Source organism: Neolamprologus brichardi, chromosome 11, assembly GCF_056152115.1.
Source record: "Neolamprologus brichardi isolate AB-2024 chromosome 11, ASM5615211v1, whole genome shotgun sequence".
Lineage (NCBI taxonomy): Eukaryota > Metazoa > Chordata > Actinopteri > Cichliformes > Cichlidae > Neolamprologus > Neolamprologus brichardi.
The window spans coordinates 5369731-5441819 of record NC_142114.1 but is presented as its reverse complement, the minus strand read 5'-3'; the positions used below and the strand labels follow the sequence as shown (position 1 = coordinate 5441819).

The following is a 72089-nucleotide window of genomic DNA, read 5'->3' as shown; positions in this document are numbered from 1 at the left end:
TAGGAGAACACATCTTGTGAGGCTTCAGTCCACGGTTCTGTAGATGGTAAAACATCAGCTTATAATCAGCACACTATGTGCAGCTGCTGCTGCACAAATTGTACAAAAATGAAACAAAAAAAAAACTTTTGACAGTATAACAACAGCAAACAACACACTTTCCTGCAAAAAAATGCATTTATCTTGAATAGAAAAAATATGAAATAATCTTACCAAACATGCCCTGAAATGCATGTTCCAGCAAAATGTTAAAGAGAAGCTGAATAACAAGACTGTCAGCAATTTATGTTCTTAGGAACTCCAATGCTTAGGATATGGCTAAGGATGTTTCCAAATTAGCAATCCTCCACAGTGTAGGCCACATTTTAAGACAGCAAGACACTCATAAAACATAGCCCTAATTGCTCTGTCACATCAGATGCTATGTCCCCAATGTATTTTATTGTCCCCTATTAACATACCCAGAAGTTTGCAGTAATGTATTTCTCACTGGACCCTAAACAGCCCACAATAACATGAACAAGAGACGCAATTAATTTAAACACACCTCCCCTACAGATTCAAGGTGAAAACTAAATAGCCTTTTAACAGAGGAGAGAAAAAGATAACCTCAAATTTATATGTATAAAAAAATGTCCATTAATGGCTGATAGATTGATTTGCATAAATTAGCATTCCCCTCCCATTAGCAAGCATTATTTTTCCAGTATTTCTTTACACCCATGGGTTTTAGCCAGGACACAGGCAATAAATCTGTGATAAAGGTGGCATCAATTTGTGAACACCTCATGTAAAAGGACAATAACTAAGTTGGAAAAACTGTTTTGTAGTTGTCCACTGTGTCATTTCAATTCTCCAGAATGTAAGCTGTGTCCAATTTATATTGTGTGCTTTACCTTATGAGTTTAGAAGTGTCTTATTATTGCAAAAAAAAGCAAATGAACAAAAAATGTAAGTGCTTTAAATAGCAAAAGAAAGAAAAGAGGTAGTCGTTTTTTGTTTCTTTCAAATAATAACACATACAGTAAACAAAGTTATATGAATTCTGTTTCCCTGGTTTTCCATCCTTGTCAGTTGCTTTTGTGCAGTGCAGTGAATCCCATTCATAGCTTCTGATTCATATCTAAAAGGGTAGTGACTGCCTGAAAATCCATTGAGTAAATACAAAAGGGTGGCGACAAATAGCAGTACCGGTCATCCATAAATATGTTGTCTCGTAGGTGAATGTCATAAATGTAACTGAAGGTTAAATCCTAAAAGTAGAAGCCAATTATATACATGGAAACATGAAAACAATATACATGGAAATTTAAAGACCCATTGTCATTTTAGGACAGAAACATGCATTAGAGGATCAACACAAGAAAAAAACATGGGGAAAGGGAGTAAAAATTAGATTTAGATATTATCATTGACAATGATAGGTAGGTAGTGACTTTATTTTAATAAAAAAAAAATCTAATTAAAGCTTGTAAAAAAAAAAAAACTAGAGAGATTTTTTTTCTAATTCTTTTTTCTCATCTCGTGGTCTAATTCTATGATGTAGTGAATTACAACAATAGCCAAGGGAAGGCTTTAAATCAGAACAGACAAATAAATAAAAAGTCTCCAGTGTCCAACTCATTGACCATGACATAATGGTGGTGTTCAAGCCAGACACTGTAGTGACTGCATAACTTTTAAATTTGTTGTCATTTCCTTAATAGCCTGATGGGGGCAGGCAAGATCTTTTGAAGCAAGCAGACTAGAAAGTAATCATTTCAGTATATTATGTTAGATGCAGGAAAAAGAGTTCTAATTTATTAATTTATCGCTTATTTATACTATCCTGCTCTAATTTAACAAGTAAACACATAAATAAAATCACCAAAACACACAACCTCATCAGTGAGTTACAAAAATTATTTTTTAACTGTTATGTCATATACAGTAATTTATGTTATATGTAGTTTTTCTTTTTTTAAACACAGAAAGGAAATTGTTCTGGACATGTAAATATGTATATGTATATACTGCATCAGTCATTGTTATGGACAATCCTTCCTCCCTTTGTTTATACAGTGAAGCAGTCATCAAATTCTATTTATCACCCAACACAGATATAGGCATTGTGATCAAATAAATATTTTGCAATTCATATTTTGAAATTATACAGTTTTGTTCTTTAGGCTGTTCAGCCAGCACATGTTCTTAAATGCTCTCACTAATTCCATGTTAGTGACGTCACTTTTATTCTCCCTCCTCAGAATAATAGTTCTTGCCACCTCTTCAACTATGCTTTTACCAGTTAGACAGTCATCAAAGAAGCAGAGACTTTCTTTTCCTTTTATTTTAATTATTGATCTGTCATGTCCATTTCACAAAATGAAAAGACTGTGGAAATGTCATATGATTTGTCCAATAGGCACCTGTGGTGGAATAATTGAGGTGATTACACTTCCTGTTGCATCTGTGTAGCTCTGTTAACCTTTTGTCAATGGGTGACTGTGTGTGTGTGTGTGTGTGTGTGTGTGTGTGTGTGGTCACACTGGTATCTAAAGGGCACCAGCCTAAGTTGCAGAGTACTGTTCTCTTCAGTGTTGTATAAAACAAGGGGAAAATCATACAATGATGTAATATCAAATGAGTTTAACATATATGATCATTTTTATTAAGAGATATGACTAAAAGTGTATTACATCATTCTTTAAACTAAAGTTGATATGATGTTAACTTGATTAATTTAGCATTTAATTACACAAACTGTAGTGATAAATTGGTGAAATATGGTTGAGACTGAATGTCATTACTGAAACTTTGTTGATATTTGATTGTCAACCAAGGAACCAGTTGAAATTGATTTCTGCTCAATGGTGTTGCATGTCGAATGAGAACTTTGGGGAACATTAAAGCGATTACATTTTATTCCTGTGATGGGTTGCTTTTGTACCATCAAGTGTATCTATCTGTATGTATCATTGGTTTAAATCATCTGGGAGCCATGCCTCTAACAAACATGGAGATTCCATCCAATCAACCAAGAAATATTTGACAAAGTAAATGTATAGTTCAACCTACTGAAGTAGTTCATAGTATTGATAATCCCTGCCTCATACATTTCTGTTCCATACTAATCAATGCCACGGTTCAATCAATGATTGAGTGATTAAGTCTAATCCTCTGGGGACAATAATTTTCTATCGCCCATAAAAAAGTTGCATATTTAGGTGTAGATCATGGTTACTATACTACTATAAAACCTGAATGTGACAGTGGGTTAAGAAAGTTCTCATCGGATGTTTATTTTGTAATACATTTCTAATTAACACATTCTATTTCTTTGCCTGCAACAACAACAACAACAAAAACGAAACAACCACGACATCTATAAAATACTTTTTACTACCTGATTGCAAACAGAGCATTGAAGAACATATTTGTTTTACATACATGCAGATCATAACAAATTCCAGAGGCCTGTACTACAAAGCATGATTCAGGTAACGTCAGAGTTTTCAATAGTGCTTTACTTCTTAACACAATGCACTGCCATGGTAACTTATGCTGCAGACATAACCTGCTCCAGAGCAGGTTAGAGTGGTGTGAAACATTTTTGGCTACTGTCCAGATTTCCTTTTCGTGTGTGTGTGTATGTCACACTTTCATGTTTCAGATCATCAAACAAATTTAATTTGACAAAGATATTATACAAAGATAACACTAATAAATGCAAAACGCAGTTTTCTAAATGAAGGTACTTATTATTAAGGGGAAAAAATTCAAACCTACATGGGCCTTACTGAATAAGATAAATTAACTGTGGTGTATCACATCTTTTGAAAAGCTGACTTTAATTTCCCTAGCCACACCCAGGCCTAATTACTGCCACACCTGTTCTCAATCACAAAATCATTTAGATAGAACCAGCCTGACAAAGATGAGTAGACCAAAAGATCCTTAAAAGCCAGACATCATGCCAAGATCCAAAGGAATTCAGGAACAATTGAGAAGCAAAGTAATTGAGATCTGTCAGCCTGGATAGATCTGGTTATACAGCCGTTTCTAATGCTGTGGGAGTACAGCATCAGAACCCCAGTGAGAACCATTATCCACGAATGGTGGAAACATGGAACAGTGGTGAACCTTCCCAGGAGTAACTGGCCGAACAAAATTTTCCCTAAGAGCACAGCAACAACTCATCCAAGTTCACAAAAGACCACAGAACAACATCCAAACAACTGCATGCCTGACTTGCCTCAGTTAAAGTCAGTGTTCATGACTCCACCATAAGAAAGAGACTGGGCAAAAATGGCCTGCATGATGGAGTTCCAAGACGAAAACCACTGCTGAGGAAAAGGAACAGAAAACGCTTGTTTCAGTTTTGCCAGAAAACACCTTGATGATCCCCAAGACTTTTGAGAAAATACTGTGTGTGTCACTGTGTATGGCAGTGTTTTTCCGACAGGTTCATGTCTCGTCTCCTGGGTGGAGTTGACCTAGTTTCCTCCCTGGAGCCACACCTGGATCTCATTATCGTGGCAGTACTTAAGGCCAGCGCTGACTACTACTCCTTACCAGATCGTCTGCTACCCAGTTCAAGTCCATGAATCATTACTCACCTGTGCCCGCGGCTTTTCATAACCTGGTCGCTGGTCTGCTCGCAAAACCTCCGCCACAGACTCCAGTCTCATTCTGACCTGCCTGCCTCTCTGCCAACACACTTGGACTTCTGAAATCGGATCCTATCCTTAACCCTCACCTGGACCGACAGTGTCTTGCCCTCCCTCTCGGGACATGCCTCCATCTGCAACCAAAGTTTCTGTCCTCCGGCTCTCAATCTGCTTAATCATGTCAGCATCATGAATTGCTTCCTGGAACCCTGTCGCATAATCATCTCCATGACCCCCAAGTGCTTGGAGTCTGTATTCACAGTCATAGATCCCTGCTCTAGTTCTTATTTATAATTTGCTCTGTTTAGCCATAGTTTCTACGTTTTCTAAATAGTATTGTCGCACTGTTGTATATAGCCCCCCACGCACTCCCCTGTAAATAACTCCCCGCACATCTCATTAGTGCCTGTGCTCTCTCGTCATTGTAAATAAATTATTTCACTTCACGCTCTGAATATCTGTGTTTGAATCTGCACTTTGGGTACACTCTGCCTGGCGGCCACACTGGCCCTGACAGTGTGGACTGACGAGACTTTTTGGAAGGGGTGTGTCCCATTACATTTGGCATAAAACTAACACAGCATTTCAAAAAAGGGAACATCATACCAACAGTAAAATATGATGGTGGCAGTGTGATGGTCTGGGACTGTTTTGTCACTTCAGGACCTGGAAGACTTGCTCTGCTAAATGGAACCATGAATTCTGCTCCCTACCAAAACATCCTGAAGGAGAATGTCCGGCCATCTGTTCATGACTTCAGGCTGAAGCTGTCACGTTCCTGGGTCTGTTGACCCAGCGTTTTGAGTTTTAGTTTATTTTGATGTTTATGGTTTATTTTTTAGTTCATTAGGTTATCTAAGCTCATTTGTTTATTTAGATTCCCCTTGTGTCTTCTACCCCTGTGTTTTAGTCTCCCTTTGCCCCTTATGTGTTCAAGCTGCATGTCTTATGTTGTCAAGTTTATATGTCGGCGTCTCATGTTTCCTGTTTTATTGTGACAGTCTGTGTCCTAGTTCAGAGTAGTCAGCTTTGCTTCCTTTGTCTCATTATGTCAGATTAGTGTCAGCTGTTTCTCCATGTGTTTTTACTTCCCCTAATCACCCTTGTGTGTATTTAGTCTGTGTGTTTCTGTTCATTCTTTGTCAGGTCGTCTGTTGTTCATGCCAAGGTTTTCATGTCATGTTTCCAAGGCTACGTACACGGGTATTTTTGAAAACGGAGATTTTCTGTTTTCATTTTAAAAAATAATCCCGTCCACACGTAAAGGCAGAAATGAAGGAAAATGCTGCTAGGAACATGCCAAAGCAACAGGTGGCAATATATTCCTAACCGTGCAGAAATGTTGGCCAATCAGAAGTCTAGAAGCCTCGGTGGGAAAAAGTAAACAAAGCAGAACCGAGTCGTATGTGTGGAGGGACAGTAACTGTGTGTGTATATGTAAGCATTTAAACACTGCAGAGAGTACAATTAACAGTAACAGTATTGTAGAAATTCATTTCACCGAAACAATAACGTGGCGCACAGTGTGACGTCAAAAAATTTGACGCTGCGTTTTCTCCGTTTTTCTCATCCACACGTAAATGCAAAAACTGAGTTTTCAAAAATATCCACCCTGGCCGGAGTTTTTAAAAATCTCTGTTTTCAGTGACCAAAAACGCTGTTTACATGTGGACGAAAGGTGCAAACGTATAGAGAAATCTGCGTTTTCAAAAATACCCGGGTACGTGTGGACATAGCCCAAGTTTCATGTCTAGGTTTTTCTTGTTGTTTATTTAGTTATCCCAGTTTAGGTTGATGTTAGTTTACTTCAGTTTGCCTTGCCCTTTCTTTGTACCTTGTTTTATTTATTTATTTATTTTTTTTTTTACCAGCCTTATTAAACGGCTCGCTTTTTGTTAGCATTCCAGTTCTGTTCCCTGTTCCTTGGAGTCTGCGTTTTGGGTCCTTTTTTTTTCTGTCACAGTCTGGGGGAGGCAGACTGTATGAATAGAAAAAAAAGGACCCAAAAAAGTAACAGTTAGTAACTGAGTTACAAGATTCTAAAAGTAATTAATTACTTGAAAAGTAACTATTGGGTTACTTTTAAAAAAATTGTTTAACCCTCTGGGGTCCAGGGTATAATTAGGCCTTGTTTGGTATCATCCTTTTCAGCACAACCTCACGTGTCTGAATTTACAGTTATGTTTTTATTTTGACATACTGTATTAACACATTTGATCTAAAAGTAGACAAAAAACATAAAATCAGGGTAGAAAAAGTTATATTTTTTACTGTAACAACCACAAATATTAATGAATCATATTTCATAACTTTTGCAAACAACACAGTTATTTACATCCATTTACCTTTTACCCCCTTTTTTAATAACCATTTCAAACTATTTACATAACAATCAGGTGTTCTGCATTCCATAAGATGCCACACAAATTATTTGTGCCACTGCAAAATTTTCTGTCCACTATAAAGGAGAACATCACAGCCTGATACCTGCAGGTCTGACAGCAGGAGGCGCATCACTCCTGTTTTCTACCTGGAGACAGCAGTTGCCTCATTGTTCTGACACACAACACAAAACTATCCACAACACTACACACTACCTACACAAGACAACACATTAACTACACACTCCAAACACACTAAACGTCACAAATCTCTCACATCTCAAAACTCGCTCTCTCTCTTTTTCTGCTGTCCTTCTCCCTCTCTCGCTATCTCGCCGTCACTCCTCAAACTTCCACCTCTTCCTAAACAACCAAATGTCATGTTGTCATATCATTTTTGATTGGTTGACATGGTACATTTTTCCACCAACAAAGGGCAGGTTTTTTTTTTTTTTTGTTGGTCATAAGCAGAGAGTGCTTGCTAGCGCTGTCCTTAGATGTTAGATGTGATGAAACTATTGAGGAAAAAATGCCGTGTATATATTGTTTATCATGACTCTGGTTTTATGTGGCCTATCAACATAATTTAAAAACTGGTATATATCACTTTGTTGCTTTGTCATCTTGAAGTGGTCATGTGATTGTCTTACCACGACTACTTTATTCTTCCTCAGTCAAACAGCAGCACTCTTGCGATAGTTTGGCCCTTAGCTCCAGGTGTTGTGCCAAAAAGTGATTGTCTGCTAGAAAGTGATTGCCGCCAGCGGGAGTGCGCACAGCTGCTTAAAGCTGTAGCGCACAGATTACTTACAGCTACTTCCGTGCAACCGATATGAGATGTGGTAAGCTGAAGACAGCTTCAACCGTCTGTTTGTTGAAAAATAGTAACGCGACCGCACCGCATTTTCTTGTTAGTAACGGTAACGGCATTGTAATGATAGAAGTAGTAATTAGTTCGATTACTCGTTACTGAAAAAAGTAACACCGTTAGTAACGCCGTTGTTCCCATCACTGCTAACGATGTACAACAAGTAAGTTTGACTTACTTGTTATTCTTTTATTCTTTTATTACATGAATATCGTGCCATGGTTTATTTATATCCATATTATGCGTTTAACCACTTCATATTTTTCTAATATAAAGGGGTTACATCAAAGTTTTACTTCCTAAAATGAATCGCTAGACATTAGCCATTTTTTTGTGACTGGTCAGATGCTGGCAGCACCACTCCCGTCACATGAAGATAATCCTAGCTAGATGGATATACCCTGTTTTAACTTCTCAAGTTGATAAACACCTTTGTGTGACTACCACAAATGTTAAGGTGGGTTAAGCCAGATACATACATAATTAACTTTCAAAAGTAAATAAATCTAACTAATCAATCATAGTGACCAAAAAAATGGCAGGTACTGAAAGTTACAATGAGATTGTATGAGCATATACTGGTTTCAAAAACTGTATGTATTAGACCCTGCCCTACAAGCAGTTTTTGTTAGGCTTGTGGTTCTGTTTCAAAGTCTTAAGTCTGTATTTAGTGGTGACTGGAACAGGATCATGGATGCAAATCTTGCTGACCGTTTGGTGACTATTTACAGGTTACATACACTTAGCATAACACTGGAAAGAAAGTCAAACGCAAACAGAGAGCTTAATAGTGCTCATAATATCATAGTAGTAGCAATTGCTAGCTATTGCTGCTACTATGATTTCTTCATAGGGGAACAATGAAATTAACATAATATATATGAAAAGCAGCAGAATTAGAATCTGTAATAAACGGGGTTTAAAAAAACACACAGATTTAAATACCCAGTAAGTTGGAGATGGGGTATATACAGACATTTACACATATATATGCTATGATTCCTATGAAGAGGATTTTATATGAATAATTTAATATTCATTGTGTTGCTTTTCATCTTTTTTCCATCTTTTCTTTCCGGAATATCTCTTTTTTTTAGCAAATTTCCAGGCAATATGTGTCAGCATAGCCGCTGGGACTAATTTAAGTTCAGCACCATTAGGTTCTATTCAGTTGGCAGTTGAACAATACTGAATAATACCGACATCAATATTCCCGACAACAATCTTGAGGAAACATTTACAGCCTGACTTTTCTGCCATATTGCCCTATTTAAATTTTAGAAAAGTAATTAAAGGTAATCTATTAAGCTACAATATTTTAATGAAGTAATAAAGCACTTCTATTTTTTAACAGGGTAGTTTATTTGTCTGTATTTCTAAAGTAATCCTTGCAAATCTGTTAGCTTTGGTACACTTTGGGGTTGGAATGCAGGAAAGTAAGTGGAAGTGCAAAGACATGGGAGAGCTAAAAGGGCAGGCAGGCTGAGGGCTACCAGGGAGTTAGGGAGTGAGAATTTTGCTTGAATTAAGAAACACAGCAGCTGTGTGTGCAAGTGTGCTTGTGCATGTACATGAACATCAGAATATGTAAGATCATCAAAAGCAGAGTGCATGCTCAAAGGTCCTCTTAATAATGTGTTTCTGTGTTCGTGTGTGTCATAGGATGTATGCATGTTTGTGTGTGCATGTGAAAGCAACCAAAGAATTTTGATTTTCCTATGACTGTGTCTTCCGGTGCTGAATCGGTCGGGGGTTCAAACTAGACTCATGCTGGGTCCCTCCAAGCACTCACCCTGCTCCTCAGCATTCATTTGTCTCTTTTCCTTTTTGTTCCTCTCTTTTGCTCCTGCCTGTCCAGTTTTTATTCTTCTCCTCTTTTGCAGTGTCCTCCTGTCTGTTTGCCTCTCCTTCTTTTCCTCTTTCACTGTATTTCTCTCTTTCCTCTCTGTCATACTCTTTTTCTTTTTTCCACCACATCCTTTCGTTTCATGTGTGGATGGTAGATGCTCATGAATTTATGGATTTCTGCATGGGGGGCTCTCTTCCGAGGGAGACCAAAATGATTTCACAGCCTGCTGTGTGGAATATGGTCTCGTGCAGGAACAGGGTGGGAGCTCAAAGCACCAGACAACTGTTTTGTTCTGGTCCATTCTCTACCACAGAGGGAGTGGCACACCTGAAATAGACCATAAAGTGGCTTTTCTTGTAGTGGTCATATGACCAAAATACCCACACCATTTTTTCTACTATGATTTTTCTGATGCTTGTTGTACTATTTCTCCTATTAAAAGTTTTGCAGTTGCTTGATTTTATTTTATTTTTTTGTTTGTTTCTTACGTACTTTTAATTAATGATTTATTGTATTATCAGCTTTGGCAGTTCAATAAACAAGAGATGCAATACAAGGCAGATAAATGTACTAAATAGTTGCTCCTGGCTAAATATTGTAGCTATTAAAAAAATAAAATACAAATCTGGGACTGGATTGTCTAATGTGACAAATATCATCATATGACCCGACTGTCCCCACTCACCCAGCTGGGCAGTCATTATCTGTACTTATGTTGTTACACTTATGGTATCAACTTTTTGTTTCATACTGGGTAGTGGTTCTGACACTCATTAGTCCTTGGCCACCTTCCTTCCACTTAGTGTACAGTCTCAAGGTGCTGGACTTGGGGTGAAACCCTCCATGCATGTTAAGGAGTTTTCTTGTCTTGATGTCAGTGGCTTCTATCTCATCCTTTGGCCAGCTTATTAACCCAGCAGGGTTTCTAACGATCAGCAGGACATAGTTGTTGATTGGTCAGATCTCTGTTCTTCCCATTCAGGTCTTGTCTTACTCTCTGAAGATATTTGCAGGGGTTGCAGCTTTTCTAGCAGCCTCCTCATGGTTCCCATTTGGCAGTGGGATTTCCACATACTTCTAGCTGTCCTCAATGTCTGCAATCTTGCCTTCTGGTAGTGCAGTACCATAAGTTCTGACTACCTATCCTCTTTGCTAGTATCTGAATCTGACAAAACTTCTCCAGTCATGACCGATGTCATTGCAATACATCTTAGAAGTGTGGATAAGTTAATCAATGTCGTGTGGCCCCTAGTGTTGTTCACTACATCCCCAAGGAATTCCAGATGAAGGCTCTTATTGTGTAGTTCTAGGCATTCCAGGATCCATGTGTAAGACACTGAGTCGTAAGCTTTCTTGTAGTCAATCCAAGCAGTGTGCAATGTGGTCTTATGGTCTCGAGTGATTGCTCTATCTACCAGTAGCCGATGTTTTGCTCCTCTGGTGTTTCTGCTAATTCCTTTCTGTGCCCTTTCTGTGTCATGTATTGAGTCAAGTCCCTGTTCATTTTACCCGCTATGATGCCTAAAGGGAGATTCCATGTTGCAATGAGGCAGGTTATTAGATGGTAGTTGGATGAGACTGGTCTTTTTGGGGGGGATACTTGGGGATCAGGACTGTCCAGGCTTCAATTAGGCATTCTGGGTGTCTCATCCATTACCAGCTAGTTAATTTGTGGTGCTAGACGCTCATGAAGTGCAATAAGTTTCTTTAGTCAGTAGGCATAGATATCCAGTTGGGCCTGATGCTGTCCGAATCTTCATGCTTGAGACCCTTTTTTGGATGTCTGCCACTGTGAAGGTTACTGGAGCCTGTTCACGGAGGTTGCTATGGTCTGTTCTTGATCTACTAGCCACTGTTGTTATGTCTTTGTCCTTTGTCCTTCTCCCATATGCTTTTCCCGTATTGCTTTATCTCCAGCCTTGCTGGGGCTGCTGCTCTTGTATTGTTCCCTGGTTTATTCTCCCATTTTCTATCTCTCTGGTATACCTCTTCAAGGCCAGGCCTCAGATGTGGACAGCTTATTGTACTTCTTGGGCATTTCTTCTTTTTGTTTATCACACCTGGAACTACTATAGCTGGCTAACTTCCCACCATTCTGTCCTGATCTTGTTTTGGCCTCTGGTCTCTTCATCCATAAAAATCTTTACAAGAAAATTTCCACAGTCATTAGTACTACATATACAGTTTCCTCTCCAAAATAATATACACGTTGTATAATTTATAATATTTGCTTATTTGATCTTATTGGCTCTTTCAGATTCAAAATTTGAATGTTTAAAATAACATTTGGTTTAAATATTCAATAGTAGACTGTGAAGAGTACAGTGTGTTTTTTTCTCAAATTCTCTTGCTGCAGAGTTGCATAATAGAGACACAGGGAAAACCTGCCATCAACACTGAACCACAGAATATATCATACAGGAGGGAGTCCCATATCCTCTGTATTTTTACTGATGTACCTTTTTTTTTATCTGTTGAGCTGAAGGTTTTCAATGAGATACAAACCTGCATTATAGAAACAACTGCAACATCTGCTTCCTTAATCATGATGTATTATGTGATTGCACTTCAGAATAGTAATTACAGCATGGAAGATCAAGAAACTTAATTTGTTCAATTCTTCAAGCAGAAATCAAGCTTCTCTCGGTGGTCCTCCAAGGATGCAGCAAAACTCTCAAGCATTCTGTATTGCTTTAAAATATCAATTTTTCTTTCTTTGTTTTTACTCGTTTAATATCATCCCTGCTGAGTCAAAACAGATACACACATCTACATTTGCAAGTATGTAATTTAACTGAGGAGATATAAAAGTGGAAGACATTAAAATTAGCAGTGGTCACAAAAATCAGTGTTTTGGGGCATTGAGAAAAAAATCTTGAATATTGGCCCCGCTCTTCTGGTAATCAATCTGCCTGCACACAATATGAGACTGGTGCTGATTGTGATAACAGCACTGTGTGTGTAGTTGCTGATGATTATGCTTGCCACTGTATGAGCTTATTAGTTCTATTAATATTTTGGTAGTGAAAAAGAAAAAAAATCTGCCTCTGACAGAGGAATTATTGCTTCTGTATAACATTTTTGGGGTTCTTCAAAATATCACCAGCTCCCTTGATGTTTTTACAGGGGGAGACACGTGCATTTGTTTTACATATTGTACTGGTGTAATGCTAAAGACATATCCTGGCAAGGTAGCACACAAGCCAGATGGGTGACAGCTGTGGCACAAATTATGACCTGCTTCAGAAAGACAAGAAGACAGTTTACACTTCATGTTCACTTCAGCAAAACAGAAACAGGCATTATCTGTGCACCCTTTCAAACAGGTTCAAGGACACGTAAAAGACAGACAACAAAAGTGAACGGCCTCATTGTAGTAAAGTTTTTTTTCTTTTTTGCTTTAAAATTGTGCTATAAATTTATTAATGGGCTAATACATCACTAAACAACAAAGTTTTTAATAATGAGGTCTAATTTAGCTGATGTAGGCCGTCTATGTCTTTGTACATATATTTAAACTACCATATTACTGTTATGAAACAGTTACTAGAAGAAATATGATTATTAATGAATTTGAAACTGTCTCCATGCCAGTAACAGAAAACTTTTGACCTTGAAGTTACAAATTTGTTGCTTAAAACAAATGCGATCACTATTAAACTATAAGGGTTATGTTCAAATAAAATCTGTGTTAGCATGCAACAGTATGTCAACAACAGACATCAACTTGATAACATTTTGCATCTCATATTGACTGATTCAATGTGCATGTTGTTTTATGATAACGTATATAGGAGGGGGAAAAATCCATTTGCAGTCCATCTGGGTCGGATCCAAGCTTTAAGATTTAAGCCACTTTATAGTATAGTTGAGTGCTCAACCTTTAGTGTAGAGGATTACTGACAGTGTAATCTCTTTTTAATATGCACTGTTCAACAATATAACTTTTTGGTTGCAACAATAAAAATCATTTCTACATGCTACATTCGGCAACATTTTGAACAAGCTGCATTAATGGAAGCAAATCAGAGAGACTGGATTAAAGTCAATTGAGTCTGAGTTAAAGTTTTCCGATGTACAGTATAATGCCAGAGAAATTCCTCAAGAAAACCTATTGTGATGTCTTTGCGAAGGGCTACAGTTTTTTCTCTCAATATTTTTCTACATGGCCGGCTTTTCATTTTCAAATAGCCCATCATGTTTTCAGTCCATGAATATTGAAGAAAGTCTACTATCTTTATTCTGACACAGGGGGTTCATGCATTCAAACATTCAAAAGCTACCCACACTAGTCAGTTCCTCCACTCTTCTATTATATCAAAGAACGTCAAAAAGTGGCTCAGAAAGGGAATGGATCAGTTACAGCTGAATAAATTCCTCCCAGATATACTTCTCTTATATAACATTTCACTCTTGTTTGATAGACACAAATCCCCGTAAAGGATAAATTATCCGTATATACCCTAAGGAGTCAGGGAAAGTTTTCTCTCTTCAACATAATCCCACATATCTATCTGTCAGACACAGAGGAAAGTTTTATTTGAATATTTGTGGTGGAAAATGAAAAAGCAAAAAGGCCAAAACTCTTCAAATGTAGCTATCCAGAAGTCCTTTTATATGTTCATTGTGTAATTCAAAATATTGCTTTAAACTGATTATTTTGACTTTCTACTTTGATTATTTTTAAGGCATTACATAAGGAGAGAAATACAGTGGTTACAATATAATCTTGGTTTTTCTTACCAACATAATCACACAATTTTTATGGTTTTCAGACCTTAAAGAAACACAAGTGTGACGCGGTGTGGTCTGCGCTGCGGCTGCAGGGGGAGGCGGAGGCACCTGAGCGGCATCCGGAATCACGCTACACATAAATACACTGAACTGGGTCCTGTTGTGGTTCTTGCTGTTGTTGTGCTTGGCTGTGAGCTGAAAAGCTCCAGCCGTCTCTGTGAAAACAGAAGCCGTAAATAAAAGTGTGTGCTGAAAATGCCATCATTCTGTTTGCTTCGGGGAAAGAAGTTTTTGTATTTAAATGAGGAGATGGAGTGGTAATTTACCACCTAGCTAGTAAAGCTGGTTTGCAAGCTGTATCCACACACTGTAGTGATACATAAATAGACTCAAATGGCTGTTAATTAGTGCTAACTAACAGATCAATAAATTACTGAAATTTTGCTCACCAAAACCGAAGCACAAATGTCTGTACAACACAGCAAACCATAGTTCTTGTCAGATAAATGGTACCAGATTTATAAAGATAGCCTTACTAGCCATGATTGAGGACAGCTGGTAATCAAAGGAGCCACACCCCTAACATTAGTATCCAGATGGTTGAATTATAAAAAACATTTACCCACCACACAGTCTTTATGAATGTGGAAATTATCCATGGAACTCAAAACTGTATTTGTATCATTCAGTGCAAATACACTTTGTACTAATAGTGCTTTTAATAATATAAACATGCTTTTACTGATATTTTACTGATAGAATAAAGTAGGGCATTTTAATATGGAAGTGTATGAGGACTGATTTGCTTTTGGAGCGAGCCTCGAGTGGCCTTTCGACGAACTGTAGTTTTTGACACTTCCACATTGGCTTCATTTTTTCATGCATCCCCTGACTGCAGAAAAGTTTCACAATGAATAATTTACATCTCCGATTTACTAAATGTATGAAAATTGTAGTGCTGTAATTTAGATGCAGTCCAGTATCTATTTAACAAGGTTATTCACAGTTCTGTCAGTACTAAGCTTACCTCTCAATATGTGAGATAAACCTTCTTCTGTGAAGGATCTAGAAATCTAATATTCAGGACTAGAAAAAATGAACACATAATAAACAAGCAACTCCACATAAAAACACACACACCAGATGGTTTGAGAGAGATTTGAGGATTTGCTCATAGACTTGGTATACCTCATCATGACCTTATTGGTAAATAGTCCTTTCCAGGACCCTGAGTAAACTCAATAAAACTAGCCTCAAAACCCACTGCACTCCCCAATGAGTGCTGAGACAGAATGAAGGGAGAAAGGAGAGAGAGAGAGCAAGAAAAAGACACAGAGAAATAAATGGAGAAGCAGATGGGGAGAACAAGGTATTGAGATTGAGAGAGATGAGGAGGGAGGGAATAAGACAGGAAAGAGAGAGATCAAAGACAAACAGTGAAGCAGCTGAGACAAGGAGAGCAACACTGAGCGAGAGAAAGGGGAACCCGGTGGTGGAAAAGTAATTCAGCGCTGCAGGGAGATGTTGTGTTCCGTTTCTGCTCTTGGCCTCACCAGCTGTAATGAGCCTCAGATTACAACTAGGCCCCGACCCTGACATGTGCAAAAGGCATTGCTGCTCAGGCTGGCAAAGCTGGAGACTGCACTTGGAGAATCAGCTCATCATTAAAACATATTGCCCTCAGCCAGAATAATTGAAAATAGGAATGTGTGCTGTTGTTCATGATGAGTGTTTCTAAGACAGAAGGGAAAGAGAAAGACAGAGACAGACAAAGAGATTGGAAGTCTATGAAAATTGAGAAATTCACAGGTGAAAACTAGCCACTGGTGCTGTATACTCAGTGAGACTCAAAGAAATTCAAGGAAAGATTAAATCGTGTCAGTATGTTACACAGAGGCATGATAACAAAAAAACCCCCAAAAAAAGCAGTAGCTTCCCAAACTCCAAAAAATGTAGGGTGTTGTAGTGAACTATAACTAGTCTTTATTAATGCGAAAATGTTTTGCAATTCATTAATAAGCACTTATTATTATATTATTATATAGTAATATTATTATAATTATGTTATAATTTCCCCTAGGGATCAATAAAGTATTCTGATTCTGATTCTGATAAGGAATCCAATTCAAACCCAAACCCCTACATCCCACAAATATAATAAAAACAGAGCTACAACAGCTTCCTTTCATACTGTTAATACCTCACCAGCTTCTTATGTACTGTATGTTTATAAGAGTAATCCTAAAAATGAAATATATCTGTGACCTTTGAAAATGCATGAAAAACAAAGTAAAATGTAGATATATTTTAGTGCTACAAAACAGTTGCAAAAACTCTGTAATATATATATGACTCATGTTAGCGGTGTGCAGTGTGTTAACCCTTGCAGAGCTGCAAGGTCTAATATAATCCCAGGCTGGGCTTTCAAAGAACGTGCCCATCAGCTAACAGATGTGCTGATGGACAATTTTTTATCACATCACTAACCTAGTCCTGAAATACTTCACTATTGCATGAGTGAATTCCATGCTGTGGCACTTTCTACCATAGTACAAGTGTTGCTGGTCATAGCATGTTTTAAAGAATCCATTCCTATGACAGCAGCCCCTCGTGGATACACAGAACTGCTTCACAGGCTATATCACTGAGTCTGTCTCCTGGAGACACAATGCTGTCTACAGGTAACAAACCAGCCTACTGTACATGAACTTCCTCCCACTCCTCTATAATAGAAGACTGGCTGGAAGCCCCTTACTTTTACATGTAGGCTATATAACGCACAAACACAGTGAACACAGATAAATGGGCCTACAGATGTCTTTACTTTCTGAAGAAGTAACAGAGAGTAAGAGAACATTTTTTTCCTGAACACCTTCTAGAGATGTGATTAGGGGAGCATTCGGCCATACTGCATACATCTTTAGAATTCACACTTTTTTTGGCCCTTCTCCAGGCTAGATGGTGTGCCAGCAGAATAGGAACTAAGTGATGGTGATTGTTCCAGACATACCGTGACTGCATCTCTTGATTGTTAGAATGCAAAAAGCAATACTGGCAAATGACGTTTAAAACAACATTTGTAAACACTGGTAAAACATTCTTGACCCTGTGTATTGCCTAAAAGAAGAAATAATAAATATAAACCCATTAGTTATGTGCGATAACATTTAGTCATCTCAACTATTGCTTATGTTTTGGGATGTATACCTGTAATTTAAGAAAATCCCCAAAAGATATTATGACAAATAGTGTTCTGTCACCATGTAACTGTGTTCTGTTTAAATAGATTTTCCCTGAGAAAGTTGCTCTTTAGTGCCTCCTTCTGGCATGACCTGGTGTAACGTGCGCAAATCTGTCTCTGTTCTATGATGTCATCAGAAAGTGCATGCTATTGTTTGGAGAAAAGACTTCTCCTGGGCTGTATCCCAATTCAGGCTCTGCAGCATTAAAGTACGCAGCCTTAACGGTCTACAAGAGCCGTGTACTCAAAGACCGCTAAGGCCGGAAGTGCGAGGCTTGTGAAACGGGACGGTCTAGCCTCCGTCGCGCTGCCCAGGTTGCCTAGCAACCATGATACTAACAGCTGGAAACGTTTCATACAGCATTGTTTGACATAAATGAAGGAGAAAAGCTTTTGTTCATTTGTTTGTTTGTTTGTTTCTACATGAGCTTTGATCATTCTCTGTAAGATTAAGGTCAGCTATTGAACGGCGTATATTTTAAAGTAAAGGCTTTAAAACCAAGTTAGTACAAACGTCACTAATGTCACATAACTTTGCCGACATGTGGCCAACAGTAATGTTCTAATGTTCTTCGTTATTAAACATTTGCACATAAATAAGTGACAAAATATTCAGTACTTTAGGCTACTCTTCGGGCGCCCCACTTTTTTGGCAAAATTATCCACACCCACCGCCACGCTATGCATTCTGGGATATGTTGGGCCACAAAGTCTACACCGCCACATCCTTAAAATTCAGGGAAATGAAGGACGCATTTGAGGGCCACATTTTGAGCAGCCTTCGAATTGGGACAGCCTTCGTCGCGACGCTGTGACGTAATCGGCCTTAAAATGCAGCCTTTAAGGCTGCAGACCCTGAATTGGGATACAGCCTTGAGCTCCTGTTCTCTGCTGCAGTAGCGGTTTTAGATACGGGCGACACGGGCAGTTGCCCGGGGCGGCATCGTGGTGGTGGGCGGCAGCAAAAAAAAAAAAAAATTCTCGTACTCATGCTGCCCCGACGTCAGCCAGCGCATATTGGGAATGGTACAGGCACCGATCGGTTTTCTATCGTACATTTGCTGGGGCGCCCTCCGTTTGCGAGGTGCGCCTGCTGCTTGCGACACAGGGAGTAGAGGGCGGGGCGGCGGGGGATTCTCTCGCTGGCTGGAGCAGCATCTAATAACCAACTCGCAAAATAAAATAAAATAAAAACAAAACAACAAACACGAAAACATCAGACATCATGATAGAGACTTATAATTTGCACCGATGTTTTTTCGAAATTCTATACACGAAAAGTGAGCGCGAGAGCCCTCGGTGCGCCTGCTTGCTGCTGAAGTCAAAGTAAACTTTATTGTCATCTCCGCTACATACAGTCCAGTAGAGAGACAAGACGACGAGGTTCCAGTTACAGCAGTGCAAGTAAACAAACAATAAATATAAGAAGAGTAAGAAAATAAATATACACTTTAGGACTCGGGGTAAAGGGATCAATAACAATTTAAAATTTATAATTTACAGTTTGATGATTTAAAGTCTCACACACAAGCCGTCGAAAGGGGATGGGGGGCCTGCTGCTTCCAAATAGAGCACATTTCATTCATAATGTTGTAAATCCAAGCCCATTATGTATTCATGATTTGAATCCTGGGTTGTGTGAAATCTCAGAAATAAACCCTAGACAAAGTGAATGTGTGAACTAAGGTGTAGGTGTGTTAGATCATGTTGTGGTGATCCTCGAGTTGGGGGATTTGTGTTCATACTGGAGTGCAAAATTAAAACCAATGGAAGATGGACAAGAAAAGTTCAAAGCCATCAGGTCCTCAGTTTAGAAAAAAGAGAAAAGAAGAGGAGGAGAAATGAGCAAAAGATACAGGTAAGCAGATGTGTCACTGGATAATGGCAGGTAATCCTGAAACAATCAGAATCAGAATACTTTATTAATCCCTAAGGAAATTATCTGGGTTACAGTTGCTCCAAAAAGAAATGGTAAAAATAGTAACAGTAACAGACTAAACTCCAAACAATACATTATGTTACAGATTTTAATATTAATTAGTCATTGTCAGTTGTTGATTTGTCCTGTTCTCATTGTATGACGAATTATGATGGCTGTTTGGTAGCCGTTTGCATACTATGCATACTCTCTCTCTCTTCATATGTGTGTGTGTGTGTACAACAGTTTTATGTTAATGTACAATCCTTAATATGTTTTGTGTGTGTGTGTGGTGGGGGGCGCCAGAGGGAGTGTTCGCCCAGGGCGCCAAACAGGCTAGGACCGCCACTGCTCTGCTGTAGTAACAATTGTCTCCCTTAAGATGGTCTGTAAGGGCATTGTCGGTATGTAATTCTGTTCCATCCTTACTAATGAACAAAATCTACTTGAAGAAATGCGATTGCAGTGTTTGCTTAATAGAAATGTTTGTAAAGAGAGGATTTGCTAACGCTTTTGGCTAAACAAGTCATTTGTACTGTTATTGTGTATTTGTCCTTGTCTTTGATTTCTAAGAGCATTTCATGTTGTTTTCTGAGTTTTACCCTACTTCAACTGGCCTAAGTAAAGGGAGTGAAGTCAAACCCTCTTGTCTGTGTGGTCATTTTGAAGGGGAGTTTAGTCTGAACGTCGACTCTAGCAAGGCGTTAGAAGCAGAGATGGGCAGTAACGCGTTACTTGTAACGCGTTACTGTAATCCGATTACTTTTTTCAAGTAACGAGTAAAGTAAGGGATTACTATTGCAAAAACGGTAATTAGATTACCGTTACTTTCCCGTAGGAACGCTGCGTTACTGCGTTACTAAAACCGTGATTTTCTTGCGAGAATGTCTCATGACAGTGACGTAAGGGAGTGTGATGTTCGTGACAACAGCTGTGTGCAGATCAACAATGGATCATATATCGAGTGCGGGAGAGAGTATGAGCATGCAGCGTTTAAAGCGTGGAAGTACTGACCTTATTTTGAGTTTGATTCCGTAAAAAGTGACAAAAACATTAGTGTCCGCTGTGCGTGGGAAGAAAACTTCTTTTTACAGCGAAAAAAACCCCCCCTAAACTTCCAAGCAAGCACCGAGTAGCTATGTCGTAATGAGAAACTCACAGAGAAACTGCGGTATCCTTCCACTGACCGCTGCGGCACACCTGCACCAGGATAAACCTCCGCCTACTCTACTCCTGCTTTACAGGTGAAAATAGAGCAAAAGGACCGCTAGTCTTTGACTTTATTTATTTTCTGCTGTGTTTTACTTGCATCTGAAAGAGTGAGTGTAAACACAATATATATATATATATATATATATATATATATATATATATATATATATATATATATATATATATATATATATATGTGCTGGAATGTGCAGAAAATAGGTTTAAATGTTAAACTAATTTCTTCCAGTCAGAGAATGGTACATATAATTACAATTTTGCTTCATGCATAAAGTTAAAAGATTAAAACTAATAAAACAAGTTTTAAAAAAATACTTTTCCATTTGATTACATTTTGTATGATGGATTATGTAGAAAAAGTAGAATTGGGCTGAAAGATCTATCGCTTTATCACCTATTCAGGTTGTAAATCATGTTTTTAAAAAGTAACTAAGTAACTAAGTAACTAAGTAATTAATTACTTTTGAAAATAAGTAATCAGTAAAGTAACGGGATTACTTTTTTGGGGAAGTAATCAGTAATTAATTACTGATTACTTTTTTCAAGTAACTTGACCAACACTGGTTAGAAGCAGTGGACATTACAAATAGAATGATGTGAGAACGTGTCAGCAGCTGCATGTTACCAGCCAGCTGGAATCTATGCTGTCATTTGGCCCTGTTATTTCACTGTGCAGTGAACCACCAATGCACTACCATCACACCACACTTCACCACCAGCAAGGATTTTTTTTTTATCAGATACACAGAAAGGTTTTTTTTTTCCAAAATGTGAAATGGAGCTAATGCACTAGGGAAATATAACACAATTTCAACAAGCACTGTAGCAAGACATTTGTAGAGCAGACAGAATACCAAAAACATAGCACTGTTTTCTGTGCTTGTAGAAATCACTTCATGCAAGTCAAATGATTTTCCATGTTCATACTTTTGTGCATGGTGGTGAGAGTTTGCTTGTTAAATGAAGGGCGAGTACATAATGTCCTCTCCTTTACCACCACCTTCTCCTCTACTACATACAGTGCTACCCTTCCTCATTTTATTCCTCCCACATGTTGTGTCATTTGAGTGAACTCACGGTGCACCGACTTGTTTTGATTGTAACCCTTTTGAAATTTCAAGAATGTAGGATTATGACTTAGTTTTGCATTCTGGGTGAAACTGTATCAGTGTGAATACGGACTAAATATTTTCTAATAAAAATTGCATCCTATGCAAATTCTCATTTTTCATTAAGTATACTTGATTTTCAGTCTTAATACTGACACCAAATACAAATTGTTCATCTTTTTTTTCCTGGTCCCTTTAGGGGTTGCCACAGCAAATAATTTCCATTTCACCCTGTTTCTGGCATCTTCTTCTGTCACACCAACCCTGTTCATGTCCTCCTTCACTACTGTACATCAATAAATTTTCTCAGTGGTCTTCCTCATTTCCTCATGTCTGACACCTCCATATTCTGCATTCTTTTTCCACTATCTTCAGTATACTCCATACAGCCTTGCCTCTGTTGGTTTGTTCTCAAGCCACTCAACTGGAGTTGTCCCACTGATAAACTCATTTCCTGGTGCCTCCTAATGAAAATATTAGCATCTTCAACTTTGCAATTTCCAGTTCCATCTCCCATCTTTTTTTGTCAGAGCCACCATCTCCAAACCATGTTCAGACCTTCCTCACACAGTACCACAGTTCTTTCTCTTTGCACCCAATCACATGCTTTCTCTAGATCCAAAAAGACACAGTATAATTCCATCTGACCTGCTATTTACTCCTCTATCAACACTCTCAAATCATCACATCTGTAGAGCTCTTTCTCTGCCTGAGGCTATACTGCTGCTTACTGCTCATCACCTTCCTCTTTAGAAGACAACAACTTTTTCCCATGTCTTCAAAGTATGACTTATCAACCCTCTGGAGTTACAACAGTGCTGTACATGACCTTCTTTAAATTTGATACCTGTATGTCATCCAATGGTCTCTCTCCTAGGCAATTCCATACCTCCATATGTACAGTATGTCATCCCACATAGCAAAATTGGTATGGCCCGGATCTGGCCCATACAATGTGCTTACACATGGCCCACATACCGCAAAGAATGAACGCCCTTTGGTGGCCCAGATCAGATTTGCCAGAGGTGGCCCAGTAAAAAAGCATTTTATAAGAATCAGTCCATTCACTGTCTGAACAGAGTTTTGTCATGTTACTTTTTGCACACGGCCAGTTGCAGACATACTGGTGGTCCTGTGCTGGCCCATGTGTAAATTACCTCTGGCAAACCTGATCTGGGCCATCAAAGGGCCGTCATTCTTTGCGGTATGTGTGCCATGTGTAAGTTGAGTGCAGCCATGGGCCAGTTGTAGACACACTGCTGGCCCTGTGATGGCTCAAAACAGTTTCAGCTCTGGCCCCAGATGTCAGCCTAATGTGTACCTTAATCAAGCCATGTAATAACAACATGTGCCAGAGCATAACAGTGCAAAAGTAACATGACGAAACTCTGTTCAGACAGTGAATGGACTGATTCTTATAAAATGCTTTTTTACTCTCCCGGAGAACTCAAAGTGCTCTGTACAACATGCCACATTCACCCAATCACACACTTTCTCTAAACTGAGTGCTTCCTAACTACATTCATGCACGTTTACACTTTTGACATGCAGACTGGAGGAGCCAGGGATCGAACCACTAATGTTGCAATCAGTAGGTTAGTGGTGACCCAAATGCCTTAGGTGTAAGGCATTTGGGTCTTTATAACTAAAATAGGAACATAGGAACATAAACAGTGCCATCATTGCCAGACCTGGCGCACATTTGGTTGACATACACTCTGCCATGACACCGGTCAGTCAGAAGTGCCAGCTTGATGCCAGATCCAGGCCAGACCTGTTTTCTATGGGCCTGGGCCACATACACCAAACTACAATCAAGCCAGATATGGCATGTCATCACATAGACAGTGCCATCTATGCCAGGCCTGACCCACATCTGGATGACATACGTCTTATCATGCCAGAAGTCATCCAGCAGTGCCGGCTTGATACCGGATCAGGGCCAGACCTGCTTGCTATGTGGGATGTGGACCAAGTGTTGTTCCACTCGTCATCCTTTGTTTAGCTGCCATCACTTTTTTTTTTTACTAATCCTTTGCATTCTCTTCTTTCTCTGTATCTTTCTCTATTTCTCTCTTTCTTTATTGATGTCACACCCAAAGTCCAACTAAAGTATGGGGCAGATGTTCACAGTACTTTTTTGATTTCCCTTCCAAAAGGGAGAACAAATCCTACTTCCCTGCAAACCGTTCTATACCATACATTTTCCATTTCAGTTCCTTGATTGCATTATATACAGTGAGTGATGTCATTCTCCACAAGTCACAATTCTTGCATATAAAAAAAACATCAAAAACACCCAAAACAGAAAATAGGGCTTCCTTATAATGGCTAAACCTCAGCCACTTTTTAAATTGGTGCCTTTTGGACTAGTTTTTAAAATGTAATTTGTTTTAAGATGTGAAAAAGCAAATCAATTCTATTTAACTACATGCAGTAAATCCACTGTATAGATTATGTAACTATAATAACTTTCTACCTCTGTAGTAATGACCTGCAATTATTAAATTGCACTGTAATCAATTGTTGTATCTGTTATTTCTGAAATCCTTTCTAGTGCATGTCCTATAACATGAAATGAATGTGCAATGCTATGTCAAATATGCCCCAAAAATATGCAATTAAAATATGATGAAAAATACCTTCCAGCTTTGGCCAGCTTTGCTGAATATGCTTTCATAACAAACTAGAGGTGGCCAGTTTATGCAAAACCTTTAATAATAGCTATTCTGGAGAAAACATATTGTTGATCATGTAACATGTCAAATGTATTTGTATATTATGAAGATGTTGGACAAGATGAACAAGACAGCATTCTGATGCCTCTTGAGGGGTGGTTGGGAAATTTGAACCACAGAAGGCAAGATATAGAATAAGCTTGTCTAACCAGGTAGGACAAACAAGCTCTTCATTAGAATGACAGATCATTCTATCTAGTACTTACGCAAGTGTTATTCAAGTGCTAGCACAGAGACAGTATTGTTTACAGAGCTGTATGATAACAATATTTCCATATAAACTCAAGTCGATTTTTCTTTTTATTATTATTTTTGTCTTTTTTCATTAGGTAAACATAAAATAACAGATGCACTGTCCTTTCCTTACTGTCTCTGTAATGTGCAAGTTCTTTGCAGTACTTTTTACCATGAACATAAATACAATATGCTGTGGTATGAGTCAGGATATATACTGGTAAATATTTGATCGAACATCTCTCATAGTTCACGAGTCAGAAAATCAAGGGAATTGTCTTTGTGATTTGATGCAATATCAATCTGGGAAAAAATGCTGTAGCCAGAAGACAAACACACACAGACTCACACACTTCCCTTCTGCCCTCATGCTTGTTAAGATCCTATCTGTCTTGTGAGAGAGGGTGAGAGCCCTTTAGATATACTCATTTCCATTCAAACACACACGTAAGCACACATAGACACAACATAGTTGTGTACTGCACATAATAACAAACACACACACATACGCTAACATTAGAATTCCAAAAGCACCTGTAGATTATAATGAGACACAGAGTTCTTTTTGACCTTGGAAGCACCAAAAGTGAAAGCGGTCACCCTCCAGGAAAAAGCTTGCTTGAAAAAATAAATAAAAACTAGTGTATGTTTGGGAATCTGTGTGTCCTAAACAATATGCTAGTCTTCATCCAGGTGTTCCACTGTGTGTGTTTGTCTGAGACCCAGGCCGTATACTACATCGACCGAACACCTGCTGCTGTGGTAACTAGGATGTCAGTGTGCACAGGAGAGCTTCATAAATATATATTAGAATCAGAGCTGATATTAAACGAGGGAATAACCCAGGGAATGATCTTGCTAGGCCAGTCTGATCTGGCTTCATCCATTTTCTCAGCTACCTGTCTGTCGGTTTCCCATCCCCTGAAGCCTACAGTATGTCTATATTGAAAAGCAATGCTGACCAGGAAATTAGTGCCTTAGTGCCAAATGTACAAATCTTTTTAGGGAAGGAATTTCATATACAAAAGTGAAAAAGGAAAAACGATTCATAACAAGGCTAAATCAATAATAATTATATGAAGGTAAACGCAGTAGTATTCATGAATTTTTACTTTAATATCACACTTGGAGAGCAGTTTGTGTGTTTGCTTATTAAATGTTTGGCTAAGGCGCTCAGCCTGGGACCTGCTTTTTTGTTACACTTCTAGGTTACCAATTAATTTTTTGAATCATTTTTACTGGCACATAAATATTCACCCATTTTAGTTTGGACTTGCTGAAAAAAACGTTTCGTTTTTGAAATCTGGAACTACTGTTGACCAGAATAATATATTAGACAGAAGCAACAAATTTACATAGAGGGACAAATTAGTGTGTGGCTGCAATTGCAGCGGCCCTGTAAAGTTCTGCATGGAATCTACTAACAACTTGGAGTGGGTGTTCTCCAGCTACTCTAACTTCCTCCCTCAGTCTAAAGACGTGTGTTAGTTTAACCCATTGACTACAGTCAATGGTTTAACCCAGACCTTCCCAAAGTGTGGGGCCCGCCCCCTAGGGGGGGCGCAGAGCCATTGCAGGGGGGGGTCGCTGCATGAAAAGGGAAAAAAACAAAACAAAACAATGCTTGGACACTGCTAGCACAGGGCTCCCACACAAACGCAAAGCAGGAGATGAAGCATAGCTGAATATGTTTCCAAACCAACTTCATTCTAAGCCAAAGACTAGAAAATATGGTGAAGCATATCTTCCCTTTGGTTTCACCTGCACAAGTGCCGAGGTAGGTCTCCCCTGCAAAATTGGTTTTCCCTTCGTAGGGAGCACCGCTGGGCTGTTCAAATCATGGACAAACAGCATCCCACATTCTTGATTTTTAGTTCACAAACACTTGTTGTAATGACTAACTACTCCTGAAATTTTGGAGATGTTAGCTCTTTATACAGTAAAGTTACAGTGGGATACAAATAACATCAGGCTGATCCTGCCACGATTTGTTCCCCCTGTCTAAATCACAGACAAACAGTATCCCACAGCTGTTTATGTTTTTCAACCCATTTTGCACAGAGAGGCATTTTTTTGAAAAATTTATTGATAGCAATGTTAAATATTATTACACAGGAAAAAAACAACTACATGTAAAATAATTACACCGTGACGCCTCTGCCTCTGTAAATAGAGGGACAGTAACTGCGTGTTTATATGTAAGCGTGTAAAACCTGAAGATAGAGACAAAATACTGTTAATCTGACTATCTGCCATTCTGCAATTCATCTCATGTAAACAATAACGTGGCGCACAGCATGACGTGAAAAAAGGCACATACCTTTAACGTTGCTTGACGAACTCTGTATTCCTCGTCCACACGTAAACGCAAAAAATTAGTTTTAAAAAATCTCAGTTTTTGGTGATTCAAAACGCCGTTTACGTGTGGACGAAACAGCTGCGTTTTCAAAAATACCCGTGTAGGTGCGGACGTAGCGTAAAAGAGTTAGTAGTTTATTTTCTTACTACCTGCAGATTGTATTTGCTTAATTGTTTAACCAGTGATTATAAGTTGGCCATGGATGTGAAAGTCTACAAAATATAGTGATGTGTGAATGAATAGTTAGTGCGACACATAGTTAAAAAACTAGACTTAAAACAGAAATCCTTGGGGAGTCATGACATTATAAATATACCTCTGCTGCCATTTCTGTGTGCATCCTGGTTCATCCCAAAGACAAAACTCCTAAACACAAACTTAGCAATGTAGCATATGCTGTGCAGTGCAGCAAAGAATGCTCAGACGTCTACACTGGAGAAACCAACAGCATAGCAGAGCCACCTCGACGGCACAAGACTCGGCTGTACATCTGCATCTAAAGGACAACAGTCACTCTTTTGAGGATGCCAGTGTTCACATTTTAGACAGAGAAGACAGATGGTTTGAAAGAGAAGTGAAAGAAGCCATCTATGTCTACTGTGAATGACCATCTTTGAACAGAGGGCGTGGCTTACGACACCAACTGTCTGCCATCTATAATCCAGATTTGAGATCCCTCCCCAGACGCCTTAACACCCACTCACATCTTGGGTCATTTGATTTCAGTAAGTCACATGATAGGGTGGGGCAAGGTCTCACAATGGGTTCACCCGAAACCTTGGCTGACCTGTTTTCACACCTTAGGACATGTGATTAAGCAGAGAATCAATAGGGGGTCCACAACCCTCTAAGGGACACTTCAATAAGGGCTTAAAAATCTGGGACTCTCCACCAATTGCTCTTAGAACTGAAGAAGCTTCTCAGATGAGAGGTGAAACGTCTTCAAGAAATTTAATGAAGTCCAGATGCCTTTCTTTCCAGGTTTCCAAGTCTTTCCAAGACCACTATGACTTAGAACCTTCAGAGATGTCTTCTTAGATACCTATGTAATAAGGCCACAAAGCTATGTTAGTCACAAAACGTGCATGGTGCACCTTCCTAAATACAGACAATACCTTTTTTTAAGAGTATGGCAAAGACCATCATTAAATCTGACCTTTAAACTACTTTGTGTCATTTGTTTGATATTGCCATACTAATCGCTAACCAGCTCTGCATTTGTCTTTTATATATTATCCCATAGTGTACAATGTGCATTCAGTACAGCGACTGTCACGGATATAGGAATTATTTCTCATTTCCACATATAATTGTGTGTATCAGTCATATATACACCAGATATGCACACTAGCTTGCAAGATGATGTATGACTGACACAGTATATAATGCTAGCATATAGATAATAAGATAACAATATATAAAAGCAAACACATTGTGACTGTCATTTCACATGCAACTAGTTACTAGTTACAAAGGGTAAGTTTATCTTAGACTAGTTTGTAAAAGCATTGCAACTATTGCTATCAATGTAACACACATGTTTTAGTATGAAAACCCAAATTCAATTTTTTAGCTTTTCTTAAAAGTACAGGTCTGGCAAAACATGCATCATTTGAACTTCCTGAGAGTTTTCCAGATTCAAGTTCAAAAAGACCCTGGCTGATGGACTTGAACCTAGGACAGACTTGGTCCTAACCACTGTGTCGCTAAATAAGACTTGCAAAGCTGATATATTATGTTGCCCATCCAAAGGGGGAAGGGAGGATCCATCTTCCCTGACATACAAAGGAGGTGGAGAGATACATTAAATCCTATCACACTACACCATTCTCCTGTAATTAGAAAAATAATGAAACATGCAAATGCACATAACTTCAAATGCAGGAAATATGAATGGGGTTCTTAATGACCCTGATAAATTTGTATGAGTGATGCATTTTCTTTCTGGGGATGTCTAAACTCTACTCCTGCTGGCCCAATCAGCCATAAGACCTTCCCCAACCTTTTCTGGAAATGAGATTATCAGGGGTTAAGCAATATATGGATACCAGGCATATGTGTGTGCAAGAGGCTGCTGAATGACACAGTCCTTCTGTGTTATAAAATAATTTCTCTGGCGGGATGATGAAAAGGTCAAGCTCAGCAAATTGGAGAGGATTTTTCAGTCTTATGGCAAAATGTCTCAATTTTCAAAAGCCAGACCTTGAACTTGTAAGGTGACAAATAGTTTCAGGCTTCAAACCATCACCTTAACTCAACTGTTGGTTTTTAAAATCACCAATTTATCAGATGTCGGTCTTGTCCATGACTTCCTTGTGGCAGTCATGGAAAATTGAAGACTTGCTCTGGACTGGCAGCCAGCATTGTTTGTGGTGAATAATATTTTCAAAAAGCTATTGCAGGTGATATCAGAAGTATCAGATTTTAAGACAAAGTGAAAAATGAGGCAAAAAAACTTCATTTAGCTTTGTAATTTGATGTCAGTATCCTAGTATTTATGTAGTATGTTCCTTTAAATACAGTCAAAACAGATAAAATGGATAAAAGCATAGTTTGTATGGTTACGTATGCTGGTTATCAAAGGGCATGTAGTGATAGTGTAGCTTTTTACAGTAAAACCTTTGCAGAACATGTTGACCTCACAATATTATAAAACTGTTAAGAGTTTCTTTTTTTCTATTTCCAATCATTATTGAGCCAAGGAAATAATAACACACAAGGGATGGCTCAGTTTATCTATATCATACCTCTGAGCCTAAATAATAATGGAAAGAAAATAAATGTTACAAAAAAACGAAATCATATTTCATTCAAAATTCTTGATACATCGATACCCAGATTGACCTACAGCACACTTTCTGATGATCCATATGACATGTATATAAAACTATTTTTTCACTTTGCAGTTTGAGGACAAGTCAAAGTCAAACCTATAGCTCATTCCATGTGTGGGTGTCTCGATTCATTTTCTCTTGACTTCCAATTTAGTGAGGTAGAGAAAAGTAAACCCCATGGCAGTGACCTCTGCTGTAGAGCCATGAATAATGGGGACTATTAGTTGCAAGGTAGTGCACTCTGAGAAAAGCAGTGATTTCAGCTGCAGGGCTATTTAATTTAAACATGGGATAGAACGAGACAGTTTGCTAAATGTTTTGCATACAATATCAACTTGAATGTGGAGCATGCTTCAGGTCAGAAAACATGTATTTTGCCTGTTTCTTGTCTCTGTCCCACAGGTGCACAATGAACTTAGAGGCTCCCGTCCTGTTTTTCTCTCAGATGCTCTTCTGCTTAAAAGTGTGCAACTATGCAAAATGTAACATTAAATAATATCCTCATTTAATAGCAACTATCTTAGTAACAATTTATGTTGTAACCTTTAAAGTGCCTAAGGTTATATTTTTAACAAGTTGGCTAGCTAGTTAGCTAATAAGTGGTGCTTATTGGTAAAATTTGGACAACATTTGGAAACACACAGGAAAACAGAAACAACAAAAAACAACAACAACAAAAAAAAAAAAAAAATCAGTGAAGCTTCCAACACTTTTTTTCCTGTAAAATTGGTCCTAACATAATGACAGCCAGTCCAGGAGACTGGCTGTCAAAGGCATGTGGGTGGAAATTACTCACTCATATGCAACAGATAAATGTTTGCTTCCAAGACCTCAAATTAACTTAAATGAACAACAGAAATTAAAGGCAGTTAGCACAATGCTAATATGTGCCATACCAGGCAATATGGGATCATTTGGAGTCACCTGGTCTATGTCTTCATTCTGTCTTTTTACCTTTATGTCACTGTCACATTCCTTCTTCATCAATGGGCCCTCACTCAGAGTAAACTTCACACTTCATTAATTAATTCATAACCTAAAAGCTGAGTATTGATTTTCAGTAATGGATTTACAAAACTGTTGGACACCTTGCTGCAGGGATAATTAAAAAGAATGAGTATTTGCAATAAATCATCCTTAAAAGGGTTAAAAGTCATTAGAAAGAGGACTTACAGTATTAACAAACAGGCTGTGATATCCTCAGTCATTAAGGACACCAAAGGACAGCTTTTACGATTGTTATTTTTTTTTTTTACCATGGTAACATCAACCAAAGCGGGCTTAATGGGTGTCATTAAACACAGAGAAAAAAACGTAATTGTCAAGCACTGAAACTCAGAAGTGACGTATTGTTAGAAGGTAATTGATTAAGTCAGTAAAATAGAAGTGGATAAATGTCACGGAGCACACGTTTTTTTCTTTACATAGAAGATATTTTTATATTTGAAGAGACAGAGACACATGGATTCATATATCAAGTTAACACCTAACACTCATTACCTATACTATGCATAACAGGCAAATGTTGTAGATCAGAAAAACTGCAACAAAATCTTTATTCGAGTGGAGATTTAAAAAATAAATAAATATATGCAATACAAACAGATGTAGGTACATCCTCTTGGCTTGCACTCCAACAAGGTCAATTTGTCATTGAGAAGATGTAAATGTATTCAGCCATGACCTTTTATCATAGTAATCACAGCCTACACTTCACTTGGGCAAAACTTGTGATTTAAGATAGGAGACTGTGTTTTATAACACTCTTTAATTTTTTTTTTCTCACTCTGCCTTCCCTCCCCTTTGTCCAATTGCCTGTTAGCTTCTCGCTCTCTGCTCTCTATCTTGCCTCACCTCCACTGTCTTTCTTCCTCACACACACATGAACACACAGTTTCATACCAAAGGAGACCATAAATCTAGTTGGTGTGCCAGACTGGGCCGTGGACGCCATAATTACAGAGCATCAAATGAAAGAATTAGTGTCCCTTTTCTCATTACCATGCAAGACTTGCAAGTCCTCCGCAATTTCTCAGCTTACCTCTATTTTACACCTACACAGACAACACATATACCTCCTTTTCTTCATGTCTTGTGTAAGTGCATGCATATGCCCAAACACTGTGTATTTACAAGGACTGACGCCTACAATATGTGCAAGTGTGCACCTGTATGTGCAATCACAATATCACTTGTATACTCTTACACGATGAAAAAACACATTTAAATCACATTTGTTGTCTCTGAAATTACTTTACAGGAGTGCTGAGAGTTTGAGGATGGGCTGGGTATTTTATTTCCTCTGTCTATACCCAGAAAATATGAGACAAATGTACAAACTACACAAAAGGAACACTCGGTTGTGATACTTGACAAATTGTTCTTGTCATACCATTGTAAATCTTTGGTGCTATTTGAAATTCTCCAATCAGTGATCCAGCAAGTGCTGCATAGATGCCATGACAGACAGGCAATCCATCCATATGGCCTCCAATATCAAATTCCCTAAGTGGAATTGCTCCAATCACAGACTCCCTGTGCAGACTCAGCGACTGATCTGCAGCACCCTTCCTTTTGCTTTCCTCTCACCTACCTTTCCTGTCAATTACCACTCTACAGATAGATGGAAAACTGCACATCTCAGCACTCTGAGAGCCACCTCTGCTCAAGTATTTCCCAAGGTTTTGATTGCAAAATCATATGAAAAGCTTGAGATAGTGGCTTTTGAGGACAGCTCCCTGTGGAATATAAGAGCATACAAATGGCTGCCCTTAAGTCCTAACTGAACATAACAAGGAGAGAGAGTTAAGAAAGAAAAGGCCCTTTTTCCCTCTCACTCACTGTGCTTTTTTGCTCTGTGTGCGTGTGTGTGTCTGTGTGTTAGAGAAACTACATTTCAAGATTTGCTTCACAAAAACAGCATGTGTGCTTGTTACACAGGAACTGGAAGACTGATTCAGCTTAAGATTTAAATGGAAAAGAAATAGAAAAATGAATAAAGGCTCGCTTCTAGTGAAAATGCCTGGTATGTGTAAAATTTAGGGGTAGGTTTAAGGGTCGCAAAGTATTTTTTATGTTACTAGCTTTAAAATTGTGGCATGTCAACATTTCACATTATTAAAATACGAAATCATGTCATGGTCCTCCAGTCCTCCTTTGTGTCTCCACCGTTTCTCTCTCTCCTTTGTTTTCCCTCTCTCTCCCTCTCTCTCTTACTCTGTTTACGTGCTGACTACTCTGTGTGTGTGTGTGTGTGTGTGTGGAGCTCCACCCTCTCCTGGCCACACCTGAATCAATCAAACACCTGTGGATCGCAAGGCAATCAGCTGGCTGCTATTTAAGCTCGGACCTGACCTTCAGTCTTCACCTCAGTGTTGGCTAACTGTGATAGTGTCTGTGGGACCTCTCTTTAAGTCTTTGTTTCTGGTAACTTGAAGAAAATTTCTAATGTGCCTCTTCCTATGCTTAAGACCAGCAGTCCCCAACCCCCGGGCCTCGGACCGGTACCGGTCCGTGAGTCGTTTGGTACCGGGCTGCGAGAGTTGAGGCTCAGGTGTGAAATGTATATTTTTAAGGTTTTGTATCGGTTTTCAGCGTTATTTTGTTATCGTTTTTATCATTTACTCGGTTTTCCTGGGTCTTTTCACGTGTGTTATGAATAAATTTTATTTTTTTCGGTACCGGTACTAGTTTTATTTTGTTGTATTTATCCGCGACACCTTAAAAACCGGTCCATGAAAATATTGTCGAGCATAAACCGGTCCATGGCCCAAAAAAGGTTGGAGCCCGCTGCTTAAGACGACCCAGTGGAGTTCTGAGAGAGTGTTTGTTTCCTGGCAGAGTTATGAGGTTCCTAATGTTCAGACTCAGCCAGGGACTTGGAATCACAGAACCTTCCTTCCATATGATTTTTTTTTTAAATTTAAATTTAGCATTGTTCAATTTATTGAGGCCATTGTAAACATATCAACTTGTGAGTTGTCGACAATGTCTATAAATATTTACCACCCTGAAAGACAGTCTTCAGTATAATTTTGTATAACATAAGTATACTGTAAATGTATTTTCTATTTCAGTGTCGTCTCAATGATTGTATAGAAAGCTAACTTAAATTAAAAATGCATAGTCATATGAACTACTTTCTTATGGATTTCTTTGCCCCATTTACATTTTAATGATCTGTGTATTTGAACCTCATTTAACCTAAAAACCTCTAAACACAATTGTTTCTTTACTCTGTGACATGTAGTTAGCATCTATCAGTACAGTCCTCAATAACCACCACCCATGAGGTTCACTTATGACACAAGACCTTGGATGGAACATCATAAAATAAATCATTTTAACGTAATAAACTTTGCAGTAGAGACTTAAATGTACACGATAACTGTCTAAAAATAAGAAATGCTTCTAATATTTTAAAATACCCTGCAAGTTATCACATAACACAGAACTCACATTAGTATGATTTTCCCAGTGACACATCTTGCCTTTAGCCCCCACGAGGGTCAGGGATCAATTATGTTTCGTACCATTTCTTGCCAGATAATAAGTGGAGGTTTCACAACATTAATAATGGAGGCAGCATAGTGTTATTTTTATTATTAGAGTGTGTGTGTGTGTGTGGGGGGGGGGGGGGGGGGGGTCGTGTTTTACTGTGCAGTATTGGTTAGACAAATTACATGTAACATTCTAGCTACAGAGTAGCAGCACATCATCAGTGGTGAACATAATGATTCTGGGTTCAGACCACCTGGGTGTGTTTCTGTGTGGAAGTGGCTACTTCACTTCTTTCCGTAGTCCAAGACATGCAATGTGGGTTAATTTTTTGAGTCTAAACAGGTTGTAGGTGGAGGTTTGAATGGTTATCTTCCTCTATAAGTCAGAGAATGCCATGTCAAAAAATATTTCCCCATGCTTTTTTTAAATAAGTTGATAAATAATACTGCATATACAGAGGCATTGCTTGCCACCAGGCACAGCAGACAACTGCTTATAGGCCCCAGGCCACTGGGAGACCTCTAAGGCCTGACAAACTTTAAACTACAGCAGTGCCATTTTAAAAAAGGAGAGACTTAACCTCCCTGCATGATAGTGTTTAACCAAACCTAATGACAACATTGAAGCTCAGCAAAATTTGAGAGGAGAGAAAAGAGAAGGGAAAAAAAGGGGTGAAGTGGATAAATAAAGCAAGACCAAGGTGAGTGGAGCAGATAAGGATTAAATATGTTAACATCTAAATGCTGCTAGCCTTAACAGTAGGGGAGTGACACTTGAGTAATGCAACTTCCACTAGAATCACATCATTTCTTTCTTTCTTTCTTTCTTTTTTTTACATTGGTTAACTTAGCTAGCAGAGGGGTTTAGTGTGTCCAACTCTGCATGGCCAGCAGTTAGAGTCAGGACCCCAACAAACACTAGAATCACCACTGCACATTAACAGTACTTTAAGTACATCTACTCCAATGAGCTAACAAAATCTTGGCTGCAGTTCATATAACAGCAAAGAAATTACTGACTTGAATAGATGTCAATAAAACAGAGTGCAACTCTCTAGCACAAACAGTTTCAGTTTTTTATCCCCTAGTTATTTAGAAATGCCAAACTCTTACTGTTAAAATTTGCATTCATATGGCTTGAGGCAGTGAAGATGGCTGCAACGTTCACCTTTTACATCCCAAATCTCATTCATCAAAGAGAATGGGACATCCCATTAACTCATTGCTTATTCAAATACAGAATCCCAGCAGGTGGATCCTTTGCCTTTCATGGCAAAAAGGGTCAGCGATCAAGAGCTGGTCAGAAAGGAACTAAATGTATGAATATCACTTCAGAGTTCTCTCACCGAGGGGATGACTGATGACTGTTTTTCTGCCTGACTGCCACTGTGGGTTAAGACAAGGGGCTTTATGATGCATGGACATCCTTTGTTACTAATTAACCTTCATACCACACTAATTAATTAGATTCTTCCAAGGTCAAGCTTTCTAAATGGGACAATTAAGTGCCTTCCTCTTAAAGTATTTTGCAATAAATAGCCCAAAGAATGTTTAAAAAAGAATGTGAACGTATATATTTAAAAGAAGAAATGGTAAAAAGAAAAAATGTTGTAAACATATCATTATCATTATAAGTAAATATTAAATGTGAAATATTATGAATTGCAGAATTATTTTAGCATGCAGTAAACCATCTCTCATGACAAGTGATTTTAAAATACCAATTTAAATAATTCAAGGTCAAATAATAATCTGAGAAAGGAGGCTAAAATAGCATTATTTATTTATAAAATGAGTATTTATTATTATTGTTATTGTTATTATTATTATTAATAAAAATAATAACGAGCATAAAGTGAGATCAAGACCAAGGATGCATCTGGCTCGGGAATTTCAAAGAACAGTTTAAAAAAATATACTGTAGTGACAGGCAAGCAAGGTAAAATGTGATGATGTTAGCATGCTGTGGGCCTAACAATGTTTTAACAACACATTAGATTTCACTAATGATACTGGTAGCTGCAAAGCAGTAAACATTAACACACATTTTTATTTTCTTCACACAGATAGACAGACTCATTACAGATTACAAAAAGATGTGGTAAAGGAGAAAAAGTGAGAGTCAGGAAATTAAGCCTGCTTGAGTACACACATTTTCACTAGAAGGCGTAATGGACCAGTTGGACAGGACAGCTTGCTTGTGTTTAGAAGGAAAAAAAAACATATCAAATAATGACAGAAGCAAATGCTTGCACTGCCATAGTCCTTTACATACACATATGCACATATGCATGCATTTCACATTTGAATAGAGTGCACAAAGATGTGAAGACATAAACAGACTGTGGGCTAGGTATCATTTGAAAGACAATTCCCCCTGTACAATGGAGCCGATATCTGACTAACGGTGTGGAACCAGCCAAATGTGGCAGCCAACTGGTGCCCATCCTCGGGCTATCCCTGGATTTGGACCAAGTACAAAAAATTGTATCAAAGTGTGTGTGTGTGCGTGTGTGTGTGTGTGTGTGTGCATGTGCGTGTATGTGGTATAGGGCTGTACAGACAGTAAGCTCTGGCTCATGAGATAAAATAATTGCCTGGAATGGAATATTGTGGTTGACTTGAGGTTGTGCGTGTGTGTGTGTGTGTGTGTGTGTGTGTGTGTGTGTGTATGTGTGTGTGTGTGTGTGCGTGTGTGTGCGCAAAGGTGGTTTATGAGGACATTTCACAAGAATACACGCCACACTGTCCGGACATTTGGAATTATGAGGACAGGGCCGATGTCCTCACAATTCATGGAATGAAAACTCGATGTGAGGGTGCTTAAATAGGTGTCAAAAGCCTAAATTCAAAATTTCAGCGAAATCGAAAAAAAGTCCTTACTATTCACAATTACCCAACTTTTGTGTATAATCTGTGTATCAACACAGCTCCCCTGTAGACCGGTTTGGGTACTGCACCTGGTCATGAATATTCACACAACGTGTATTTTTTAAGGCTTCTGATTGGCTAACAGCCGGAAGGTCCCTATAATTACGGTTTTTGTCAGATAGTGTGTGTTACATAAAACAATTCTGTGTTCTGATTGGCTGGCAGGCAGAAGGTCCTTATAATTACGTTTTTTTTTTTAAAAAAGATTGTGTGTTACATAACAAAGTTCTGTATTCTGACTGGCTGACAGTTGGAAGGTACCCATTGTTGTAGTTTTTATTAAAAATAGTGTTTCAAAACATGACCATAGATAAATCCTTAAAACTCTGTTAAATTTAAAACTCCACTTTCAGTGATACTGAGATGACTAAACTACTTAATCTAGCACTTAATATATACTGTAGTTATGCTTTATTAACTCTTGACTGTGTGATGGTTAATTTTTTAAGCATTTCTTTTTTCATATTTTGCTCTAGGAATCCTTTATATTATATATATTATATGTATTATTATATATTATAATAGAGGAGAGGAGAAAAGTGCGACCGCCTTCGTCAAGAGCAGTTTTCCTATTTTATTGTGAAGGTCCTGTGTTTCCATGTTCATTCTGTTCAGTTTTGCTCCCCCTGTCTCGTTATGGTTATTCGTGTTACTGTGTTCCTTGTGTGTTCTCACTTCCTTTATATCCTTCTGTGTATTTAGGTCAGTGTCTCCCTCAGTCCTGTGTTGCTTCCTCCCTCCTTACTATGTGCGTGTCCCTGTGTCCTTCCTCATGTATTTAGGGCTCCCATTATAGTTCATGTTATTTTTCCCAGTTTCGGTTTTGTATGACTTTTTTGTGCTCAGTAATAAAGCTGTATTTTAAGTTCACATTTCACCCTAGTGAGTTTGCGTTTGGGTCCTATCCTGCATGAAATCAGCTGCTTTATGACACCATCTGTCATGGCTGGGCAACACTCGTTGCCTTGTTGTTGTTCGTGTGTAATTTACGTTGAGTACGCTAACCACGTTATTAAATTAATGCACGTAAGGTGAACTAGCAAACACCGTCATATTTACATGCAGCTGTCTTCTTGTTTGATGGCAGATACTCCCTTCACCCTGGCCAAAGGCTAAAATGACCAAAGAAAAAGAGGGAAACAGCTAAACATGAGAGGTTTTTGGATAAAGTTTGTGTTTTTTTCCATTGTTTAAGCACTGCTTCCAGCCAAGAGTAATGCCATAAATCCCCTATAGCTGCAGAAACGGCTAACATTCTTATCTTTTTACAAAAAAACAGCTAAACATGAGAGGTTTTTGGACAAAGTGTGTGTTCTCCATTCTTTAAGCACCGGTTCAAGCACCGTTTAAGCACCGGCACCGTTTCAAAAGTACCGGTTTGGTACTGGTATCGGATAAAACCTAAACGATACCCATCCCTAATCATCAGTGCATCAGGACGATAAACACAAGTGATTAGGTGCTTAGTAAATAGTTCAAGCAGCTGAAACCTCAGGAGGAGGAGGTGGAGCAGGAAGCATCATGGAAGGACAAACCCTTGTAGGATGAAGCACTAATCAGGGCTCCAAGTGCAAGACCAGTAGAGGCTGGTGTTTACCACACCAGGCAGGACCCTAGATCCAGTCTGTGCAAAGATGCCTGCCATATATGATCTCTCACCTTCTCAACAAAATCCAAAGGGTTCTGGATGTGGTGTTTGGAGCTGCATATAAATGGGTTGTGGACAGAAGACAGAAATGTTGAGATGTTATAGGTGACCAAATTGATCATCCAAACAATTGTTCTTAAACATACACCCTGGCCTCATCAGTTCTCATGGCCACTGATCAATGGTCATGACAAATTGGATACTAATGATCATGGAACTGACCTCACAGCCCATTGTTGATGCTAGTTTCTGTCATTATGTAAATGTACTGTTTATAAGGTTGGGGAAACCTGCAGTAGGCTGAGACTGAAGAATTCACCAGTTGGGGATGAAACATTTCTAAAAATCACTAAAAATAGTATATCCAGATGAACAGATTCAGCATTCTGGTACTCTTTAAAGAATGTAAAAGTAAGGTTTGAGATTAGCCTATAATTAGATAAGTCAGCTGGGTAAAGTGATGACTTTTCTCTTGTTTATAGTCCCCTCATGCTTCAAGAGGACCACCGTCCTGAAGAAACCTAATGTGAGCTGACTCAGTGACTGTCACCCAAGAGCACTTACGCCCATTGTTATGAAGTGCTTTGAGCATATAGTCAAAGTTCACATCACATCTTCAATGCCTGCTCGACCAGTTTCAGTTTACCTACAGGCCAGAAAGATCCACAGATGATGCAATAGCATTAGCTCAGCATATTGCCCTCTCCCACCTGGATCATAAAACACATGCAGTGGTGTGAAAAAGTATTTGCCCCCTTCCTAATTTCTTAGTTTTTTTTATTTTGTTTTTTTGCATATTTATCACACTCACATGTTTCAGATCATCAAACACGTTTTCATATTACACAAAGATAATATGAGTAAATACAAAATTTACTAAGGGAAATAAGCTATCCATACCTACCCGGTCCAGTGTGAAATAGTAACTGCCCCCTCTTGTTAAATCATCAATTAACAGTTTTTGTAAAGCTGAGTTCAGTTTCACTGGCCACACCCATACCTGATTATTACAGACCTGCTGAATGAAGAAATCACTTAAAGAGAACCTGTCTGACAAAGTGAAGAAGGCTAAAAGATCTCAAAAAGCCAAAGAGCTTCACAATCTACAAAAACAATATGAGAAACAAAGTCATTGACATCTATCCATCTGGGAAGGGTTACAAAGACATTTCCATCGCTTTGGCACTGCAGAGAGTCATTATCCACAAATGGAGAAGACTTAAAACAGTGCTGAACCTTCCCAGGAGCAGCCTGCCTACCAAAATTACTCTAAGAGCGCACTGCCAACTCATCAAGGAGGTCACAAGAGAACAGCCAGAACAGCATCTAAAGAACTGCAGACCTCACTTGTCTCAGTTAAGATCAGAGTTCATTATTCAACAATAAGAAAAGGTCTGGGCAAAAATGGCATCCATGGGAGAGGTCCAAGGAAAAAACTACCATTGACCAAAAAGAACACAAGGGCTCCTCTCATATGTGCCAAAAAACATCTTAATGATCCTGAAGACTTTTGGGAAAATATTCTGTTGACTGACAAGACAAAAGATGAACATTTTGGAAGCTTTGAATCCCGTTACATCTTTTATCAAACTAACACAACATTTCATAAAAAGAACATATAGCAACAGTCACACATGGTGGTGTTATGTGATGGTCTGGAACTGCTTTGCTTCATGACACCTTGCTGTAATTGATGGAACCATGACTTCTGCTCTCTACCAGAAAATCCTGAAGGAGAATGGCCGGCAATCAGTTCATGTCCTGAAGTGGACATGAACTGAACATGAACTCATGAAGTTGGGTACTTGGGTTATACAAAAGGACAATGATCTGAAACACATCAGTAAGTCCACCTTTGACTGGTTAAAAACCCTCAAAAGGAAACCAAAATAAAGGTTTTGGATGGGCAGGTGACACTACCATCATTCGTTGTATTTCAGATGGAGACGAGTCTGCTTACAGAGCAGAGGTGAGAGCCCTGACATGGTGTCAGGAAAACAACCTACTGCTACCTACCCTGTCACTTGGTGTTCGCTCGCTCTGTAGTAGAGTATCACTTCCTGTTCCTGCTCAAACACAGTGGTGTTTCTGAGTAGCTTATTTGCTTAGCAGTTTAATTAACAACTTTTAAATACATTCTTTTTTCAGAGTATAATCTTCACGTGCTTCATCCGAAGCACACTTTCTGTGTACTCACTACCTAATTTATAGCCAAAGTTTTCACTCACTGTCTCTGTACTGTTTTGCTAGCTTAGCTTAGCTCGTAGCCGACTCGTTAGCACCATGGCTACTTCACCTGTCCCTCCTGCACTTTCTTGCTCATTGTGTCAGATGTTTAGTTACTCCTCGGCCTCCTTTAGCAGTAATGATATCTGTAACAAATGTAGCATATTTGCAGCTCTGGAGGCCAGGATTACTGAATTGGAGACTCGGCATCGCACCCTTCATTCACCCTTAGCTAGCCAGGCCCCTGTAGCTGGTGCAGCCGAAGATAGCGTAGGCCCCGCTAGCTGTTCCCCGGCAGATCCTAAGCAGCTGGGGAAAGAGGGCGGCTGGGTGACGGTGAGGAGGAAGCATAGTCCTAAACAGAAGCCCCAGGTACACCACCAACCCGTTCATGTGTCTAACCGTTTTTCCCCACTCTGCGACACACCCGCTGGGGGTCAAACTCTGGTAATTGGTGATTCTGTTCTCAGACATGTGAAGCTAGAGACACCGGCAACCATAGTCAATTGTCTTCCAGGGGCCAGAGCAGGCGACATTGAAGGAAATTTAAAACTGCTGGCTAAGGGTAAACGTAAATTCAGTAAAATCATAATTCACGTCGGCAGTAATGACACCCAGTTACGCCAATCGGAGGTCACTAAAATCAATATTGAATCGGTGTGCAACTTTGCCAAAACAATGTCGGACTCTGTAGTTTTCTCTGGTCCCCTCCCCAATCAGACCAGGAGTGACATATTTAGCCGCATGTTCTCCTTAAATTGCTGGCTGTCTGAGTGGTGTCCCAGAAACGATGTGGGCTTCATAGATAATTGGCAAACCTTCTGGAGGAAACCTGGTCTTGTTAGGAGAGACGGCATCCATCCCACTTTGGATGGAGCAGCTCTCATTTCTAGAAATATGGACAAATTTATTAAACCCCTCAAAATATGACTATCCAGAGTTGGGACCAGGAAGCAGAGTTGCAGTCTTACACGCCTCTCTGCAGCTTCTCTCCTCCTGCTACCCCCCCAAAAACCCATCTTCATAAAGACTGTGTCTGCTTCCAAAAAGAAAAAAAACAAACTAAAAACCAGCAACAAACAACTTAAACATAAACAATTACAAAGAAAGAACAATACAGTATCCACATCTGAACCAAAGAGTAAAACAGTGAAATGTGGATTATTAAATATTAGGTCTCTCTCCTCCAAGTCTCTGTTAGTACATGACTTAATAATTGATCAACAAATTGATTTACTCTGCCTTACAGAAACCTGATTGCAGCAGGATGATTATGTTAATTTAAATGAATCAACACCCCCGAGTCATTCTAACTACCAGAAATCTCGAAGCACAGGTTGAGGGGGCGGTGTGGCAGCAATTTTTCACACCAGTCTATTAATTAATGAAAGACCAAGACAGACTTTTAATTCATTTGAAAGCCTGATGCTTAACATTGTCCACCCCAGCTGTGAAACTCAGAAACCAGTCTTACTTGTTATCATCTATTGTCCACCCGGCCTTACACAGCAGGGTGAACATGGTTGAAACGCAGACAGACCAGCGACCAGCACATGAGAAGACACGACTTAAATATACACAGAAGAACATCGGGAGATTACACACAGGTGGGGAACATAGCTAGAAGTAATTGACGAGACGAGACAAGGGACAGAAACAAAAAAAAAAAAAAAAAAAAAGACAAGGAGCATAAGTCCAGAAACACATGAAAACGATTCAAAACAAAGCTAAACCAGATCAAACATGAGTCCACAAAAAAGTTCAGGGGGGTCGACAGCACATGAGCCAAATCCAGAACAGTTCAGGGGGGCGGCCGTGTGGACAGCAGCGGCGGCGGCAACGCAGGCGAAACAAGTCAGGAGGAAGGCAGTGGCGGCAACAGAGCAGGTCCGGAGGCCAACGGCAGTGTAGCAACCGCAGCACCAGACGAGGAGGGACCAGACGAGGAGGGACCAGACGAGGAGGGACCAGACGAGGAGGGACCAGACGAGGAGGGACCAGACGACAGCGTGGCAGCTGCAGGTGGTGACGCTGCAGGCGATGGTGTGTAAGTTGCAGGTGGTGGCTGAACGGACTCCCTAGAGCCGTCAGCGGACACGAGGATATGCTGGCTGGGTCCTCCGGGACCCCCAGCTAACGAGACGTGATGCCGGACGGGCTCCTCGGACCGTGCAGCTGACGAGGCGTGACGCTGACTAGGCTCTCCTGAACCCCCAGCTGACGAGACGTGACACTGGCGGGGCTCTCCAGAACCCCCAGCCGTGCTACTGGCTGAGCTAGCAGCAACACAGGAGACTGAATGGCAGACTGAACTCAGGGCAGCTGGGCAGCAGACTGAACTGAGGGCGACTGAAGTAATGGTTGAGATGATAATGGTGGTGGAGTTGGCAACTGAGCTAAAGGCAGCAGGGCTGCAGACCGAGCTGCAGGCAGCGGGGCTGCAGACTTGAGCTGCAGGCGGGGCTGCAGACTGAGAGGGGGAGGGTGAAGATGAAGTTTGTGGAGAATGAAATCCTGAATGAGCGGGTGCAGTTAGTCCAATAGCCAGGGGTGGCCGGAAATGAGCTGCTGTAGCCTGGCTTCCACAGCGCAGAGCAGCTCACTCTCCCTTATGCTCTAGCCATAGGTTGACCAACCTGGAAGCAGAGTCGATTATGACCTCCTGAAGTTCCTTGGGTGGGGCAAATGCCGATGGATCCATAATGTGGCTGGTCAGTAATGTCACAGCGAACGGGATGAGACATGTGGAGGAATTAAATGAGGATCCAAGCGCAGGTACTCGTAGATGCGAAGGAGATTTATTGAAAAAATAAAGCACAAGGTGGAAATGGCAAAACGGAAACAAAACTAATCTATACTGGGACAAACTAAACTACTGAACAGCAAACATGAACACGAACATGAAGGAAGGTGAGCAGTTGAACCTGAAGTTGGACAGCAGGGTGAACACGGTTGAAACACAGACAGACCAGCGACCAGCACACGAGAAGACACGACTTAAATACACACAGGTGGGGAACACAACTGGAAGTAATTGACGAGACGAGACAAGGGAAGCTAAACTGAATACACTCACATAAGACACGGACCTTCACAATAAAACAGGAAACAAGAAACAACTACACAAAGATGCAGACTAGACACTAAACTAAACCTACAGGAGGGCACCAGAACAAATCTACACTAAACATGAGACACAAAACCTAAGAACTAATCCCTTAACAAGAATAAACAAAAACATAGAATTCTACTAATAATCAACAAAGCACAAGAATCAGAATACAATCCAAAATTAAACCAAAACACAAGAACTCAAAATGCTGGGTCAAAATGACCCAGAACCGTGACACCTTACTTTTTTTCATGTTTGTCAAATAAAGGATGGTTAAAATTCTTTGAGCCTTTAAAAAACACACCTGATTTGTCTGCTAGATGTGGATGTGATTGTTAGCTTCAAGCCACGGCACATCTTGGAGCCACTTTTCTGAAAAAAGTCTTTTCTCTGGCTCTGGTTGGTGTTTCTTAGCTAGTGGTGGCACACCAAAGAAGCTGCTTAATGTCTGTTGTTTTTTTGGACATTTAGCTGGTGACAAGCAACACATGTAAGATTAAATGAGACAGTCAAGTACGCAAAGTGTCACTACGCATTCCTAATTTTTGTCACGCATTCGTACCTGCGTACCAGTTATGTGCACCCCTGTCTATAACACACAGCCAAACAACTACTCACTCAATAACTACTATCAAATTATCATATCTATTCAACCTAACATACATGTTTTGCATTTAATCTGTCAAGTTTGTTGTTATAACTAATAACTAATGCAGGAAAATGGCATGTTTCTTTAAGGTTTTGTTCTGCTTGTTCTATATTGTAAACAGAGCCAATTTTACACTGTATAATTTCCATAGGATTTATTAGTTTCAGATTTTTTTAGTCATATCATATGATCTCATTTATTCTGTACTGCTAAACAAAACAATGTTTGGTTTCTCAAACTGTCCATAATTGCTAGTGATAAATTCATTGGTTTCAGGATGCACCTTCTGTATCTTCAAACAAAAGATCAGAACAAAAATATAATAATTAAATACATTTTTCCGAAGAAAGCCACATCTTGATACATGCTGGTTTAACATAAGGATCTAAAATATGTCACACTATGTTGTTGGTTGAATCTCAGATTTGTTTAACATATGCAGATGCAAGTGTAAAACCATTGCTTCAGTGGTGGACCTCGGCTGGTGGTGTGTGAGGAAACATGTATTCCCTTGTAGTGTACCTTTGCCTCAAATAAATAACTAAATACTTTTTAAAAGAGGAATTTCCTATAAACAAACAAATGCAATAAAACTCAGTCCTTCGTCACTGTAAATGTTTCACTGAAATTCCATAAAAAAGTCAGAACTCTCATCACCTGACCACTTTTTAGCCAATGAGCTGTTTTTCACCCCTCCCCCTCACTTCGTGACTTCGAGTCAGTGTTGCCAACTTAGCGACTTTGTCGCTATATTTAGCGAGTTTTCAGACCCCCTTAGCGACTTTTTTTCTAAAAAGCGACTAGCGACAAATCTGGCGACTTTTTCTGGTGTTATTGGAGACTTATTTATGACGTCTTTTTGATGTGAAAGCGTGTATAGCTCTTACTCTCAACAAGCAGCGGGTGCTGCCGTGGGCACCTCGCCCGTGCCAAAGCGCTCACGGGTGGAGGATAGTCCTCCCCCAGCTGCTATCAGGGCAGGAGACGTTCACACCTGTGCATCCAAACTGCAAATGAATCGCGCATGAGCGAAGCCGGTGCTCCAGCACTGACTGTAAGGCAATCAGTTCTTCTTTTACTGTTATGCTGTTTTGTGGATCAGGTTTAAAACACACACACACACACAAAGTAACTCCACCAGAGTGCCTATTTCAGGTCACTTTTGCCGGTCCAAGCCCAGATAAAGGAGCAGGGTTGGAATTGTGACATTAAAAAACAATAAATGCTAAAATAAATTTAATTCGTAGTTCTAAATAAACTCTAAATGCATTTAGGACGTTTTTTACTCACTTTATGTCTCTCCAACAACGTAGGTTACAATTATATTAGCATGACCAATTATGCAAATTAGGCGATGACATCATTTAGCGACTTCTGGCGACTTTTAGGACAGCCAATAGCGATTTTTCTTACTGAGGAGTTGGCAACACTGCTTCGAGTTGAGGAGTACCGACACCGATGCTGGTGTGGAGAAGCCAACAGGTAACTTTAAACTTTAAACTTTCGAATTTTGCCAGCTTTGTAGCCCAGCAACTGGTCAGATTTAGTTTTGTTGAGATTTTTCTTTGGTGTATATTCCTTGATTGAGTTTTGTATTTCAATGTAATTCTCATGCTAAAGCTAGCTTTTTTGATGACACGGGGTTGTGTATTTAATTAGTCAAGGTTAAATACCTAGTCTAACACACACCTTTTTAGTTAAACTGTAACATTTGAAATTACTGAGATGTTAATATTTATTCATCCATCCCACTGTCTCCAGATTTTAAGCAACGCTGAAATATAGGTGACACGCTATTAATGAGACATTTCAGATAACCGAGGTAGCTAACATTTAACTCTCTGGAGTGCAGATTATATGACCAATTTACGGTGTATCAGCAACATGCGTATATAACAGTTTTTAAAAATGTGTTGATAGGCCAAGTAAAACCAGAGTTATGATACACAATTTACGCTTTTTCCTGAAAACTGTTGTCAAGTTTAGTGCAGGAAAATATAAAAACGGTATTTTCTTAAAAAACAAAACATAGATACATTATTGCCTCTCAATTCAATTTTATTTATATAGCGCCAAATCACAACAAAAGTCGCCTCAAGGCGCTTCATAGATACAGAGAAAAACCCAACAATCTCATTTCCTATTGTGGTGGATAAATGAACATGAGCCGATAAAACAATTAAATCAAAAGTAGTCAAAAACAGCCGATTATACCATTGACTCCAGAGGGTTAAAGACACCTCCTGTGAAAGATCAGTTTTCATTATCAACTATTTTCCTGAAATATTAAATAAATTGTACTATTTTTTTTTTTCTTTTTCTGAGACAGTGTATTGCAATGAGGCCCCCGAGAGCAAAAATTAAACCAAAAGATGAAGCAGTAAAATTTTCATCTTTGGGGCAGGACAAAGATGGATTTGAAGTGAAATTCATAAATTCAGTAAAAGGTGAGGTACTAGGATACTTGTTGAGGATTTTTGGCGCAGTCATAAGTTTAACCATTGTAGTAGACCCATGTTGACATTTTCTATTTTCTTTGTAAGGTCGAGGAGTGTTTAGTAGGTGCAACTATAACAAAGGAGACTTCCTTCTGGAATATCGCGGAGACGTTGTAACCAAGAAGGAATATGAAAACAGAACAAGATTGTACCATGACACCTTAAAGGTTTTTCTTTTTGAATTCAGGTACAATGGACAACAATTGTGGTATGTAAATTAAAATAATTCATTTTTCAGCCTACTTTTTGCAAAAGTTGTGACGACCACATTAAGACAAACTGCTAGCTTGTTACAAATCCATATAATTAAAAATGTAATCAAATTGTTCAGCCTTTTTATAAACCTTGTGTAATTTTGTGTCTTACATGTTTTGTTATCTCAGCATTGATGCAGCCAGAGAGGATGGCTCATTGGGCAGACTGGTGAATGACGATCACGTGAGCCCAAACAGCAAAATGAGGACAATCACAGTAAATGGAAAGCCTCATCTCTGTTTATTTGCCATAAAAGACATCAAGCCGGGGGAAGAAATAACATACAACTACGGTGACTCTGACTGGCCATGGAGAGTAAAGGTACATATTATATTTACATTTACCGTAGTGTAGTGTAGTATTGTATAGTCTCAACTTATCTGTGTTGAATGGATGTTAACATACTTTTGTGTTTGCTTGCACAAGGTTTCAGAGCACCCTGACCGTTCTCAAGCTGATGTGCCCATGGCATCGTCCTCCTTTGAAGTTGATGAGCAGGTGACTAATTTTCTGGTGTTGTTATTATTGCAACAAGAACACAGCCGAGTTGTGTGGATGTTGATAGTGAGGGTGTTAGACACAAGTCCTATAGTGTTGGTTAATGTAAGATACCTACATTATGAGGACTGTGTGTGTTTTGGATGCGTAAGTCTATTGAAAGATGGGCTCTGAAGTCTTTGTGTAACAGAGACCCTGCAGTGTATGAAGCTTTCAGGTACATTATTATGAGGACTGTGTGTGGATACTGCCGAGAGTCATGTTGGTTCACACTGGAGAATTAATTTTCACTCAATATTACTTCATTACATTTACCTCATTTATGTCAATAACCAGTGTACCTTCATAACTGTATTGTATAGTCTCAACGTATCTGTGTTGAATGGATGTTAATGTACTTTTGTGTTTGCCTGCACAAGGTTTCAGAGCACCCTGACCGTCCTCAAGCTACTGTGCCCATGGCATCGTCCTCCTTTGAAGTTGATGAGCAGGTGACTAATTTTCTGGTGTTGTTTTTATTGTAACAAGAATACAGCCGAGTTGTGTGGATGTTGATAGTGAGGGTGTTAGACACAAGTCCTATAGTGTTGGTTAATGTAAGATACCTACATTATGAGGACTGTGTGTGTTTTGGATGCGTAAGTCTATTGAAAGATGGGCTCTGAAGTCTTTGTGTAACAGAGACCCTGCAGTGTATGAAGCTTTCAGGTACATTATTATGAGGACTGTGTGTGGATACTGCCGAGAGTCATGTTGGTTCACACTGGAGAATTAATTTTCACTCAATATTACTTCATTACATTTACCTCATTTATGTCAATAACCAGTGTACCTTCATAACTGTATTGTATAGTCTCAACATATCTGTGTTGAATGGATGTTAATGTACTTTTGTGTTTGCTTGCACAAGGTTTCAGAGCACCCTGGCCGTCCTCAAGCTGCTGTGCCCATGGCATCGTCCTCCTTTGAAGTTGATGAGAAGGTGACTAATTTTCTGGTGTTGTTATTATTGCAACAAGAACACAGCCGAGTTGTGTGGATGTTGATAGTGAGGGTGTTAGACACAAGTCCTATAGTGTTGGTTAATGTAAGATACCTAGATTATGAGGACTGTGTGTGTTTTGGATGCGTAAGTCTACTGAAAGATGGGCTCTGAAGTCTTTGTGTAACAGAGACCCTGCAGTGTATGAAGCTTTCAGGTACATTATTATGAGGACTGTGTGTGGATACTGCCGAGAGTCATGTTGGTTCACACTGGAGAATTAATTTTCACTCAATATTACTTCATTACATTTACCTCATTTATGTCAATAACCAGTGTACCTTCATAACTGTATTGTATAGTCTCAACATATCTGTGTTGAATGGATGTTAATGTACTTTTGTGTTTGCTTGCACAAGGTTTCAGAGCACCCTGACCGTTCTCAAGGTGATGTGCCCATGGCATCGTCCTCCTTTGAAGTTGATGAGCAGGTGACTAATTTTCTGGTGTTGTTATTATTGCAACAAGAACACAGCCGAGTTGTTTGGATGTTGATAGTGAGGGTGTTAGACACAAGTCCTATAGTGTTGGTTAATGTAAGATACCTACATTATGAGGACTGTGTGTGTTTTGGATGCGTAAGTCTATTGAAAGATGGGCTCTCAAGTCTGTGTGTAACAGAGACCCTGCAGTGTATGAAGCTTTCAGGTACATTATTATGAGGACTGTGTGTGGATACTGCCGAGAGTCATGTTGGTTCACACTGGAGAATTAATTTTCACTCAATATTACTTCATTACATTTACCTCATTTATGTCAATAACCAGTGTACCTTCATAACTGTATTGTATAGTCTCAACGTATCTGTGTTGAATGGATGTTAATGTACTTTTGTGTTTGCTTGCACAAGGTTTCAGAGCACCCTGACCGTCCTCAAGCTGCTGTGCCCATGGCATCGTCCTCCTTTGAAGTTGATGAGCAGGTGACTAATTTTCTGGTGTTGTTATTATTGTAACAAGAACACAGCCGAGTTGTTTGGATGTTGATAGTGAGGGTGTTAGACACAAGTCCTATAGTGTTGGTTAATGTAAGATACCTACATTATGAGGACTGTGTGTGGATACTGCCGAGAGTCATGTTGGTTCACACTGGAGAATTAATTTTCACTCAATATTACTTCATTACATTTACCTCATTTATGTCAATAACCAGTGTACCTTCATAACTGTATTGTATAGTCTCAACGTATCTGTGTTGAATGGATGTTAATGTACTTTTGTGTTTGCTTGCACAAGGTTTCAGAGCACCCTGACCGTCCTCAAGCTACTGTGCCCATGGCATCGTCCTCCTTTGAAGTTGATGAGCAGGTGACTAATTTTCTGGTGTTGTTATTATTGTAACAAGAATACAGCCGAGTTGTGTGGATGTTGATAGTGAGGGTGTTAGACACAAGTCCTATAGTGTTGGTTAATGTAAGATACCTACATTATGAGGACTGTGTGTGTTTTGGATGCGTAAGTCTATTGAAAGATGGGCTCTGAAGTCTTTGTGTAACAGAGACCCTGCAGTGTATGAAGCTTTCAGGTACATTATTATGAGGACTGTGTGTGGATACTGCTGAGTGTCATGTTGGTTCACACTGGAGAATTAATTTTCACTCAATATTACTTCATTACATTTACCTCATTTATGTCAATAACCAGTGTACCTTCATAACTGTATTGTATAGTCTCAACGTATCTGTGTTGAATGGATGTTAATGTACTTTTGTGTTTGCTTGCACAAGGTTTCAGAGCACCCTGGCCGTCCTCAAGCTGCTGTGCCCATGGCATCGTCCTCCTTTGAAGTTGATGAGCAGGTGACTAATTTTCTGGTGTTGTTATTATTGTAACAAGAACACAGCCGAGTTGTGTGGATGTTGATAGTGAGGGTGTTAGACACAAGTCCTATAGTGTTGGTTAATGTAAGATACCTACATTATGAGGACTGTGTGTGTTTTGGATGCGTAAGTCTATTGAAAGATGGGCTCTGAAGTCTTTGTGTAACAGAGACCCTGCAGTGTATGAAGCTTTCAGGTACATTATTATGAGGACTGTGTGTGGATACTGCCGAGAGTCATGTTGGTTCACACTGGAGAATTAATTTTCACTCAATATTACTTCATTACATTTACCTCATTTATGTCAATAACCAGTGTACCTTCATAACTGTATTGTATAGTCTCAACGTATCTGTGTTGAATGGATGTTAATGTACTTTTGTGTTTGCTTGCACAAGGTTTCAGAGCACCCTGGCCGTCCTCAAGCTGCTGTGCCCATGGCATCGTCCTCCTTTGAAGTTGATGAGCAGGTGACTAATTTTCTGGTGTTGTTATTATTGTAACAAGAACACAGCCGAGTTGTGTGGATGTTGATAGTGAGGGTGTTAGACACAAGTCCTATAGTGTTGGTTAATGTAAGATACCTACATTATGAGGACTGTGTGTGTTTTGGATGCGTAAGTCTATTGAAAGATGGGCTCTGAAGTCTTTGTGTAACAGAGACCCTGCAGTGTATGAAGCTTTCAGGTACATTATTATGAGGACTGTGTGTGGATACTGCCGAGAGTCATGTTGGTTCACACTGGAGAATTAATTTTCACTCAATATTACTTCATTACATTTACCTCATTTATGTCAATAACCAGTGTACCTTCATAACTGTATTGTATAGTCTCAACGTATCTGTGTTGAATGGATGTTAATGTACTTTTGTGTTTGCTTGCACAAGGTTTCAGAGCACCCTGACCGTCCTCAAGCTGCTGTGCCCATGGCATCGTCCTCCTTTGAAGTTGATGAGCAGGTGACTAATTTTCTGGTGTTGTTATTATTGTAACAAGAACACAGCCGAGTTGTTTGGATGTTGATAGTGAGGGTGTTAGACACAAGTCCTATAGTGTTGGTTAATGTAAGATGCCTACATTATGAGGACTGTGTGTGGATACTGCCGAGTGTCATGTTGGTTCACACTGGAGAATTAATTTTCACTCAATATTACTTCATTACATTTACCTCATTTATGTCAATAACCAGTGTACCTTCATAACTGTATTGTATAGTCTCAACGTATCTGTGTTGAATGGATGTTAATGTACTTTTGTGTTTGCTTGCACAAGGTTTCAGAGCACCCTGACCGTCCTCAAGCTGCTGTGCCCATGGCATCGTCCTCCTTTGAAGTTGATGAGCAGGTGAGTAATTTTCTGGTGTTGTTATTATTGTAACAAGAACACAGCCGAGTTGTTTGGATGTTGATAGTGAGGGTGTTAGACACAAGTCCTATAGTGTTGGTTAATGTAAGATGCCTACATTATGAGGACTGTGTGTGGATACTGCCGAGTGTCATGTTGGTTCACACTGGAGAATTAATTTTCACTCAATATTACTTCATTACATTTACCTCATTTATGTCAATAACCAGTGTACCTTCATAACTGTATTGTATAGTCTCAACGTATCTGTGTTGAATGGATGTTAATGTACTTTTGTGTTTGCTTGCACAAGGTTTCAGAGCACCCTGACCGTTCTCAAGCCGCTGTGCCCATGGCATCGTCCTCCTTTGAAGTTGATGAGCAGGTTGCTGTACTGTTATCACCAGACATGGTTGAAGCCCTAACGCAGCTCATAAGCAGAAGACTAGAGTGTGGAGTCCCGGAAGAAAACCCCTTCCTCTTTGCAAGATCCAACTGTTTGACTCCTTACAGAGGACAGGACTGTCTCAGGATTTATGCAAATGACTGTGGTGCACAAAGTCCTGAACTCCTTAGGTCAACACAGCTACGCAAGCATGTTGCAACTTTGTCACACGTCTTGAACCTAAAAAATCACGAGCTTGACCAAGTTGCTGACTTTCTAGGCCATGATATCCGTGTCCACAGAGAATTTTACAGACTTCCAGAGGCTACAACCCAGCTGGCAAAAATATCAAAACTACTACTTGCCATGGAGAAAGGGACCCTTGGAAATCTCCAAGGCAAAACATTGGAAGAGATTGAAATTGAAGGTATTTCTAAGTAGATAGTATTTTAAGGTGTCTAGTTTTTAAGCTTTTGAGTGTTCTTAACACAATATATTTAATAACCTTACTTTTACATTAAAGCTGTTAAGAGAAACAAGGAATGTTTGTACCTGCTGTTTAACATCTCCAAAAAGTTGATTCTGTTCATCTGGACATAGCTGAAGTTGATTCTGTTCATCTGGACATAGCTGAAGTTGATTCTGTTCATCTGGACATAGTGTTTTGTGGGAGAAATGTTTCGTCACTCATCCAAGTGACTTCTTCAGTCTCAGCTGACTGCAGGTTTCAATCTTATAAACAGTACATTTGCATAATGACTGAAACCAGCCCACTGAAGGAACAATGGGCTTGGAGGTCAGTCCTTAATCTTAATTATGCAAATTCTCACGACCATTGATCAGCAACCACTGACCAAAACCCACTGATCAAAGACCACTGATCAATGGCCATGAATACCATTCACAGAGAGCTCTTCTGTGTTGTGCCATGCGCTTCGCCAGAGGTTGTTTGGTTTCCCCGATGTATAAATCCTGGCAATCCTCCTGGCACTTAACAGCGTACACTATTTTACTCAGTTTGTGTCGGGGGACCCGATCCTTGGGGTGGACTAGTTTTTGGCACAGTGTTTTGGGGTTTGAAAGCCACAGAGACCCAGTGTTTAGATAAAATGCGTCTCAACTGCTCCGATACTCCTGACACATACGGGATCACTACAGGTTTTCGCTTGGGCAGCAGTTGTCCTTCTCTCCTGGATCGGCTGGAGCTTTCTTTAGGTGCCTTTCCAGCTTTGACAAAAGTCCAGCTGGGATAACCACATTTACTCAGGGCCTTCCTGATGTGATGTTCTTCTGCCTCCTTGGCCGCTGTGTCAGTGGGGATGGTGTTCGCTCCTAATGACACCCAGTTTGTGCTCCAGTGGATGATGAGAGTCAAACCTTAAATACTGATCCGTATGTGTAGGTTTACGGTACACGTCAGCTTTTAGATGTCCCCCATTACTGATGGAAATCTCAGTCTAAGAAAGCTAACCTGCCACTTTTCATAGCCTCCCTGGTGAATTTCATGTGTCGGTCCACAGAGTTCATGTGATCCGTGAATTGTGGTACGTCCTGAGATTTGATTTTCACCCAGGTGTCATCCACATACCTGAACCAATGGATTGGTGGTGTTCCAGGGTAGGATAGCAAAGCCCTCTTTTCCACTTCTTCCATGTACAAATTGGCCACGATGGGTGAAACTGGGGAGCCCATGGCACACCCATGTTTCTGCCTGTAGAACTGACCCTTGTATGTGAAGTAGGTGGAATGAAGACACAGTTCCAAAAGCAAACACACTTGGTCGATGCTGAGAGTGGTCCTGTTGCTGAGGTTGGTGTCATAATCTCTTACGGACTACCTTCAATGCTTCCGTGACTGGGATGCAAGTGAAGAGAGATGTAACGTCGTACAAGACCATGGTTTCATCTGCCTCCGTAATGACATCTCTCACCCGTCCATCCATCCATCTTCATCCGCTTTATCCGAGGCCGGGTCGCAGGGGCAGCAGCCTAAGCAGAGGCCCAGACCTCCCTCTCCCCAGCCACCTCCTCCAGCTTATCCGGGGGAACACCAAGGCGTCCCCAGGCCAGCCGAGAGATATAATCTCTCCAGCGTGTCCTGGCCTGCCCCGGGGCCTCCTCCCGGTGGGACATGCCCGGAACACCTCGCCCAGGAGGCGCCCAGGAGGCATCCTTGTCAGATGCCCGTACCACCTCAGCTGGCTCCTTTCAATGTGGAGCAGCAGCGGCTCTACTCTGAGCCCCTCCCGGATGGCCGAACTTCTCACCCTATATCTGAGGGAGAGGCCAGCCACCCTTCGGAGGAAGCTCATTTCTGCTGCTTGTGTCCGCAATCTCGTTCTTTCGGTCACCCTCTTCACCACGACGGACCGGTGAAGCGTCCGCATCACTGCAGCCGCAGCCCCAATCCGTCTGTCAATCTCCGGCTCCCTTCTCCCATCACTCGTGAACAAGACCCCGAGATACTTGAACTCCTCCACTTGGGGCAGGAACTCATCCCCGACCCGGAGTGGGCACTCCACCCTTTTCCGGCTGAGAACCATGGCCTCAGATTTGGAGGTGCTGATCCTCATTCCCGCTGCTTCACCCTCGGCTGCGAACCGTTCCATTGCGAGCTGGAGGCCCTCACCCGATGAAGCCAACAGAACCACATCATCCGCAAAAAGCAGACTTGAGATTCTGAGGCCACCAAAGTGAAAGCCCTCCACTTCTTGGCTGCGCCTAGAAATCCTGTCCATAAGAATTATGAACAAAACCGGTGACAAAGGGCAGCCCTGGCGGAGCCCATCACCCACCGGGAACGAGTCCGACTTACTGCCGGCAACGCGAACCAAGCTCTGGCAACGGTTGTATAGGGATCGAATGGCCCGTAATAATCGGCCTGATACACCATACTCCCGCAACACCTCCCACAGGACACCCTGAGGGACACGGTCGAATGCCTTCTCCAAGTCCACAAAACACATGTAGACTGGTTGGGCAAACTCCCATGCACCCTCAAGTATCCTTGAGAGGATAAAGAGCTGGTCCAGTGTTCTGCGACCAGGACGAAAACCGCATTGTTCCTCCTGTGTCCGAGGTTCGACTAGCAGACGAACTCTCCTTTCCAGCACCCTGGCATAGACTTTCCTAGGGAGGCTGAGGAGTGTGAGCCCCCTGTAGTTGGAACACACCCTCCGGTCTCCCTTCTTAAAGATGGGGACCACCACCCCGGTCTGCCAGTCCAGGGGTACTGCCCCTGATCTCCACGCAACATTGTAGAGGCGTGTCAACCAGGACAGCCCTACAACGTCCAGAGCCTTCAGGAACTCGGGGCGGACCACATCAACACCAGGGGCTCTGCCACCAAGGAGTTGTTTAACTGCCTCAGTGACCTCGCCGCCGGAAATTGGTAGGTCATTCCCCTCATCCCCAGACTCTGTTTCCTCCTCGGAAGACGTGTCAGTGGGATTAAGGATGTCCTCGAAGTATTCCTTCCACCGCCTGACAATTTTCTCAGTCGACGTCAGCAGCGCTCTGCCAGCACTATACACAGCGCAGGTAGAGCACCGCATTCCCCTCCTGAGACGCCTGACGATTTGCCAGAATCTCTTCGAGGCAGTCCGAAAGTCTTTTTCCATGGCCTCCCCGAACTCCTCCCACACCCGAGTTTTTGCTTCAGCCACTGCCCGAGCCGCATTCCGCTTGGCCTGTCGATACCTGTCGACTGCCTCCGGAGTCCCACAGGCTAACCAAGCCTGATAGGACTCCTTCTTCAGCCTGGTGGCTCCTTTCACCTCTGGTGTGCACCATTTGGTTAGGTGATTACCACCACGGCAGGCACCAACCACCTTGCGGCTGCAGCTCAATGCAGCAGCTTCGGCAATGGAGACGCTGATCATGGTCCATTCGGACTCAATGTCCCCAGTCTCCCTCGGAATGCTGTTGAAGCTCTGCCGGAGGTGTGCGTTGAAGATCTTGCGGACTGGGGCCTCTGCTAGACGTTCCCAGCACACCCTCACTACGCGTTTAGTAGGGGTGCAACGATACACAAAATTCACGGTTCGGTTCAGTTCGATACTTTGGTGTCACGGTTCGATATTTTTTCGATACAAAAAAAATGTTCATGCCTTTTTATTAATTTGTCATTTATTAAATTTTCACGGCACATTCTGCACCACATCTCTGTGCGTTCATCATTTGTTTGAAGCCAGCTCACCTCCTGCAACCACTTTTCTGAGAATACGCGCTTCTTTTGTGGTTCAGACTCCATTTCTTTGGAGGTGAAGGAACACCAAAGTAATTGCTTAAAGGATTTTGCTTCTTCAACATCTTTAAGAGTTCTAAACAAATGTCTGTCCTCCTCCAAAAAATCCTATGTACGCAAACACGCGTTGCAACTTCTTATCTTGTGCGCGTTTTTTATTTTGACAGCGAATGCGCACCTGCGGACCACTTATGTGCAGCCCTGGTTATTTAGCTCGTCATATTGCAGCCACAGAAATTCTTTTGTCCATGAAACCATAAAGCTGCACTTTCTTTTTGCCTTATAGTCTGATTTGTCATAACTTTTCCGTTTTGTGGTAAGCTTTGTTTGGCTGTCACTTCTTCACGCTGACCTGTCTTATTTGGCTCAGCAGAACTAAAATATATATCCTGCTGCTTTTACACATGCACTCACATAACGCTCAGCGATTCTCTGCGCGATCAACCTCTCACATGTTTAAGCTTGCTGCGGGAGATTTCACTTGTCATGTTTGCATAGTAAGCTAACGATTGATAAGATGTCAGAGGAATTGGTGCGCAAATTATCATCACTCACCAATCAGTACTGTCGCTCTCTATACGCAGTTCGCACGATTGCAAAGTGAAAGCAAAAAACAAGCGCAAATTCAAACGCAATTTCAATATGTCACATATTGACAGTGGCTCACCGATGCCAATGATATAATTACCCAGCTACATTTCCGAAAGAATGCAAAAGCATTGACATATATTTTGCGAGCCCTGTGTCTGATTGAGGAATCACTCATCTTTGGAAAAGAGAGTTTATTACAGAGAAATGGCTCTTTCCAAAATAAAAGCTATACTATACGCTTCTTCTGGGCTATATTCTCAGCACCATATTAAATATATCAGGTCCCCATAAGGAGAATCATGTGCTAACGGCTGTCTAAATGACTCGGGTAAAGTTTGTAGCATGCGTGCTTGTTGTTTTTGTCTGCTTCCACTTGTCTTTTCACTAGGATGATGTCGGAGTAAATGTGCAGTCATATTCGTTGTGTTCCCACTAGTGCTGTCAGCGTTAATCTGAAATGAGGTTAACGACACAACACCTCCGTTAACGAGCTACTGCGGATTGCCTTGTGCGTGGGGCTGGACGGCCAACACAACGAGCTAACTGCGCTAACACACTAGTTCCCACCCATGTAATTGAGCATTGCTGGCACATCCAACATACTGTTTTACTTTAATCCATGACGCGCTTACCTTCAGGGTCATACTTCACATGAAAACCAAAATAGTTCCAAACGCCAGATCTGAATGAGGGTGGGGGAGGTTCAATTTGCCATGTTGCAACGAGCTTAGCTTCTGTCTCGCTAGCTTGCCCTGCGCTCAGTGAATCTGCGTTCGACTACTCCGCCTAGGCTGCACTGTCGAGCGCAGATCCACTGAGCGCTCAACACAGACAGCATCGTCAGAAGGGAAGTTGATAAAATAAATTAAAAATGTTGTATTGTTCGATACATATGCGTACCGAACCGAAAGCACTGTATCAAACGGTTCAATATCGATACGAGTATCGTTGCACCCCTAGCGTTTAGGTGCACCGGTTCTGTCCAGCGTCCTCTCCTGCCACCTGATCCAACTCACCACCAGGTGGTGATCAGTTGACAGCTCAGCCCCTCTCTTTACCTGAGTGTCCAGAACATATGTTCGCAGGTCTGGTGATACGATTACAAAATCAATCATCGATCTGCGGCCTAGAGCGTCCTGGTGCCACGTGCACTTGTGGACACTCTTATGTTCGAACAAGGTGTTTGTTATGGCCAAACTGTGATTTGCACAGAAGTCCAATAACAAAACACCGCTCGGGTTCAGATCAGGGAGGCCGTTCCTCCCAATCACGCCCCTCCAAGTCTTGCTGTCGTTACCCACGTGAGCATTGAAGTCTCCCAGCAGGACAACAGAGTCTCCAGGTGGAGCACCTTCCTCTCCATGGTGATTTTGGATGCTGGGGGCTTTGCATTGCTGAGACAGCCAAAACTTTCGTCTGTAGTTGCTATGCTTCCATTTCTGCAATATTGTTGTTACGAATTGCTGTTTCTGTGGCTGTGATCAGCTCCACTAGCGGGATTTGTGGACACTCTTATGTTCGAACAAGGTGTTTGTTATGGCCAAACTGTGATTTGCAGCAAAATTCAGCCCTTGAGCAAGGATGTTTTTCTCTGTTTCGGTGAGCTGTCTGTCAGACAAATTCTTCACCCACTTGTCCACATCCTCTGTGTCGCATCCTTGTCTCTTCTGGTCACTGAGGACACTCTCCGTATTTTGCCGTGGTTTCCGATGTACAACAAGTAAGTCAAACTTCCTTTGTTGCCTGGTCTTAGACTTCTTGTGCTGTGCTAGACGAGCCTTCTCAGTAAAGTCAAACACCTTTTTAAGAGTATTCTCATCTAGAAGCATTGTCAGTCTCTGTTGGATCCGCTCCTCTTGAGATTTTAGCATGTCCATGGTAAAATTTGTTTGCCTCGTTCATTAAGCAACTGATGCTGTGCCTTCTGGAGGATTTTTGTTGCCCGGAAGCCTTTAACGAAGAGCTCATTTGCAGACTTTTAGGAGTAATCCGGTTTTGTCTGCATCTGAGGCTGAATCTTAGGTGGTTCCTGTAATCCACCATCTTACGTGCTGTTTGCTCATACTGACGTACAAGCTTCAGGCCGTCCTTGCCAAAGTGGGTTAAAATGTCTTGATGCATTCAGAATGCCTCGATTCATAATCAAGGAGGGGGCCTAAGGCCATCTTACAGTGCTGTGATTGCAGCCATTCCCCAACTCTCTGTGTATGGTACTCATGGCTATTGATCAGTGGTCTTTGATCAGTGGGTTTTGGTCAGTGGTTGTTGATCAATGGTCATGAGAATTTGCATAATTAAGATTAAGGAACTGACCTCCCAGCCCATTGTTCCTTCAGTGGGCTGGTTTCAGTCATTATGCAAATGTACTGTTTATAAGATTGGGGAAACCTGCAGTAAGCTGAGACTGAAGAAGTCACTTGGATGAGTGACGAAACGTTTTTCCCACAAAACGCTATGTCCAGATGAACAGAATCAACTCTTGGAGATTTACTTACCTGGATGATTGAGAATGCATCAAGATGCTGCTTAACATATTTTTTTGTCAGATAACCTAGACTTGACAGACTCTGGTGAGAGTGAAGACGGCGAGGCTGACAAAGAATACCCACCAGCACAAACAAAAATGGGTAAATGCACCAACAAACAACTCATATTTATGTAGTATTCAGTTGAATGCAATATTGTGAGATGTTTCAGGTATACACAGTTATTTAAAAGGTAGTAGTAAGGATTATATGTGCACTGTAAGTCTTAAGTATTGAAAATGTCTTAATTTGTTTTGGGCTGAGGTTAATACACTGCTTAAGCTATTCTTGACATAGTCATAAAGATTGATGTCTGTCAAATAATGTCACTAAAGAAAGGTCTAACCAGATCAGTACAAAAAATGTAATAGTACTTACATTGATAGTTTTGTGTTGTGATGCTACAGATATCTAGCCAGAGATGTGTGTAAATGAATCAACCACAACGCAACAGAGCATTAATATTGAGCTACACTATTCAACTACAGAAAAGGGAACTAGGCAATTTGTTGAGGTACCTCCAGGGACCTCTGACAGTATTACCCACTTCCTACAGTGTGCCCACTGATGATGATTGTCTTATAACTGGACTGTTGGAGTATTGTGTTTACATTTTTACAAGGTATGCCGAGAACATCTCTTCCGCTTATCCTAACCCCAGCAAGTGCACTTATTGGACTTGGCTGCCCAGTCGATAAGGCGGGACGTTAGCATAGTGGTTAGCACTGTTGCCTCACAGCAAGACGGTCCTGAGTTCATCGGTCCAGGGTCCGCAAACATGGAGTTGTTTTCTCCATGTTTGCGTGGGTTCTCTCGGCATACTTCAGCTTCCTCGCACAGTCCAAAGAAACTGGGGTTAGGTTAATTGGTCACTCTAAATTGCCCATTGATGTGAATGTGATTGCATATAGTTGTTTTTCTCTGTGTTAGTCCTGTGGGAGACTGGCGACCTCAGTCATTTTAGGACTGAGCTATGGACCTGAGGATTACTTGTATTTATGGATGCCTCTCTCCTTGTTAGTGAAAATCATTGTCTTGTTAAAGGAAAGTCTAAACAGGAACAGAAAATGTGACTGCTATATTGAGCTAAAATACTCCTTGTACTATAGGGAGGAGTACTATGCCACCTGTAGAGGAACCTTCAAACACCTCAAACGGTATAACTATCCATCACCCTACATATTGATGGCTCTTCCATGATTACCAAGCCACTCATATTGTTTGTGATATTTTTGTTTTACTTTTCTATTTACAGATGTGGACTCGGCTGGAGAAGGCACATCACGAGGTACCACAAGAATAAAATATTTTAAAATATCAAGACACCTTTGAACAGATTATTTGAACAACAGACTAGCAAATGGTTATCTCTGTAACAGTGTTTGACAAGCTTTTTGATGTCTTTCATCTGTGTGGATGGCTTTTATGTTTTATTTCTAGTAAAATAGGTGTGTCCAAAGTTTTAACTGGTACTGCAGATATATCATGACAATTCACTGATATGCCAGCTGAACAAATGGTCAATGTAACTTTAAACTTCCTCAGTCATTTTAGGACTGAGCTATGGACCTGAGGATTACTTGTATTTATGGGTGCCTCTCTCCTTGTTAGTGAAAATCATTGTCGTGTTAAAGGAAAGTCTAAACAGGAACAGAAAATGTGACTGCTATATTAAGCTAAAATACTCATTGTACTACAGGGAGGAGTACTATGCCACCTGTAGAGGAACCTCCAAACACCTCAAACGGTATAACTATCCATCACCCTACATATTGATGGCTCTTCCATAATTACCAAGCCACTCGTGTTGTTTGTGATATTTTTGTTTTACTTATCTATTTATAGATGTGGACTCGGCTGGAGAAGGCACATCACAAGGTACCACAAGAATAAAATATTTTAAAATATCAAGACATCTTTGAACAACAGACTAGCAAATGGTTATCTCTGTAACAGTGTTTGACGGGATTTTTGATGTCTTTCATCTTTGTAGATGGCTTTTATGTTTTATTTCTAGTAAAATGCTTTCTAGTTTTGGGAAATGCAGTTAAGATTACTTTGAAAAGACACAATGCTTATTCAAATTCAGAATGAATAAACAGGTGTGTCCAAAGTTTTAACTGGTACTGCAGATATATCATGACAATTCACTGATATGCCAGCTGAAGAAATGGTCAATGTAACTTTAAACTTCTTCAGTCATTTTAGGACTGAGCTATGGACCTGAGGATTACTTGTATTTATGGGTGCCTCTCTCCTTGTTAGTGAAAATTATTTTCGTGTTAAAGGAAAGTCTAAACAGGAACAGAAAATGTGACTGCTATATTGAGCTAAAATACTCCTTGTACTATAGGGAGGAGTACTATGCCACCTGTAGAGGAACCTCCAAACACCTCAAACGGTATAACTATCCACCACCCTGCATATTGATGGCTCTTCCATGATTACCAAGCCACTCATGTTGTTTGTGATATTTTTGTTTTACTTTTCTATTTACAGATGTGGACTCGGCTGGAGAAGGCACATCATGAGGTACCACAAGAATAAAATATTTTAAAATATCAAGACACCTTTGAACAGATTCTTTGAACAACAGACTAGCAAATGGTTATCTCTGTAACAGTGTTTGACAAGATCTGATATGAAAGTTTGGTCAATATGACATGCCAGAATTTTACAAACATTGCATAGTTCATGACTAATATCCAGTATGACCTTAAAGTTGGCATGAGGAATTTTCTTCTCAGGTTCAACATTAGAATACTTTTCTTATTTTGGTTCTTATTTCAGTTTTGGGATTTGAAAGCCACAGAGACGTTATCTTTTAAGAAAATCCGTATCAGCTGTTCTTGTCCTTCTTCGCTCCTGGATTGGCTGGAGCGTTCTTTAGGTGCCTTCCCAGGTTTGACAAAAGTCCAGCTGGGATAACCTCATTTACTCGGGGCCTTCTTGATGTCATGTTCTTGTGCTTCCCTGGCCGCTGTGTCTTTGCTCTATTTTGTAATATCTTGATGACGCCCAAGTTGTGCTCCAGTGGATGGTGAGAGTAAAGCCTTAAATACTGATCTGTCTGCATAGGTTTACAGTACACATCGACTTGAAAGTTGGCTCACTTAAAGCTCCAGTAAACTCAGCTTAAATACTAATATTGCATATTAATACTTACCATTAATCATCTTCAAAAGCCTGATTAACAGTTCAAATGTTCATAACTATTCGAAAACAAAGATGGGAAACTGCTTATCTTGCTTTTTAAACCATATATGAAAACTACATTGGCATGTTAGATCACCTTTTGATTGAAATCTTTTTATTTTTATTTTAAGAGACAATATGAGAGTTTATTGTCAGTGTTGGTGATTCTGTAAATGTGTACATCTTTAAACTAATATTTTTTTGCACGAGTTATTTCTGACTCAAATGTTTTTTAATCTCCCATGTTTCACGGTTTTTATCAAATGAGAAAGAGGTTTCATGTGAGTCATCTTGTTTTGCTGAGTATGACATCAGAGTAGACTGTCCTACATTGTCTTCGGAACAGATTGTTTTGACTTTCAGAGGAATGGAAACAAATGTGTGCCTTACATCACTGGATCTTGAATGAGTCCTCAAAGTATCCTGGATATCTTTAGAGTTTTCATTAATGCTGGTTGTATCTGATCACCCAGAACTTGTCATAATGCCAGGTCTGAACTGGGCTACTGTTACAGTACAAAATCACATGAGAATAAGAGTGGTGGAAATGAGGAATAATTTGCTTGACAAACTAAGTGAAAAGATCAGAGGACAAAGCTGAAGTAATGGGTTGAACCTGGATTCTGCATGATTGGAAGTAGAGGACAATAAAGGAGGACATGATGAAACTGGATGGGAACTAATGTCACTTTGTAATTGGGTGTCCCGTGGCATTCACATAGTTAGAAGTTCTATCTTTAATAGTTTTCTTTGAGTTAATGTTTTTGCGGGAAAGAACGAGCTAGATCTTCTAATCAGAATATAGCTTTTAAGACACTGTATTTATCTAACATGGCAAAAAGCCAAACCCCCGTGTAAATCTAAAGCCCCACAGCTATTTAAACCAAGTGAAAAAATGCTGTGGTTAATGCCTGGACTTCTTTTTGATATGTGTACCATGAAATGGATTTGATGTTTACATCCATATTGTTCTTGAAGAGTAACTTTATAATAACTTAATAATTAACAAATCAAAAGTAAGCTGATCTTATTTTCTCTCCCCCTTGTAGCATTCCCTGGAAATGGCGCAGAAGGGGAAAATCCTCGAAGGAGACAAAAATGTCCATGGTCTCCCAAAGAGATTGCAGCAGTCATGAGACATTTCCGTGGGCACATTGCAAATGGGAAACTAGCCACTGTGACAGAAATCAAACAGTGTAAAAATGCTGAACGTCCTGTATTAGACAGTCGCTCTGTTCAAAATGTGAGAGACTTCGTCAGGAACCGCGGCATAACTCTAAAAAAAAGGAACAGCCGCTAAACGATTAATCAAGTTACAAAAATATATACACAGATGTTTGACATATATGTCATGTTTGCAAAAAGCACGTGTTCTTGTTGAAATAAACTTGAGTATTCACCATCAGATTGGCTATTATTTATATATATATATATATATATAATTTTTTTTTGTCTCTAAAGACCGTACTTAAAGGGAACATGATATGTGAAAAGCACCTTTTCTGTGCTTGAGCATGTATCTTATTACCAATTCAAGAACTCTGAAGATACACAACCCTGGAACCTTTTCTTTTGGAACTGAATATTTGTCTTTCAGTGAGGCTTTCTTATACTGAGGGGAAAAGTTCCTAAAAGCAAATTCTCATCAGCAGTTGTATAACTCAAATTAAGGAAGATATGTGCTTAATGTAAATGCATAATATACCAACTAGGAAATCTAACCTTTAATTGCTAGCCTTTAACAGAGAAGACCTGTAAATTCATGGTTGAAAAGTTACCTTTGGAACTCTTATCCCTGTATTGCTTTGACTTGAGCATTAGACATTTCATAAAGACTATAGGGAATTCACATTATAAATATGTGATGGCTCCAATACAAATCTAAGAATAAGGTTTGTCTTTGCAAATTGCATTGAGCTAGTTCTCAAATTCAGGTCTTTGTGTTTTGTGATGTTCGATTTTTGTCATAAGACCACGTTTTGTTAACTATTAATTTTAATATGCAGTAGTAGTGTTTGAGTTTAGCCATGTCCCACTTATTCATTTTTGGCCCTATAATATACTTTGGTGACAGGTATGTGTGTTGTATAGCCAGTGTCCTTACAAATCCTGTTGGGTGTTAAAATGTCTAATATTTTCATAGGCGGGGCTTCTCACCTAATTATCTATGTCCTGATAAGGTTGCAAAAAAACAGGTTCTTATATCTCTAGTTGTGTTGCGTGTATAGGAACTTTGAAGTGAGATCTGTGCTCTGTGGCTCAAAACAGATTTTTTGACGTATTCAGCATCTCTCAGGGGCAAGCGGAAAGTGGTGTCCCCATAGTCCACCACCTGGGCTGGTTTGGAAAAAGTGTCCTTGCAATACATAGAAACCCGTATAGGTGTGTGTGTGTGTGTGTGTGTGTGTGTGTGCGCGCCATGGAAATACCATAGAACCTTTTTCTCGTGTGTACTTTGCTAGGGGAACAGTTATGTCTCACCATCAGTCAATCAGTAGTACATATACAGCAACTTTGATAAATGGCTAATTGTTTTCCTCATTCTCAGTTGAAAAAACTTCTTCAGAAAACTGTGTATCTGACAGAGATTAATAAACAGCAACGCCATCTTGGATCTCTCATGGATACATCCAATGTTTTATTAAACCCCATATAAATAAAAGCATAGGGTGCCTTTTGCTTTTAAATACAGCAATGTTCTTTAATGTGAGCATGGTGGAAATTTAGATAAGTTTATTTATAGAAGGCAGATAAGTGATAGAAAATGTAAAGAAAACTCAACATGAGCCTTTAGAATTCAGATTTCTACTATCATTATCATTATTCCCAATTCACTGGTATGATACTGTTAGATGACAGGGTCGGTTAGAATATTTTGTGGGACAAATTAACAACTCTAACGAGGTAAAGACTGAAGATACAAGTTACCCAAAGTAGATACTCTCAGAAATTCTGCTGTGCTTTTACTACATAAAAACAGAAGATTTCACACTTTATATTTAGTATCACTGACATGGATCAGAGGTTCAGTATTCAACAACCAGCAAAGGCTAGAGCCAGTGGCTTTCTACATACCTACCTGACCAAAACACAGATGATTCATGGAAAGTGTTTAACACATTAGTAACACTCTGCTCATAAATAGATTGAGTTTTGTTTTTTGTAAGATACATTTTTTGACAGAGCACAACTGTTTTACTGTGATTCCACTGTGTATGTGTTTTCAGTACATATTATGAATTTAAGTCTGTTTAATTCTGTTGCAATTTTTTTAAATACCATATCAAATGTATTTTGGATAAAATCACACTGGGCATTCTGTGCCGTGCCAGACTCCCAAAATTTAGTGGGCAAACACCTCCAGGCATTAACTTCCTTATTAAACTAAACTGATTTTTGTTTGTTGCAAGAGCTGAATCTCCAGCTATGCCAGAGGAGTCTTCTGCAGCTTTCTGTTGAAGAGTCCAAATTCTCCAACACTTTTTGAGACAGTGTTATGCAGTGTCAGCTTGTCCCAAAGTGTAAGACTATCTAGGTTTTCTGTCAAATTAAGAGCTATGGGGCTTTTAAAATGAAATCCTTAAAGGAAATGTTGAATTTGCCTTAACAGCACTCTACAATATACTTCAGGTCAACAGATGATGAAAGTAGATCTTGTTCAAATATAAACAATTGTTCTTGCAGTTGTTACTGTTTTATTAAATGTGTTGTAAATAATCTTAATACAGTGTCATGGCATCATGAGAAGGCATTTGGTGACAGTTTGCCAGATGCATCTGATAACTAAAGTTTTATTTTGGACAGTACAAAATTAATAACACCACTTAAGTCATATAATTTTCTGTAGTATTAAGTCCAATAATTTGTATGTCAGTGGCACATTTTAAACAGCAGGTGCTGACTCAAAGTGCTTTGCAGAAAATGATGGATATATTTTGTAAAATTCTGGGAAATTATTTGTTATTTGTCTGTGTTTATTAATTTACCAAATAATAAATATTTGTAGACTGCACAGAATCCTGTTTTCCTTAATGTATCATTTTGCAAAAATGCACGTTTTCCACATCTTAACAAATGTGTTATACATGTATAAGCATATAAAAACCTGAAGACAGAAAACAGAGAGAATGTGTGGGTGTTAGCAAGAGAGAGGAAGGGCTAATTAGAGAACACTGTATTATATTCATTCTCATACACTAGGGACACCCAGTAACACAATGCCTTGGCACAACGAGACAAAATGCCACATCTCCAGGTAAAATTTATTAGGGAGTGATGCTAGATAATATGGATGCCCTGGCTCACATAGGAAACAATGTGTTATCCAGTTACCATTACACCCAGCTTGCTGTGGAAAGAGCTTAGATTAATGATGCACCTGTTTGGTCTATATGGAGTACTTGATAATGGCCTGCATGTTAGGGCTTATTAAGATGCCAGAGAAGGAGAAAATGAGTGGATAGTAGGAGACCAAAATGAGGAAAATAGGGCTTCAAGAAAAATAAAGAAAGGGGAAAAGACAAATGCAAACTGAAAGAAAGAGGCAAGAACTGAATAATATAAAATGGGAAAGAAGAAAAAAAGTGTGAAAAAGAGACTCGAACACATAATATTATTTTATAAATTTAACCTTTTGTTCATGAGGGTCATCTTGTATACATTTAGACAGTTTCCAGGTTTGCTGTTTTCACGTTCTTTTTGAAAGTCCCCTTTCAGGGTGTACTGGCACAAGATGGCACACACAATAGCTCTATTTCCCCTCTACCTCAGATGCCTTGGGATGTTACAGTAGAATTCCTAACTGACTGCCTGTGGGGGATGATTTTATGGTGCAAAACCCCATAAATGTTGAAAAAATGACAAGCAGGGTACTTTTTGTGCTCAGACCTTATGTGACAATTTTGGGTTTAGAAATTGCAGTTTCTTCCATTTACCAATGATCTTTGGCCTGTAGGTCATTGCCTTTGATTTTGTATGGATGCGGTTGTGAAAGTTACTGATCATTTGTGTCATCACTTTTTCGATGAAACAATGCACACGCAATTGTCTTTTTTTGCCTACATGAAAAACATTCTCAGAAGAGACAGTCTGAAGTTCCATTTACTCCACTATGAAAGAAATACTGAGAGCAAAGAGTGACAATCATCCACCTGCTATGACAACCTGCTATCATTACAGTGTCAAATGACCCCTTGGGCTATATTATATCCACCCAGTGACACCAATTACTAAACAAAGATAAGTTGTAATATCACCAACATACATTTATACTGTGTTTTGTCAAATGTTAATGTTACATGGAGGTCATTTGGGTGTACTTTGAGTATGTGTTGAGGCATTTGATGAACTGTAATGCAGCCAAGTCTGCACCAAAAAATGATGAAGGAGCCTAAGATGTTTCCTTTTGGGTCAACAGTATTTCACAGTGATGGCTACAAAATGCAGTTTCACAGCTCACAGATCTCTGTGCACACATTTGTGCAGAAGAATAAATATATTTGTATTATTTTGCTGAATAATTTCGAAGTTAAAGAATCAGTTGCTTTTCCATATTTTACAGTCAGAGCCCTGAGAAAGAACTGACGATGTTCTGTTCTGAGCCTATTGCTTCCATTATGGAATATGCTTTTGAACAATACCAGCATTAACTTAGCTATAAATTCATCTTATTACCATACAGTCTACTAATCTGCACTCTGGAAAAGCAAGTTATGTTATTCCTGTGATGACCTGTAGGGTACAGTGGTATTGTTAGGATGCCTGGGTCGTTGATCCAGGATTTTGAGTTTATTGTATTATTTATCTTTGCTATTCTTTGGTTTCTTCGTTAGAGTTATGTCTTATGGTTTGTCTCTGTGTAATCCTTAGTTGCTGTCTCCCCTGTTTGCTCTATCCCCGTGTCCAGTCAGTGTCTGTGTCTGCCCTGGTCCCACGTCTCTGTTCCCTCTGTTGCAGTGTGCGCGTGTTAGTCTGTGTCTTTAGTTCAGTCTGTGCCATGTTTCCTGTTTTATTTTGAAGGTCCTTGTCTGATGTTAATGTATCTGGTTTCGCTTCCCCTTGTCTCGTTAGGCTTGATTTGCCCCAGCTGTGATTCCCTCCTGTTACCCATTCCCTGATTGCTCCCTCTGTGTATTTAAGCCCTGTGTTTCTCTGTGTCCATGTCGTGATCTACTGTTTATCTAGCTGTGTGTTCTGTCAGTCTCCCGGTGTAAGTTTATTTTGATATTTCCAATTATGTTATATTTGAGTTTAACATTAAAAGCTGTTTTGAGTTCAGGTTTTGCCTCCGAGTGTCTGCACCTTGGGTCCTATTCCTGTCTGCACACAGCCGTTCCATAACAGGTATGACAGTTGGAAAAGGCTCCCTTGGAAACCTTAATGGGATAAGTGACTAAGAAAATAAATCAGTCCTTCTCTAACTATTAATTAGGCATGAAGAAAGAAAATACATAGTTTAAGAGGATTGCCATTCCATGTTAGACATTTTAAATATGTATCGAATATACATTGTATATAGCTGTTGTGGGAAATTGCTTGAAATCTTGCCAGTTACAGTCCTGAAACTGCTGAAACTGAAGATAATATGGCAAGCATCCTTGTTTAAGACTTGTAATACATTTTAACCCAAATTGTGTAGTTTGCATTTCAATAGCTTAATAAATAATCTTATTCAGCATAAATTGAGGAGTTTGTTCCTATGTCTCAGGTGGGAGTCAATGGAATGACTATAGGAACCAGCAAATCATAAGAGGAGTGCATTTGCCATTACACACTGCACATTCCCACAGGGACAGTTGAAAAGAAAGGAATGGATAATTTGCTGATCAGGGCATATTCCTTTCCTCATCTCTCTTGCTGTGCATGCATAGTGTCTCCATACCAGAACCTGTGACTGTGTGCGTGCTTGTAAAGGCAGTGATGTGTGTCTGTGTACATGTGCCGCATAGGGAAGAATAAATGAAGATGAACATTCCAGACCCTCTGCTCTTTTCTTGTGTTTTCTATTTTTCTGTCCCCCACCACCAAATATGTATTGATTGCCATGCATATTTATTATCTGTGCTGAACCAGTGGCTCTCTGGGGCTTTTAGAGGTGATAGGCCTCCTCCATAGAGCAGAATCAACAATATTGAACAGACAAGGAATCTCCAAACCTGCCTTTAAGCACTGATGATATAAAGCATTCACTTCTGACTCATTGCATACTCATTATCCACTGTGTGCATATTATGTACATTGCATGCAATCAGATGTTGGTTTTATGCTGTTATTAAACAATGAACAAACTTTTTTTTTTCATTTAAATTTTGTATTTTTTGGACTGTATGTGCTGGCATTTTTATTTTTTTTATACATATTCAGGTGTTGTTGGTGCATCAGCTGATCACACTTCTCTAGAGGTTGTAAACCCTGAAGGTGGTGCTTTAGTGCCTGTAAGCTACAGCTTTAGCACACTTAAATCTACGAAGTCAGAGTGCTGTTTCTCATCCGCTCACTCAGGGCAGGGAATTAATCTCTTGCAGACTGTTCTTTCTAGGCCCGCCTCCCAGGGCCCTTGTGCTCTAGGGATAGCTGTAGCCCAGCACTCCCCTGCACCTGCCTCAGTTCCCCAGGTGAGGGGGGCTGGCACCCAGCTGGTCCCTGTTCCGGTTTCCGGGTCGGCTGAGGCTCTGCTGGTCCCTGCACCCGTATCAGCTCCTCGGGTGGGAGGTGGGAGCGACTGGTGTCCAGCAGGTGCCTGCACCCTTCATCCGCATTGCAGGCTCAGGGGAACCTACACCACCAGCTGTCCTACATCCGCTCCCACAACCATCACTACACTCAGCTGCTCAGGATGCTCCTCAGTCAGTCATTCAGCCTTCTCCCCAGTGCACAGTCCAGCCTTCTAACTAAACGGCCTTTACTAAACTAGTTCAGTTTGTTACCCAGTTTCCCTCAGTTCAATCTGTAACTCCGTCTCGTGTGTCCCCGCTAGCTCTGTCTCCTGTGTCCCCCGCACCTTAGTCATCTACCCCACCACAAGCTCCATTTTCACCTCTACCATCACTTCAGTCATCAGTTCGGTCTGTCACTCAGTCGCCCTTAGCTCCATCATCCACACTACCACCTGCTTCTCTTCCACCACAACCATCACTACACTCAGCCATTCAGGCTGCTGCTCAGTCAGTCATTCAACCTGTAGTCCTGCCATTAATCATGTCAGCACAGAAACAATCTTTGAACACAAGATCCATAGAGGCTGTGTAAAGATGCCCCTGAGACAATCCAACGCATAACAGCAGAGTGCAAGATATTAGCAGGCAGGGCATACATGGAACGCCATAGTATACAGAAATATCTGTGCTGAGTATGGCCTGGAAATCCCAAGGTCAAAATGGGATACGCCCCCTAGGGTGGTTAAAATTGACTTCCAGATACAGACGGATAAAATGGTGATGGCTAACCAACCAGATATAGTAGTGAAAGACAAGCAGAGGAAGA

General features: G+C 40.1%; 2 protein-coding genes across 2 annotated transcripts; both read left to right on the top strand.

Annotated features, from left to right (window-relative positions):
• The first annotated feature begins 46654 nt into the window (after positions 1 to 46654).
• On the top strand, positions 46655 to 48316 carry LOC148100450 (N-lysine methyltransferase KMT5A-A-like). Its single transcript, XM_087847904.1, has 4 exons — positions 46655 to 46691; positions 47539 to 47656; positions 47753 to 47915; positions 48091 to 48316. Exons 1-4 carry the CDS (start codon positions 46668 to 46670, stop codon positions 48314 to 48316), a joined length of 531 nt encoding a protein of 176 aa, XP_087704030.1. The 5' UTR covers positions 46655 to 46667.
• A 4631-nt stretch (positions 48317 to 52947) lies between these two features.
• LOC148100449 (uncharacterized) lies at positions 52948 to 65013 on the top strand. The gene is made up of 7 exons (XM_087848022.1): positions 52948 to 53479; positions 60435 to 60515; positions 61523 to 61570; positions 61669 to 61701; positions 62113 to 62160; positions 62259 to 62291; positions 64658 to 65013. The coding sequence occupies exons 1-7, from the start codon at positions 52948 to 52950 to the stop codon at positions 64906 to 64908; spliced, it is 1026 nt and encodes a 341-aa protein (XP_087704148.1). The 3' UTR covers positions 64909 to 65013.
• The last annotated feature ends 7076 nt before the right edge of the window (positions 65014 to 72089 follow it).

What these genes read in the sequence shown, in the direction of transcription:
- LOC148100450 (XM_087847904.1), top strand. Translation starts at nt 46,668, where the DNA reads ATGCTGGTGTGGAGAAGCCAACAG. An exon ending in TGGTGTGGAGAAGCCAACAG is followed by an intron (nt 46,692 to 47,538) that starts GTAACTTTAAAC and finishes TTTCTGAGACAG; the next exon opens with TGTATTGCAATGAGGCCCCC. An exon ending in ATTCATAAATTCAGTAAAAG is followed by an intron (nt 47,657 to 47,752) that starts GTGAGGTACTAG and finishes TTTCTTTGTAAG; the next exon opens with GTCGAGGAGTGTTTAGTAGG.
- LOC148100449 (XM_087848022.1), top strand. Translation starts at nt 52,948, where the DNA reads ATGTTAATGTACTTTTGTGTTTGCTTGCACAAGGTTTCAGAGCACCCT. An exon ending in ACCAGCACAAACAAAAATGG is followed by an intron (nt 60,516 to 61,522) that starts GTAAATGCACCA and finishes CTTGTACTATAG; the next exon opens with GGAGGAGTACTATGCCACCT. An exon ending in TGGAGAAGGCACATCACAAG is followed by an intron (nt 62,292 to 64,657) that starts GTACCACAAGAA and finishes TCCCCCTTGTAG; the next exon opens with CATTCCCTGGAAATGGCGCA.